The 61,488-nt window shown below is 46.0% G+C and overlaps 1 protein-coding gene and 1 long non-coding RNA gene across 3 annotated transcripts in view; both read left to right on the top strand.

Annotated features, from left to right (window-relative positions):
- LOC112547464 (uncharacterized) overlaps positions 1–1,832 on the top strand; it is a 4,070-nt gene extending 2,238 nt beyond the window's left edge. Inside the window, exon 3 of the long non-coding RNA XR_016348937.1 lies at positions 1–1,832. This exon is cut by the window's left edge and continues 440 nt beyond it. This is a non-coding gene — a long non-coding RNA (uncharacterized LOC112547464).
- Positions 1,833–33,135: 31,303 nt separating this feature from the next.
- On the top strand, positions 33,136–53,717 carry LOC102460133 (C-C chemokine receptor type 5-like). Of its 2 annotated transcripts, none has more exons than XM_075921896.2 (2): positions 33,136–33,245; positions 51,602–53,716. In XM_075921896.2, exon 2 carries the CDS (start codon positions 51,613–51,615, stop codon positions 52,687–52,689), a length of 1,077 nt encoding a protein of 358 aa, XP_075778011.1. In that variant the 5' UTR covers positions 33,136–33,245; positions 51,602–51,612; the 3' UTR covers positions 52,690–53,716. The 2 variants fall into 2 exon arrangements, with proteins under 2 accessions (XP_075778011.1, XP_089632712.1); XM_089776586.1 differs by lacking the exon at positions 33,136–33,245 and adding an exon at positions 33,295–34,465 and having other exon boundaries at positions 51,602–53,717.
- Positions 53,718–61,488: the final 7,771 nt, after the last annotated feature.

The following is a 61,488-nucleotide window of genomic DNA, read 5'->3' as shown; positions in this document are numbered from 1 at the left end:
AGTCAGGATAAGAACTGCAGACAGTAAACGACCCTGGGCACCATAGCAACCACATTCTAAAACACTCGGACAGGGTCTCAGTTGGTAACGTAACACATTTTGCTTAAGTAACATTCATAAAATTTGCTTAAACTGTCTTGCTTCACTCCTAGATAATAAGCCTGAGAACCAAGCGCTGCACCAACTCAAGGCCATACCCGCCTGCTATAGCAACATCATCATCTATGCAGACTAAAATGTTATTACTGTTTTGCTGACATGTTTTGGCATTTGAACAATAACCACCTCTATATTAATTAACCCAGGCAGTAGGACTCCAGAGGAGTCCTTGCTGCTAGACCTATCAAATCATTTTTCCTCCATCCACCTGCTGACTATATAACCTATTGTATTGTGTTAATTAACCAGTGTTCACCAGGGTAACCCCTGCGTGTCACTCCATCAGCTGGTGTATAATAAATCCTCTGCTTGTTTTCACCTGCATCCAGAGTGTCCTGGCTTATTTCCAACAACTTGGGGGCTCGTCCGGGATCCAGGCTTGTGAGCTGATCGGGAGCTGGAGACTGAAACCCAAGAGAGGTGAGTATATTTAACTTACCACCTCATTAGGTCTAGGGGTTGACGTCTCTGGTTTCCTTCAGACACATCCTGGTTCCGTTCCCATTTGAGGCATGAGATACCTGGATGAGGGTGAACCAAGTATATGAGGCAGGCCTGAAAGAGGGAGGGAGGAAGGAACATCTAACCCCCCACAGAGGACGAGCACAAGAGGGTTGTGTACTGTTAGAACTAAGCGGCTCGTTACGGAGAGACTGGATAAATCACCAGGGAGTGATTGAGCCGTACGTTAAGCTCGGGATCGGCCGAGTACGCAAGGCGGCAGGCAGCACGAACTGGTGATCCACTCTCTCATTGCACGTAACATTATAAGACCTGGCGGATGCCCCCCAACAGGCACTTAACGTACAAACTCTCGCATAGTGCAAATCCCCGCCGGCAAATGTGAAGGTACCAAGAGGCGCTACAAGGAGAAAAGACCGTACGGTATAAGCCACACACGGAATCTCGGGGGTAAAGGCTGATCCCTAAGAGTGCGTCTGAAAGACATAGCTAACGATGGACAGTTAAGCCGTGTGTGGAATCCCCGAGGAAGTACCAAAAAGCAGAAGCAGGGAGGAAAACCGCACGCAATCTCCGTAAGGCCCAGCCGGTTTGGGAGCCAAAGCACCGAGCCTGGAATTGGAGGATAAGCCCCAGCCAGATCGGAAGCCAAAGCACCCGAGTCTGGGCTGATGGAGAAGGAACCCAGCGCCTGTCCGGAGGGACTGGGAAGGTCTGAGAGTGAGCTGTAGCTGTTACAGTTGGAAAGTGTGATCCGCTGAACCTCTGCGTTCTCCGGACCGCGTGTTGTGTGTTTGTATGTCATACCCTGTCATTATTTGTTAGAGATTAGGATTGCCAGCAACCAATGACTGAATACACCAATCCATGGGCTGTTTTAAATAACTACTGGGATTTGGAGCAATCCCAGGGAGTGCTCCTTTTCCTGCTAGGGATAATCCTATTCCTCCTACTGATAGTATGTTGAAAACCGCATTTATAATCACTCATCTGAATGAATGCAAATTGATGTATGAGGAGTGAATGCCGCTGACAAGGTCTTAAATGCAAGGGGAGGTCAGCCGAACCTCGAGACCGAGCGGATATGTGAGGGAGTGACGACTCCCCTTATTTCATAAGCTGCTGATAAGGTCTAGACCCAGCAGATCCCTTCTTTGAAGTGTGTAGGTTTAGTTTTCTATAAGCCACTGAACAAACAAGGAGTGGACAAAATACTCCCCTGAATAACTAAAATGAATGGGGATCAGTCTAAGCATACCCCCACCACAGAAAGGCACCCACTACATGTACGTGCATCATGGTCCAAGGACCTGTAAGCATTTAACAGATTGACAGAAAAGAAATTAAAGCCCTGAAGGATAAAATTGAAGCTCAGAAAAGCAAAAAGAAATCCTCCCTATGGTAAGAAATGTAACTTACAAGCAGCAGTGCCTCTGTGCCAAAAGAATGCACTGGGAGTGAGAGGAAAGGATTTCCCAGCCGGCGCACCCATATCAACTGTGCCGCCTCTCCCAAGCTTAGAGGGGGAATTTGGCACATTACCCCTTTACTCCTCTCTATGCCCAGCCCCATATGAGCTATACATCATTATAGATAGGGAGGAGGCACGAAAGATAACTAAAAAAGATCAGCTCTTCCCAATGGAAAAACGGGCTCTAGTAACAACTTTGCCCGATCCAAAGCAAATGAACTTAACAGCTGATGGGAAGTATTCCTCCAAATTCTCAAGTAAAGAATGCCTGCCGACCATCATGCCATATTGACCCTAGGCATTTTGGTTAAAAACATATACACAAGACACAACGCAGGAGCAGAAAAGGGCTGCCAAGCAACTTCAGGAGATTCTCAAGCCTTTGTCAGCAAATAGATAACTACAGCCTCTCTGGCTGGAATCATAGGCAACCCAAGGATGTTTCACACCGCATGAGTGGGGGCCGTCCAGAGGAAAATAAAAACAAAAACAAAAAACAGTTAAAACCCTTCCCTCACATGCTGTTATAATTAGCTTGAGGGCGTGGGAGAAAGTAACCCTAAAGTCAACTGGTAGAAATTAAATTTAAAGATGTAATCACTAGAAGCTAAATCTGCCCTAACAAGGAGACACATTCTGCAACATAAATCTCCTTACAGAGCATGGGCAAGTGATCCACCCCAGAATCAGCAGCATAGATCAACTGCTGCAGCATGGATGTAATGAAAACCCTATACTGAGAAGTTTAAAATTAATAATAGCTGACTGTAATAATACACATTTAGATTTACATATTGAAAAGAATAAGGAGGTGTGGGGGCTAATTGGAAAGCCCACTTTCCTTACCAAATTAATATTGGATAAACTTGCGTCATTAGGAAAGGTCATTTAGCAGGAATCAGGATGGACCATAAGAAGGAAAAAAAACCAAACATGGGAAACGAGAAAGCAAAGAGTTTAGAGTCCTATGGGCATAGTAGAAAGAAAATAAGAAATTCAATTGACACTTAACTGGTTAACTGTATAAAAGAATGAAATCTATACATTCAATCCTTCAGGTTAAATTTACTCTTTAAGAAAACAAACCATTGTTTTAAGAATCCAAGCCCTGAAACTTCACTGTGTCTCTGTTCAAGGCTGAGTTGATAGCACTTTTAGCTTGCTTTCAGATCCAAGGTTGTGTCTGCAAACTGCCTGTCTGTTCTAGAAAGGGGGGGGGCACTGTCCCCCATAAGTAAGCCTGTAACATTGTATATGATTCTTTTCAGGAAAAGAAAACCTTTTTGCTTGCTGAAATAATAACTAGCAAGTGCCTTGTTCTAAGAAAAAGTTTGTGGCAGTAAATTATTTGAAGCTTCACACATTAAAGAAAAAAAAAGAACCTGGTCTGCAGTACAAGAGGGAAATTGAAGCATGTCATCTTTAACTTAATAATTGAAAGAAGTAATTTACTCAAACCCTCTGAAGCTGGTGTGCAAAAGAAAGCATACCATTAGGTAACAGCAGGCTAATAAAAATTAAGAAAGAACATCTGTAAAGAAAAAGTATTCTAAAATATAATGCACTACCCCAATGTGGGTAGAAATGTTTTCTTGTCTTTCAGATCATCAGAAAGTGCTGGTGCCAGCTGAAGAAAAACAACAAACAACAACAACAACAAAAAACCATGGTTCTGTGTCATGACATAATAAGTTTGTGTTCTGTCCAAGTTTGTCTTGTGTGTCTTAATTGTAATACATATTGCAAATGTTGTTGTGTATAGAAAATTGTTTTAATGAAAGGATAATTTGAGTAAAGCAGAAGCATGAATTTAAACCAACAAAATTAATAATTGGGCCCAATCCATTGGCAACTCTAAACTTAATCAATTGGCAACTTTAAAATTCAGTAGAAGGATAATAGTTTAGTAATTGTTTAGGCTAGAAGAATGTTAACAATGTCTCCACAGGTGAACAAAAAAGGAACTGGAAGGAAGCAAGGAGCGCATCACGTGAACAGAAGGACTGGGAGTGGGATACCAGCCCCTCCCCCACCGGATTGGTTTTGCTTTAATGGCTACACAAATAAAATATTTAGCTTCTGCAAATTTGCACACCAACCATAAAAGTGGTTTGGCCAGAGATAATAAGAAATCTATAAGAAACAACACGGGCAAGTAAGACATCAGCATATTTAAGTAAAGATGCCCACAACAATGAGGAAACTAGTAACCTCACCATTGCAATAACAGTTACTTGCCTTACTACTCATTGGTGCCTGATGCTTTAAAAGGCCTCAAGAATTATGGAATTGCATAGGTTCCTATTAACAATTAAACATCTGTAAACCATGCTTACTTACTTATTTACTGCCCATTACGCCAATGGCGCATAGGGCAGCAACAAAGTCCTTCCACTTCTGTCGGTCGCAGGCCAAAGCGCCTATTGTTCCCCAAGTGTGATGATGGTCTTTTAATTCTTGTTCTACCGTTCGGCGCCAGGTTGTTTTTGGTCTTCCTCTCTTTCTCTTCCCATCTGGTTTCCAGTGGAGTGCAATTTTCGTAATAGATCCGTCTTCTCTTCGTAACACATGACCTATCCATCGCCAGCGTCTTTTCATAATTATAGTGGCCATGTCTTCTTGTTTACACTGAGACAGTAGGTCTTCATTGGAAATTTTATTTCCATTAAATCATGCTTAGTCCTATTAAAAAAAAAACAAACCAAAAAAACAGCGATTCCAGTCAATGAAACCAGACTTCAAGTCACATACATAGAACAAATATACACTAATAGCGATGGGAAATATACGGCCTTAGGCCGCCCCTCATTCGCACATGATTATTTTATTTATTGTAACAACATGAACATTACGAAGACAAAGAATACACAGTCCTCTGAGTTAAAGTTTGTATAGAATATTGTAGGAAAGAAGCTAAACACTGACATCAGGCCACTGAAGTTAGACCTACTGACTCCCACTGGGGCTTACCACTTAAAGCCCAAACAAAGGTAACCCCTAAGGCATGGCTGTCACTTGTTAAACAAGGGCCATTGCTAAATTGCCCTCATTTAAGTTTTATTAACCAAGTCCTCGAGGACAAAATAGAGCCTCCCAATTGTGCATCGTTCCCTGAACAGAACCCTGTCCCAGAACTAAGACAACTGTCACTGGTCCTTACCTTGGTGATGTTCCACACTGGTATAGACCAGCTGTGTGCTAGACTGGCTAATCGAATTGGCAAGTGCCTGATTAGGCAACAACGGGGCTTAGCAGATACCATCGCAGATTGGTTTTGGGCCTGGAAACTCTGTCAGTAACACTTATGTCCAAGCTGGTAGATGCAGTAATATCCAGTGCCTGTAAAGGCCTAGACACTAGCCAAGCTAATCAAGTGAACCTAAATAGTTTGAAGGATCTGTTCAGCTCTGTGTCCACTTCACTAAACCTAACCAGATATTTGGACCAGAGACTAATTGGATTGTTAATTAATGGAACTAAATTAAAGAAATTAAAAGGCCAGTATTGAAGAACAGGGTAAGCTTTAGCCACTACCACCCAGCCCTTATGGAAGTGGTGAGTCCCCATCTTCCCTGTGCCTATCCATAAGAGTGGGGAAGTAGAGAATTCTTGAGGACCCAAAGGCCCACCTGGACAGGCCATAGTATAACCGTTTGTTTTGGCCCCTCTAGGGATTCCTCACTCACAATGATCAGAATGGTAACTTCCCTGCCTGTACCAAAGCAAGAGCATATAGATAGAGTAGAGAGCATTGCTTATTCTGAAGGTGTAGAAACCTCCCTGTATCCAAGGATTATTGCACCCACTTTGATAAAAAATTTTTATGTACCTGCCCATTTAACATCATGACGAATCTGCCTAGGTTTAATGTGGTTCTCACAGAAAAACAAATAAACATCGAGCTGGTCCAAATAAACGGTACCTACTGGTGTTTGACTACCCAGACAGATCACTCCATCCTGCCCCTCTACATATCCGTCTGTGTGCATAACAGTCCCTCACCGGGCGATCCTGACCGTTGATGGAATGCGGCTCTATCGCACTTCGGCAGTGATAGGTAACTTAACATGAGATCCTGAGTGGCACAGCGGAAGTAAGTACCAAGAGGAGGGTTTACTGGCCCTGCAGGCAAAGATCAAGGAGTTGGTGGCCAATGCCCAAAGATATATTGGGGCTGGCCGTCTGAAGTACACACAGATAGGGAAACACCATGGACCATGCCAAACACCTACCTCTGAGGCACTCGACCAGGCAGTAGAGGTCAAACCTAAATCATGGGCAGCGCCTTCACCGGCAAAGAAATACCCTGGGGCTGTGTCCAGACTCAGGGGTTTTTTCGAAAAAAGTAGCCTTTTTTCGAAAAAACTTCACCTGCGTCTAGACTGCAGCCGCGTTCTTTCGAAATTAAATCGAAAGAATGCGGCTTTTCTTTCGACAGCGGTAAACCTCATTCCACGAGGAAGAACGCCTTTTTCGACGGAGATCTGTCGAAAATAAGTGAGTGTGGACGGGGAAGGCCATTTTTTCGAAAATATTGGCCTCCAGGAAGAAGCCCTGGTGTACAATCTGGGGCATGGGTTGCATGTCTCTGGTTCCTGTCTGCAGCCATTTCTTAAAGGGACAGGCACCCTCACAGCCACTTGTTGCAGCAAAGGAGCCAGAGCACACGGCTACTTTGGTGCAGCATGTCCCAGCCCCAAGACCCTCCTGGCTCTTCCAGAGAGCCTTCTGGGGACCCAGCCAGGGGCTCCAAACGCCGGGCACCATCCTGGTCTGGGCCAGAACTCAAGACCCTTCTGGAGCTCTGGGGAGAGGAGGAGGCCTTACAAGCCCTCAAAAGCTGGCGGCGAAATGCCGACATTTATGGCCGCATGGCAGAGGCCCTGGCCCAGAAGGGACACTACCCCCGCACCCAGGACCAGGTGCGCTCCAAAGTGAAAGAGCTGCGGCAAGGGTACGTCAAGGCCAGGGAGGAGAGCTCCCGTTCTGGTGCAGCCCCCTACTACTGCCCTTATTACAGCGAGCTGGACCAGATCCTGGGTGGCAGTGGAGAAGCACGCATACCACGGCGTTTTGTCCAGTCAGGATTGGCAGACCCTGTGGTGGACGCTCCCGAGCAGGACCCAGAGCAGTCTGGAGACGGGGACATGATGCCAGAGGAGGAGGACAGTGAGGAGACGGCGACCCTCACCCTGGAGCCAGTCACCCAGACCCCAGAGGCCTCCCAGGTGTCATCTGGTGCAGGAGAGGAAGCAGCAGGTGAGTGCAGTGAGGTTGTGTAACACCCGGGGGGGGGGGAGGTAGGTGGGTGCACAGTGGGTGATGCACAAGGGAAACCTGTCATGCTCAGGCTGATGCCCAGGTCACACACAGTGTTACCTTCAGAATGTCTGATTCCCCTGTGTCAAGGAGAGGGCATGCCCTTTTGGACAGCTGTTGCACACATGACTGATAGTGATAGAAATGTAGCCGTGTTACTCTGATCTGAGGAAGTGGGTCTGGCCCACGAAAGCTCATCCCCTAATAAACCATCCTGTTAGTATTTTAAGTGCTACAGAGTCCAGTTTTTTAGGACTGATTGTGTCTTCTTCTTTTCCTCCACAGCCGGACCAGCCGTGCAAGAGGGCCGCAGCACCCCAGCCCCACCTCCATCTCCATCTCGGGGACATGGGAGCCGCAGACACAGGATGTCTATGCGGACATCCTGAGGCAGCACGTGGAGGCCATGCAGGAGCTCAACTCCATCCTGAGAGAGAAGGCGGAGGCAGAGGATCGGTGGCGTGACCGGCTGATGGAGGAGCTGGTCCAGCAGCGCACGTCCCTGACTGCCACTCTCAGGGAGGTCTGCGGCTTGCCTGCTCCTGTGCCTGGTCCTGCTCCTCCAGCACCCCATGACCCCGCCCCACCAAACCCCCCCTTCCACAACAGCATCCCTTTCCCCCCTTGGACCTCCCTCTCCCCCAGCCCCCCCAGCTCCCCAGTCCCTCTCTCCCCCTGGCCCTCCTCTCCCCCAGGCTTCCACGTCCCAAGAGCCCCCCAGCAGCCAGCCAACCGACAGGTGCACCACCCGATCCCGTGGCCATGGTGCACCCCGAACACGAGGCCCAGGCAGGAGAGGGAAATCAGGCAAGCCCCGTGCAACCTGATCCCCTTCCCCCCTCCAGGTTTTAAGTCCCCTTCCCCCCCTCCAGGTTTCAAGCACCCCCATCACCCCAGTTAAATCACAAAGAAAGGGTTCAACAAGATGTTTATTGTACATAGTTTTGTCAACATCAAAAATGAACAAAAGCTTTTTTTGTTTGCAACAGTTATACTATTTTTTGAGAGATATTTAAAAAAATTAAACAGAACATATTATTTTGAGACAAACCCTGGTGTTAATGATTTGTCCAAACAGGGTCAGGAGATGGGTTGTGGAGGGAAGCTTCTATTGGGCCAGGGCCCTGTCCCCAGGCAGAAGCCCCTCAGTAGAGTCAGTGGCCTCCACTTGAGAATTGCTCCCATAGGGCCTCCCGTATGCCAACAGCAGACCGGTGAGCCTGGCAGATGGCAGCTGTCCGAGGCTGGGCAAAGTGCCTCTCCTGGCCATCAGCACCTCTACCCCACCCTGGTAGGAAGGCCTCCCCTTTCCTCTCCACCAGGTTATGGAGAACGCAACACGCGGCCACCACCTCGGGGATGTTGCTCTCCCTCATGTCTAGGCGTGTGAGCAAGCACCGGAATCTGCCTTTTAAACATCCAAACGCACATTCCACCTGGTTGCGAGCCCGGTTAAGGTGAGCATTAAACTGCTCCTTGCTCGCATCCAGGTGGCCGGTGTAGGGCTTCATCAGCCACGGCATCAGGGGGTAGGCGGCATCAGCCACTATGCACACCGGCATGTGCACATCCCCAACCGCAAAGTCGTGATGCGGGAAAAATGTTCCTGCCTGAAGCCTCCGGTAGAGGTACGAGTTCCTGAAGATGCGGGCATCATGTGCCCGCCCTGACCACCCAACACAAATGTCAGAAAACTGGCCACGATGGTCGACCAGGGCCTGGAGGACCATAGAAAAGTAGCCTTTTCTGTTAATGAATTGGGCTGCTCGATGGGGCAGTGCACGGATTGGAATGTGTGTCCCATCGAGCGCTCCTCCACAATTCGGGAAGCCAAGGGCAGCAAAGCTGGCCATGACGCTGTCCAGATCTGGTAGACAGATGAGCCTGTTGAGCAGCTCCGAATTGATGGCCCTCACCACCTGCAGAATGAGACAGACAACAAAATGTTAGAAGGGGTGCCTTATCTCTTAGGAGGAGAACCCACCGCCCACCTTCCCTCTCAAACACCCCGGGAATCCCCTCCTCAGAACCCCCCCCCCCAACAATTCAGGGTGAGTGGAGGAGCTCCCTCCCACTCCCACTCCACTTGGCCCTTCCTGACAGTCTCCCTTCCCCCCACCCCAAACTGTGACTGTCCCCAGACAATGACTTACCTCCATCAGGATGGATCCAACAGTAGACCTGCCCACTCCAAATTGGTGTCCCACGGAGTGGTAGCTGTCGGGGGTTGCCAGCTTCCAGAGGGCAATGGCGACCCTCTTTTCCAGGGGGATGGCGGGCCGCAGGTGGGTGTCTTGCCGTTGCAGAGCAGGGGCGAGCCAGGTACACAGCTCCTGGAAAGTGGTCTTTCGCATCCGGAAGTTGCGTAGCCACTCTTGGTCATCCCAGAGCTCCATCACGAGCCGGTCCCACCAGTCAGAGCTGGTGTCAAGCCTCCAAACACGCCTGTCCACAAAGAAGTTTGGAGGCAAGGGCAGTGCGGCTGCTTGACGGAGGAGCCCTTCGTACCTCTGGTCTGGGTCCAGATGGGGAAGTAGCCTCATGACTGTGTCATGCAGATGCAGCAACAGTTGCAGTATGATGGTATGGGGCCATCGCCTGCCCAGGGGCAGCTCTGGCTCCTTGCCAAAAAAATGGGTCTCAAACAGAAAAACCTCCACAGAAAAAAGCTGCTGGGGTGTCCCAGGAAGCTGAGCACTCCAAACCAGCACTGCAATGCCTTGCTTACCTCCTAGAGGGACAGCAAAGGCAGCTGCAGGAGCAGAGCAACGGGTGTTCAGGAGTGTCCCTTTAACCACGCCGCATCTCTGCAAAGGGCAGGCAGGCAGCAGCACCCGGAAGGAAATGCTGCCCCCATGCCCTGGCAGAAGCGGTTCCGGGTGGCTTTTCATTTCGAAAGAGCGTCCAGCAGTCAGGAAGCTCTTTTTCGAAAAAGCGGATCGATTTTCCGATCCGCGTATTGTAGTCTAGACGCGCTCTTTCGAAAGAGGCTTGCAGTCTAGACATAGCCTGAGAGTAGTTTTGGGTAGTGTTTTGCCAAGTTATGTACGAAGTTTCAATCATAACACTCATACTGTTTGCTTCCAGCGCGGAATGAACACCCTAAAATTACTGTATTTGACCTGGCGGGTCAGAGAACCCTAAGGTCAAAAGGAGGGAACTGTAGGGTAAACTGAGGCAGCCCTAAATGTGCTAGTAGGCCTCTAAACAGCATAACTCCATTCTAGGATTAAGGCCTGGGAACACCACAGTCAGGATAAGAACTGCAGACAGTAAACGACCCTGGGCACCATAGCAACCACATTCTAGAACACTCGGACAGGGTCTCAGTTTGGTAACGTAACGCATTTTGCTTAAGATAACATTCGTAAAATTTGCTTAAACTGTCTTGCTTCACTCCTAGATAATAAGCCTGAGAACCAAGCGCTGCACCAACTCAAGGCCATACCCGCCTGCTATAGCAACATCATCATCTATGCAGACTAAAATGTTATTACTGTTTTGCTGACATGTTTTGGCATTTGAACAATAACCACCTCTATATTAATTAACGAGCTGTTACTTTGCAATGAGCGGAGATATTATGTAATCTTTAGTAGTTCTATTGGCTTATGTGCTCATTTCGTCTTGCTGCTAGACCTATCAAATCATTTTTCCTCCGTCCACCTGCTGACTATATAACCTATTGTATTGTGTTAATTAACCAGTGTTCACCAGGGTAACCCCTGCGTGTCACTCCATCAGCTGGTGTATAATAAATCCTCCGCTTGTTTTCACCTGCATCCAGAGTGTCCTGGCTTATTTCCAACATCAACCCTCCTCCCCAGAAAAAGGATGCTCCACCCACCATAGGGAGCCCTGCTATTCCAGGGGGAAGGGCAGAGAAGCAACCCAATGGGAATGGAAGAACACAAGCCACCAAAACCAAAGAAATCTGACAATGAGAAGCTGCTAAGGAACAGCTCCCATAGGAAGATGGAGGGAATGGAGGCAGGAGCTCCTCCTGAAATAGGGAGGGAGGGCTCTGGTATTGGATGTCACTAGAGAGGAAGATGAGTCCATCCCAGAGTGTCAGTTGCCATAATTCTCCCTGTTTCCTGGGAGCATCCAAGTTTCTCACATGTCCTTGTTCTCTTGAGACAGGAGGACATCATGACCATGGTGACATGGCAGCTCCACTCCATCTGATCCTGTCACCAGGTGCCTGAGGCTCTGCAGGGGTTGTGCCTTTTAGGATGCTTCTAATGGGATTTAGAACCCCACACTGGGCCAGGAGAGGTGAGAGAGCAGGCCTGGGCTTCTGAGCACAGTACAGAAGGAAGGTTGCAATGATATGGGATTGCCTCCCTTCCTTCTGCACTGCTGCTGGTGGCGGGGCTGCCTTCTGAGCTGGGTAGCTGCAGAGCAGAGACCGCTGGCCAGGTGCCCAGCTCAGATGGTAGCATCATTGCTAGCAGCAACATGGAAGGAAGAGTGCCATGGTATGGTATTATCACTCTTCTGCACCACTGCTGGCGATGGCACTGGCTTCCAAACTGAGTGTCCTGCAAGCGGCCACTAGGCTCTGATTACCCTGCTTGGAGGTCAGTGCTGCTCCCAACAGTAGCACAGAAGGAAGTGAAGCGTAGTCTGGTATTGCAACACTTCCTTCTGCACCACGGCTGGTGGCAGCACTGCCTTCCAAACAGGATGGCCAAAAAGTGACTGCCACTGGCTAGGTGCCTACCTCAGAAGGCAGTGCCACTGCCAGCAGTTGTGCATAAGGAAGGGTGGCACTATGTGGTATTGCCACTCTACCTTATCCACTATTGTGCCTACTTTTCAAGCTGGGCAGACAAAGTTGGTGCCGCTGGCAGTAGCAGCGCTGAAAGGTGGCACTGTGTAGTATTGCCTCCCTTCCTTCTGTGCCACTGCTGGTGGCAGCGTTAAATTCCGAACTGGGAGACCATACAGTAGCAGCAGTGGGCCAGGCACCTAGCTCAGAAGGCAGCACAGCTGCCAGCAGCAAACCTAAAAGATCAGAAGGTAAATAAAAAGACACTAGTTATACAGCATTTCTTTTTAATAGGGGCTCAGCCAACTTGATGTTAGTCTGAATGTCTGTACTGCATAGTTCTGACTGGTTGCCATTGAACTCACTTGAGTATGAGACATTTTACTAGGTGTCCCATATTCTGCATAGGCCTAGGGACATAGGGTCACCCTAGCTCTGAGTAACTACAGAGAATTCTTTCCCAGGGTTTTGCCAAAATACTCATGGTCTGACTGTCCCCATGTTTGGGGTTGGGAAGGAATTTTCAGTGGGTCAGATTTGCAGAGACTTTGGGGGTTGGGTAGGCGAGGTTGCCTTCCTCTGCAGCATGGGGCCTGGGTCACTTCTTGGTTTCAACTGGCGTAAGCAGTGAAGTCTCCGTAACTTGACTAGAAGTCCAGGAGCAAGCCAAAAGGCAGGTCTCATTGACTCAGACTTTAAGGGCAGAAAGGACCATCATGATCATCTGGTTTCACTCCCTGCACATTGCAGGGCACAGAATCTCATCCATCTACTCCTGTAATAGAACCACCATCTATGACTGAGCTACTTAAGTCCTCAGATCCCAACCCCATCATCAGCCACTGTACGCTTCCTCCACACTCACCACTGGTGGGTGGCTGCTGAGCAAGGATCCAGCCAGCAACAGAACCCACCAATACTAGTGGGAGGGGAGAGAGAAAACATGGGACAATTGGCCCACTGAAAAAGAAAATAGGGACACTCTCAGGAAGGTTTAAATACAGGACTGTCCCTTTAAAATGAAACAAAATACAGGACTATGTAGCACTTTAAAGACTAACAAGATGGTTTATTAGATGATGAGCTTTCGTGGGCCAGACCCACTTCCTCAGATCAAATAGTGGAAGAAAATAGTCACAGCCATATATACCAAAGGATACAATTAAAAAAAATGAACACATATGAAAAGGACAAATCACATTTCAGAACAGAAGGGGGATGCAGGGGGGGGGAAGGAAGGTGAATGCCAGTGAGTTAATGATATTAGAGGTGGGGAAGGGTAGATGTCTGAGAGTTAATAGTATTAGAGGTGATAATTGGGGAAGCTATCTTTGTAATGGGTAAGATAGCTGGAGTCTTTGTTAAGCCCCCTGCGGAGAGTGTCGAATTTTAGCATGAATGCCAGTTCAGAGGATTCCCTTTCAAGTGCAGATTTGAATGTCTTCTGAAGTAGGATGCAGGTGAGCAGGTCATTGAGACAGTGACCTTTGGTATATATGGCTGTGACTATTTTCTTCCACTATTTGATCTGAGGAAGTGGGTCTGGCCCACGAAAGCTCATCATCTAATAAACCATCTTGTTAGTCTTTAAAGTGCTACATAGTCCTGTATTTTGTTTCAGCTACACCAGACTAACACGGCTACATTTCTATCACCTTTAAAATGAAACATTTGGTCACCCTACCTCAGAAGGCTCTGATGATGATGAAGAGAATTGATAAGATTGACACCGGAGATCCTGTGCAAGTTAAACCTGAGCAATAAATACGAGAACTTTTTTATCCGCTGTGTCTAAAATTTTGTTTTTGTTATCTATTAATCTCATATGCCCAAGAACCACTTGTGAGAAACTCTAAAATGTCACCACCTCATTTGCAAGTAAGGGCTGAGTAATCTCTATTGCTGAAACCTTAGACAAATCTTCCAGCAAAACGAGCTTTGTCATTCCTGATATTTCTAAGGTAAAAATGAAGCACGACAGAAAAAAATCATTGAACAAATACCCTGACCTGCTTTTTACATTATAGAGACAGCAATAAAGCTCAAACCCATTTTAAAACAAAAATAAACTGTGCAGCTGTCTTTCAAAGTTTTGCTGTGAAACGTGGGTGAGTTCTTCCTGTTCTGTGTCATCTTTTGCATTTTTCCAGTAAGAAACACTGAATCACCACACAATCAGCCCTTAGCATCCTGAGATTGCAACCTAGTTATATGATAACAAACACATACCTATCACCACCAAGAATGTAAAAGACTCACCTGCAAAATGACTAAAAAACTAATACGTTTGTTTTTTCTCTCAGTTAATGTTGCAATTTATGGAACGCGTATGGGTGAAGCTATGTAACATTATTTAGCAACACTACAGGTTGAACCTCTCTAGTCCATCACCCTTGGAACCTGACCAGTGCCAAACCAGAGAATTTGCCATACCATAGGAAGTCAGTATTATCTAACAGCATTACCAACACTTCCACTGCTTACTGGGCTCTTAGAAGTCTCTTAGAAGACATTTAGGAGTAAATTAGAGCTAAATAACAGCACAGAACACTCAGGGTATGTCTACACTACAAAGTTAATTCGAACTAACAGCCGTTAGTTAGAATTAACTTTCATAGGTGCTACACATGCAAACTGCTAGTTCAAACTTAATTGGAACTAGTGGAGCACTTAATTCGAACTAGGTAAACCTCATTCTACGAGGACTAACGCCTAGTTCCAATTAAGTAGTTCGAATTAAGGGCTGTGTAGCCATTTAATTCGAACTAGTGGGACGCTAGCTCTTGCCCTGGTGGCCACGCCAGGGAAACTCTTCTGCCCCCCTCCCGGCCCCGGAGCCCTTAAAGGGGCATGGTCTGGCTACGGTGCCTGTGCCAGGTGCAAGCCTGCCAGCACCCAGCCAGCAGACCCTGCACCTGACACGGGATGAGCCAGACACCTGCTGCCACCCAGCCCTCCCCCTCTTCCCAGGACCAGGCTGGTGGCTCACAGGAGCCTGCCCGGGGCCGCAAGAGGTGGGCGCCCGCCTGGTCTAGTGCGGAGATTGTGGACCTCATCCAGGTTTGGGGGGAGGCCTCCAACGTCCACAATCTCTGCACTAGGCACAGGAAAGTGGCCGTCTAGAGCAGAATAGCTGCCAGCCTGGCCACCAAAGGCCACATATGAACCCAGGAGCAGGTTTGCATGAAAATCAAGTTGGTCCAGTGAGACCCCCGACCCTGAGCTTAGAACATAAAAACATCCGTACTGGGTCAGACCAAAGGTCCATCTAGCCCAGTAGCCTGTCTGCCGACAGTGGCCAACACCAACTACCCTGGAGGGGATGGACCGAAGACAATAACCAAGCCATTTGTCTCGTGCCATCCATCTCCAGCCTTCCACAAACAGAGGCCAGGGACATCATTCCTACCCCCTGGCTAATAGCACTCCATGGACCCAACCTTCATGACTTTATCTAACTTCTTTTTAAACTCTGTTATAGTTCTAGCCTTCACAGCCTCCTGTGGCAAGGAGTTCCACAGGTTGACTATTTGCTTTGTGAAGAAGAACTTTCTTTTATTAGTTTGAAGCCTGCTACCTATTCATTTCATTTGGTGTCCTCTAGTCCTTATATTATGGGAACTAATGAAGAACTTTTCTTTATGCACCCTCTCCACACCACTCATGATTTTATAGACCTCTATCATATTCCCCCTCAGTCTCCTCTTTTCTAAGCTGAAAAGTCCCAGTCTCTTTAGCCTATCTTCATATGGGACCTGTTCCAAGCGCAGCCGGGATGATGGCCGAGTGCTGTGATGTGCCGAGTGTGGGCACTCAGGGCATTCCAAGACAGGACTGCTTTGCTGTCTCTCATTGAGGTAGACAAACAAGAGGGGAACCCTGAGAACTGTGTCCGGGATGGGGGTCAGGTCCCTTTAAGCACAACCCTCGGCTAGCCTGAGACAGCAACTCCACACTCTAAGTTCTAACCTGATACCCTGCCGGCACTGGTTCTGGCCAGCCTTAACGTTGGTTCAAGGTCCACTCAATGTGGACATGCTAGTTCGAATTAGCAAAATGCTAATTCGAATTAGTTTTTAAGTCTAGATGTACTAATTCGAATTAGCTTAGTTCGAATTAGTGCTGTAGTGTAGACATACCCAGAGAGCCAGGACTTGTGGTTGTAAACAAACTTTATGGGATTGCGGGAAACTTGGCCAGATCCATGATAAGTGGACATCCAGCTAACTAAAATCATGCTGGACCATGGATGTCGCCAGACCAAAGAGTGCCGGACTAGAGAGGTTCACCCTGTATTTTGGGGTGTTTTTTTTAAAGAGAAAGATAGTTTTGACTGTTACTTTCAGCAACCTTTAATGATAGGTCATTGTCCTTGAATTCCTATCCCAGTGCTGCATCTGTCCTTTAAGATAATCTTTGTTGCTTATGCAAACCATTTTAGTAGTCTTGCAATGAGCCCTGCATCTGCACAGAGGTCCACTGGTGTTGGAGACCAGCCTTTACAGAATTGGGGCTTAGGCCTTTTCTATATTAAAAGTCTCCCCTGTTTAAACAAAAGTGCCTTTTTTTAGTTAAAGCAATTCAAAATTCTACTTTTACACTCTTGCCTACATTGCTAATTCATTTTAAACCTAGTGTATATCAAATAAGCTCAACATCATTTCTTATTCCTTATCAGAGTAAGCTAAATCAATAAACATTAGATTTAAATCAAATTTGGTGTCCCGGAAGGATAGTGCACTGGTTTAATTAAGTCTGTTCTAAAACCAATTTAAAGACAAAAAGCTGTTACTTAAAACATTGATAAATCCTCAGTCGATCATTTATAACAGTCTGCTTCTTGAGTGTTTTTGTGGTCTCTCTGCACCTTAAATTAAATTATTGTGAAAGCAAACACCAGCTTTAACTAAAATGTTGCTATTGCTCCATCTATCTGATAAAAAAACCTTTATTTGTCTGTTTTCCTTAAGTTCTTAATACCATCTGTGAATAAGGAAAAATTTATGAAAGCCCTAGCCACACTACAAACATAAATACTGTTTAAACATAGTTTTGGCTATTGTCACCAAACCATGTAATGCTTACTCTATCTTTGCTTTCTTTCCTATCTGTACAATGAAAAACATTTCATAACTCAGGGAATTTTTGTTTTAAACCTGGTAGATACCCAGCTAAAACAATGTTCTCTGTTAAAATTCCAACATTTTTTCCTCAGATGTCTGCCACATTTAATTCTGCTGGTGAGAGCGGCAAACTTTTGAGCTTTCAAGCTTTTTTTCAAGCTTGTCACAGCTTTGTGTAGCTCTAAAGCTGGTCTCTGTTTCCAATAGGTCCTAGCACATGTTCAGCAGACTTTAACTAGCTCTAGTCAGAGCTTAGCTTTGCTTGGTTTGTTTATTTTAGAGATGTACTTGCCACCAATATCTGAGGCTATGTCTAGACTGCACGCCTTTTTCGACAGAGGCTTTGTTGACATATACTGTTGACAAAGCCTCTGTCAAAAAAGAGTGTCTAGACTACGATCAGTATTGTCGACAAAGCAAGCCGCTTTTTCGAAAGAGAGTCTAGATGCTCTCTCTTGAAAAAGCACAGTTTGCATGCAATAGCGCCTTTTTTCGAAAGAGTACTTTCGAAAAAAGGCGTTATTCCTCGTAAAATGAGATTTACCGCTGTTGACAAAACTGCGGCGTTCTGTCGACTTACTGTCAACGGAATGTGGCGGTAGTGTAGATTCAGGTATAGTTTTGTCGACAAATGCCAACCTTTGGTGACAAAACCTTGTAGTCTAGACACACCCTTAGAGCCGAACACCCAACCCTGGGGAAAATTCAAATTAAGTGCCAAACTTTCAGGCTTCAAATGTCCAAGTTCTTAACCCCTCAGAACACCCATTTGAAATTGAAAGGACATCAAATTTAGCATGATACTGCCACACAATAGAAAAACTGGAATCTAAAATTTGGAATTGAGAAAAAAATATAACTGTATCTTCTTTCGGTAGCCATTGTCATTTTTTCTCACCATCGTTGGTTGCTTTAAAAACTTCTCTTTGGACATGCGATTTTTCAGAACAGATTCAAGCTCATCTGTAATTTTAATCACAGGTTCTACACCTTTCCTCAGAAGAGATAGGACGGCTCTGACGACTGAAGAATAGCCACCGCCTTCTCCAGGATTTAGCTGGCTATTAATATCCATTGCTGTGTATATGTATGGACATGCATATGCAGAGCAGACATTAAGGGTAGGTCTACACAGCTGCTGGGAATATGCTACCTAATGTGGACAGATAGACATGTGCCAGCTCTGCTTCAGATAGCATACAGCATGCCACAGGCAGTGGCACCAGCTAGCGGAGTTCAGTCTTGCCTATCATCCTGGGCACATCCTTAGATAGCTATCCTGAGCTGCTTCCTGTGGTGGCCTGGCCACACTGCTGTTTTTAGCATACTAGCCTGAGCAGAGCTAATGTGTTTGTCAGCCCACACTGAGAAGCAGCCGTAGTGCAGACATACCCAGAGGCACAAATTGTCCTTGGCATTTCCAATCCCTCGTGGTGTGGCAGGGTGCAGGGGATCTCCACTGGGACAAGGTGAGCTGTGCCACAGCCTACCCTGAAGAAGCTTTCACAGTCCTAGCACCTCTGCATCTCTACTGGAAGGAGAACCGTGGAATCGGCCTAGTAGTAGACCCCACCTCTCACCTCATCCCACCCAGTGTCTCTGTCTAACAACATTCCTGGGACTCCCACAGAGCTGGGCTCCAGACTGTGGAGAGGAAGCACACCTTCTTGCACAGCCTCTCCAGGTAATCTGCCCGAGGTAAGATTTGCTCCCAAATGCTCATTTTTGTCTTTTTTTCCGCTCCGTGCTGCACTTGTTGCGGATCCGGATTCAGCCAATGACTCCTTTTGTGACCTAAAACAAGTCACGATGCTGCTCTGTGACTCAGTTTCCCCTTCTGTAAAATGTGGATAATTCTTCTGCCTCTCACAGAGATATGGGGGGGAGGGCTAAATGCATTAACTGTTTGTAAAATGCTTGGACAGTCTTGCAGGGAGGAGGGTGTCATATATAATTACTGGTCTTGGTATATTTTCTCTCTGTAAATCATAGAATCATAGAATCATAGGACTGGAAGGGACCTCGAGAGGTCATCGAGTCCAGCCCCCCGCCCTCAAGGCAGGACCAAGCTCCACCTACACCATCCCTGACAGATTGAAAGAAACATTGATGTGATAAAGTATAATGTTCAATCTAGGGTGCCTGATGGCTGAGCCAGAAACAAAACTGCTTTACCCACAGAGCCCTCCTCCCTAACACTCTTATTGTGGAAATCTACAGACAAAGCAGTGGGGACTGAGCAGCCAGCAAAGAAAATGTCCAGATTTTAATATGTAAATCCATGCTATGACGGCACAGGAAGGCTGGGCTTTGTGGTTAAAGTACTGACCTGTATCTCAGCAGAGAGGTGTTCAAATCCCAGTTCTGCCCTAGGTTGTGTACACAACCCTAGATAAGCTGCTTTGGTTGGGATTGTCAACGCTGACCAGGGAGCTAAACCACCCACCTCTCATTAACTTCAAAGAAAAATATTCCTTATAATTCATCCTTAACCTCTCGTGGCCTCAGTTTCTCATGAGAAATGGGGATAAAAATAACACTTAATTTGTCCACCCCCATCTAGGCTGTGAACTCTTTAGGATGAAGCCCAGTCTTGGGTGGAGTAAAAATACCACATACTTTCATGTGAGCCAGACTCAATTAAAATCACCATCTTTCTTCTAAGTATAAGACATAATGAGGCACTTATTGCCTGGTAATTTTGATACTGAATCTCTAAACAGGAAGTTGCAGGGTAGTTGAGCTCATCTTGCAGTTTTTATGGGGGTTTGAAACTACCCTTTTTCACTTACAACATTTTCAGGAAACACATTTTCTACCAGCTCTTTCAGGAAATGTGCATGATGGCAAAAGTGTTGAAAACCATCACAGTAAATTCAGTCAGCGTGCCCAATGGTGAGTCATGCTGAAAGGGAGGCAATTGCACGAGTATATGTCATCCTGCTGCCAATCGTGAAATCTGGTTCGAAAGTACTTGACTTTTCAGTATACACCAAAAACATTTCCACAAGACTTTTCATTCAAAGATCTCAGAAATCTTCAGTGATTTTGCACGCCTTCATTTTTGGGTGTTGCAGCTGGAGAGTCCTAGGGCTTTATTTTCAGAGTTGTCCAAGACTCACAGCTACCAGTGGCAACCAAAATAGAAATCAGGCCTTAGGTGTCAAAAGTTGGCGATAAAATTATGGATTGTCCTGGAAAACTTGGCTACAATGTTATTACAAAGGTGGTAAGTTGTTGAGTGTGCTCCACTCTTGTTGGCTGAAGGAGAAGTTGAGGATCCTTTGCCAGTTGGATCATGACACGCCTGAGATACTGTGGGACTACAGATCTCCATGTTACTGACTGGGGACCTGAGCCTCAAGGAAGCTTTGATCATGTAAGGTACTAAGCATCTTTAGGGCACTTTCCTGTGTTGGCAGAGTGCAGAGACACCCCCCCCCCTCGCCCCCCGCAGTGTGAGCCCTGGAGGCATTATCCTGATTTTCCAGAATGCAACTCAAAGATGGCACACTTGAAAAGTTGGAAGCTGATAAGGAAACCTCGAGACGTTTCATGGAAAGATGTTCAAATGTTTGGTGAGAAGGGGTTCCACCTTCAATGGTCCATAATGACTCCATATACAGCCTCTTCAGAACTGGAGCTTAGTTTTATATGTACGACTGCTTGTAGAATCGTAAACATATAGGGCTGAAAAGGACTTCAAGAACTCATTTAGTCCAGCTCCCTGCTCTGAGACTGCACCAAGTATAGGTAGACCATCCCTGATAGATGTTTCTCTAATCCGTTCTTAAAAGCCACGGGTGGTGAGGATCCCCCAGTCTGCCTTGGAAGCCTGCTCCAGCAGTTACATTGGAAAGTTTTTCCTAATGTCTAATCTAAATACCCCTTGCTGCAGATGCAGTTGGTTACTTTGTGTCCTACCTTCAGTGGACTTGGAGGCCAACTGATTGCTATTCTCTTTGTAACAGTCATCAACATACGTGAAGACTGTTATCAGGTCCCCTCTCAGTCTTTTCTCAAGACTCAATGTGTCCAGGTTTTTTAACCTTTCCTCGGAGATTAGGTTTTCTAAACTTTTCATTATTTCTGCTGCTCTTGGCTAGATAATCTCCAATTCATCCACACATTTCTTAAACCATGTCACATAAAACTGGACACAGTGCACCAGCGGAGGATTGACCAGTGCTGAGCAGAATGGGACAATTCCCTCCTGCATCTTACACACGCCATTTCTGTTAATATGCCCTAGAATATCAACTTTTTCACAATTGCACCACACTGTTGACTCATTCAATCTGTGAGCCACTGCAATCCCCAGATCCTTTTTCTACAGTACTGCCGCCTACCCAATTATTCCCCATTTTGCAGCTGTGCGTTCAGTTTTGTCTTCCTAAGTGTAGTGTTTTGTATGTCTTTATTACATTTCATTTGGATTTCAGACCAATTCTCTAGATTTTCAGTCATTTTCTATTCTAATCCTCTCCTCCGAAATGCCTGCTGCAACCCCTCCCAGCTTGATGTCATCTGCAACTTTTATAAGCATGCTCTCCACTCCATTATCCAAGTCATTAATGAAAATATTAAGTACTGTCAAATCCCTGCAGAACCCCACTATATAGGTCACTTAGTCTGAGGACAGGATTTCAGGTGTTATTGTGAATAACTGTGCTAGAAGCTTTGCAATGTAACAGTTTCTGGTAAAAATTGCATGAGGTTCTGTAACCCTAAGACAATGCGTAAAAGTGATGATGTCAACACATCCAGGATCCCTGTGTTGTTTGTTTCGTGCAGAGAAAACCTATGGCAATATCAAGGGACACAAAATGAACAGCCCTACCAGTTGCTTGTTTTGAATATTCTCAGCAATGTGCGTTTGAGGAATACCTGGAGCACAACCATTTTCTGTGCTCTGAGGTGCTGCTTGTGCTGCACAGGAGTTGTAGGAGCACTGCCCTGAGGGCTTTTCTAAACACAAAAATTGTACCACTTTGGTTTTATCAGTGTAGCTGAAGTGGTACAACCCCCTTACCATGGATGCAGTTGTGGAGATTGCAACTTATTCCTGTCAGAGAAGCATGTTTACACTGAGAGAACATAAGAACATAAGAACGGCCGTACTGGGTCAGACCAAAGGTCCATCTAGCCCAGTATCCTGTCTACCAACAGTGGCCAACCAGGTACGCCAGAAAGGGTTGACCGAAGACAATGATCAAGCGATTTGTCTCCTGCCATCCCTCTCCAGCCTCTGACAAACAGAGGCCAAGAACACCATTTTATCTCCTGGCTAATAGCCTTTTATGGACCTAACCTCCATGAATTTATCCAGCTTCTCTTTAAACTCTATTATAGTCCTAGCCTTCACAGCCTCCTCTGGCAAGGAGTTCCACAGGTTGACAACACGCTGTGTGAAAAAGAACTTCCTTTTATTAGTTTTAAACCTACTACCCATTCATTTCATTTGGTGTCCTCTAGTTCTTCTATTATGGGAACTAATAAATAACTTTTCTTTATCAGCCCTCTCCACACCACTCATGATTTTATAGACCTCTATCATATCCCCCCTCAGCCTCCTCTTTTCTAAACTGAAAAGTCCCAGTCGCTTTAACCTCTCCTCATATGGGACCCGTTCCAAACCCCTAATCATTTTAGTTGCCCTTTTCTGAACCCTTTCCAAGGCCAAAATATCTTTTTTGAGGTGAGGAGACCACATCTGTACACGGTATTCAAGATGTGGGTGTACCATAGTTTTATACAAGGGCAGTAAGATGTTCTGGGTCTTATTTTCTATCCCTTTCCTAATAATTCCTAGCATCCTATTTGCCTTTTTGACCGCCGCTGCACACTGTGTGGAAGTTTTCAGAGAACTGTCCATGATAACTCCAAGATCTCTTTCCTGATTTGTCGTAGCCAAATTAGCCCCCATCATACTGTACGTATAGTTGGGGTTATTTTTCCTGATGTGCATTTCTTTACACTTATCCACATTAAATTTCATTTGCCATTTTGTTGCCCAATCACTCAGTTTGGTGAGATCTTCTTGGAGTCCCTCACAGTCTGCTTCTGTCTTGACTATCCTAAACAGTTTGGTATCATCTGCAAACTTTACTACGTCACTGCTTACCCCTTTTTCCAGATCATTTATGAATAAGTTGAAAAGGATTGGTCCCAGGACTGACCCTTGGGGTACACCACTAGTTACCCCTCTCCAATCTGAAAATTTACCATTTATTCCTACCCTTTGTTTCCTGTCTTTTAACCAGTTCTCAGTCCAAGAAAGGACCTTCCCTCTTATCCCATGGCCATGTAATTTACACAAGAGCCTTTGGTGAGGGACCTTGTCAAAGGCTTTCTGAAAATCCAAGTATACTATATCTACTGGATCCCCCTTGTCTGCATGTTTGTTAACCCCTTCAAAGAACTCTAATAGATTAATAAGACAGGATTTCCCTTTACAGAAACCATGTTGACTTTTGTCCAACAAATTATGTTCTTCTACATGATTCACAATTTTATTCTTTATTATTGTTTCGACTAATTTGTCTGTTACTGAAGTTAGACTTACCGGTCTGTAATTGCCAGGATCGCCTCGAGAGCCCTTTTTAAATATTGGTGTCACGTTGGCTACCTTCCAGTCATTAGGTACGGAAGCCGATTTAAAGGATAGGTTACAAACCACAGATAATAGCTCAGCAATTTCCCTTTTAAGTTCTTTTAGAACCCTTGGATGAATGCCATCCGGTCCCGGAGATTTGTTAACATTAAGTTTTTCTATTTGTTCCAAAACCTCCTCTAATGACACTTCAATCCGGGACAGTTCCTCAGATTCATCACCCACAAAGGACGGTGCAGATTCAGGAATCTCCCCAACATCCTCAGCCGTGAAGACTGAAGCAAAGAAATCATTTAGTTTCTCCGCAATGGCTTTATCGTCCTTGATTGCTCCTTTTATAGCTCGATCATCTAGGGGACCCACAGGCTTTTTAGCAGGCTTCCTGCTTCTAATGTACTTAAAAAACATTTTGTTATTTCTGTTTGAGTTTTTGGCTAGCTGTTCCCCAAAATCTTTTTTTGCTTTTCTTATTACATGTTTACACTTGATTTGACAGTGTTTATGTTCCTTTCTATTTATCTCACTAGGATTGAACTTCCACTTCTTAAAAGATACCTTTTTGTCCCTCACTGCTTCTTTTACATGGTGGTTAAGCCACGGTGACTCTTTTTTAGGTCTCTTGCTATGTTTTTTTGATTTGGGGTATACATTTAAGTTGGGCCTCTATTATGGTGTCTTTAAAAAGTTTCCATGCAGCTTTCAGGGATTTGGCTCTAGTCACTGTGCCTTTTAATTTATGTTTAAATAACCTCCTCATTTTTGTGTAATTCCCTTTTTTGAAATTAAATGCCAGGGTGCTGGACTGCTGAGGTGTTCTTCCCACCACAGGAATGTTGAATGTTATTATATTATGGTCACTATTCCCAAGCGGTCCTGTAACGGTTATATCCTGGACCTGATCCTGCACTCCACTCAGGACTAAATCGAGAATTGCCTCTCCCCTTGTGGGTTCCTGCACTAGCTGCTCCAAGAAGCAGTCATTTAAGCCATTGAGAAATTTTATCTCCGCTTCTCTTCCTGAGGTGACATGTATCCAGTCAATATGGGGGTAATTAAAATCCCCCATTATTATAGAGTTCTCTATTTTAGAGCACTTCATCTGCACTGGGAGCTGCACTGATTTATCTCTTTCTTTAGAAAAATCACAGCCCTAAATGAAATCAGTACAAACACTGTGGCCACAGTAGCTGAAAAAGCGAATCCATTCCCATGTTAGCCATAGACAAACAATGGATCAGCAAAATGCAGCCCCTAAATTGGTCTTCCTCAGCCAGTCATCTACAGACTACATCCCCTCTCCTTTCTCCACAATATCTCCTTGAAATGTCTTGTCTTCACTTTCCACGCCCTCCATAGCTAAACTTGTCTTTAATCATGACACCCCGGCTCCTCAATGCCAGCCTCAGTCCCTGTGGGTCCATCTCTCTTACATGCGTCTGCCTGCCTTCTTTCACCTTGCTGCCTATGCCTGGAATGACTTTCCCATTCTGGGCCACCAAACCCGTCCCATCTTCTCTTACTAATCAGCATCTCATAAGAAGTGAGATAGCACTAATGGATTTTAATATTTTAGGCTGTGTCTACACTGGGCCATCTATTCCGGAAAATCAGCCACTTTTCCGGAATAAGCTGCGAGCTGTCTACACTGGCCCTTGAATTTCCGGAAAAGCAACGACGCTCTACTGTACAAAATCGGCCGCTATTCCGGAAAAGCTACGCTGCTCCCGCTCGGGCATAAGTCCTTATTCCGGAACACTGTTCCGGAAAAGGGCTAGTGTAGACAGCCCAGTAGTCTTTTCCAGAAAAAAGCCCCTGATCGCGTGTCTACATTGGCCACAGATGCTTTTCCGGAAAAAGGGCTTTTCCAGAAAAGCAGCCTGCCAATATAGACGCTCTTTTTCCGGAAATACTTATAACGAAAACTATTCTGTTTTAAGCATTTCTGGAAATTCATGCCAGTGTAGACACAGCCTTAATGTACATATTAACAGAGCCATCAAGATGAGCACATTATTGATTGGCAGAAACACTTATTCTGAACACTGTCCTCACCTCATTCCCACATTATGGTTTCTTACCTCAATTCCTCACGCCTCTTCTAAGAGTAGAGTGTAAACTCTAAGAGACCTTTTGTACTCGAAAGCACCCAGCAGATCTGAGGGTACTGTAAGAGTGAAAGTGCCTTCCTTTGAGAGCGATTTTGTTCTTGGGTGAGACTGGTACTGCTCAAATGGGACAGCAGTCTTCAGAAACCACTATGGGGCAGCAGATCATATCAAACATTTCTGCTATTTTTCAGTCGTTTGCTGCAGTGGCAAGCTGATTCAGGGTACAGATAGCCACTTCCAGGTAAACCTCATATAAAGAAAGTTATCGCATTTTGTTTTAATTTTTATCTCTTTGCAGTTGCAGCCGACCAACAGCCTGGAGATGTTCTCTGTATCAAAGAGAGAGGCACCTTTGAAACACCTTTGCTAGGCAGTGTTGCTAAGAGTTTGTGAAGTAATCATCCCTGAGTCCTCAGATACATGAAAATATCTGCTGTTCCAACCACAATTTCCTTTTTGTGACAACACAAGTCTTCTCTAACTCACTGCGTAGAAAGAAAAGGTTTCTGAGTCATTCTGAAAAGACAAACCCTTCTTCCAGCAACTGTTTTGATCATCAATATTATAGTTCCGTTACTCTAGGTGGGCATCATTACAATGCTAGGCCAGAAACTCGGCAGCTATAAGTAGGCAAAGGACTAGATCCTCAGCTTGCGTCCATGGCTGTAGCTCCGGTAACTGTTGTGAGCTACTCTGATTTCCAGCAGCTAAGAATCTGACCTTTAATGTTTACCTCCCAGAAAATTTTACTTTGGAATACTTCAGCACTTGCAGTGTGCCTTATCATTAAAATGGGAGTCTGTCAAATACCACAGTGTCCTCATCTACTGCAAGCATGTAAATGAATGTCACAATTTTAACAGTACCCATTGTGGAAAAATGAAATGAGACAACCCAGGAGGCTTGTCTTGTAACAAAAGTTAGGTTGTGTTTCCATATAGTGATAGTTGTCTCTTCTGAAGTAGCACATAGCCTGTCACTTGGCTGGGATGTTTGTGTACAAAGCATAATGCAAAAGTGGAGGCATCTGTGTGATTCATGTCTTGACATGTAGTTGTGAACACAAAGGACAGCACATTGCCTGGATCCAAAGCCATCTAACAAACATAGCCCTAAGCAGATAATGTGGAGTGTATTCTGTGAAGCACTAAGAAGATGGAGTGAAAAAAAGTTGTGGTTCCTTTGTTATAAGCAGTTTTTCCACACAGAGAGCACATTTATACTGATAACCTGCTAGAATCTGAGGCTTTTTTCTGGAAAGGTGATCAAACTCAACCAGCATTTAAGGCTGGACTATTAGCAGCAGCACCAAAGGAAAAACAATGACACTGTCTCCTTTTGATTTCTGACAACCTGATTTTGGCCTTTTGTAGCTCACCTGGCTCTCCTGTAACATTTTATTCACCTTCTTGTTCTCCCTCCCCCCCCCCCTTTACTTACTGGCTTGTGGTTTAACACTTTTTTGTCCACTTTTGCCCTCATTAGAAACAGCACGAGCAGCAACATCCCTTCTTTCTTCCATGATATTCTCTTCAAGGTGATATCTATCAGCTTCCACAGTTTTAACTACCATATTTTCTGGCGTATAAGATGACTTTTTATACTAAAAAACATCCCCCAAAAATCGGGGGTCGTCTTATACGCCGGGTATAAACATACAGGCAGTCCCCAACTTGCAGGTACAAATGGGGCTTTTCTCGCCCCAGAGGACATGGACTGCGGGATCTCACGGTCCCGCCGCCCGTGTACTCCGGGGCGAGAAAAGCTGCTCCGCGTCTCCCTGGTCTGCAGACCAGGAAGACGCGGAGCAAAGCCGCGGAGGGGCTCCGGCAGCGGGGCAGCCTAGGCGTGCCTGGGCTGCCCTGCTGCCCGAGCCCCTCCGCGGCTTTGCAAAGCCTCGGGGGAAGCCGGCAGTGGGACAGCCCAGACGCGCCGCAGCTGTCCCGCTGCCGGTGTCCTCAGAGGCTTTGCTCCCGGTGTCCCTGGTCTGCTGGAGACGGTCCCCAGCAGACCAGGGGCACCGGGAGCAAAGCCACAGTAGTGGTGGGGTCCCGCGCCTCTGAGGCTTTGCCAGAGCAAAGCCTCAGAGGCGTGGCACCCCACTGCCACTGCGGCTTTGCTCCCCGTGTCCCTGGTCTGCTGGGGGGGGCACAGCTAGTGCGCCCCCCCCCAGCAGACTAGGCTTTTGTTGTGGACCCTTGGGCAGAGCAGCTGGGGCGCTGCCAGTTGGCCTCTTAAGGGGGGGTAGTCTTATATGGCGAGTATAGGCGAAAACCTATGTTTTAACTAGAAAATTAGGGGGTCGTCTTATACGCCCAGTCGCCTTATACGCCGGAAAATACGGTATGGTCTTTAGGCTGATGATTCCCAAATCTACCTCTCGACTAGGGTGAAATAACTGATTGTTTTGATTCACTGGAAATTTTGAAAAAGAAAAAAAGAAAATAATTTGGGGTTGAAGGAAACATTTCATCCAATCTGTAATGTTTCATGCATTTAAGGTGCTGAGTGTTGGGATTTTTAAAAGAAAATTGTAGGACATTTCAAAACAAAAAGCTGTTTCTAATCAGAAAAATCAAAATGTTGTATTTTAGAAGTGCCAATGAAAGGCTTTACTTTAAATCATGAACTATTTGGTGAATCCAAGTTAAGTTCACAACATTTGTTGATGTTACCAAGCCTGCATTTTTGCTTAAAACTTTTTTAGCTAAAAATATCACTCTGCCCTACTCTCTACCCTAACCTCTAACTGTCCAGTTTTACAACTCCACTTTAGTCTCTGCTATCATAAATGCTACTCTTCCAAAGCAGAATTGCTCATCTTTCCTCCTAATCCTTCTCCTTTCTATTTGACAATTCTCTTCCCTAGCTCCCAATGTCACCTTTAATTCCTCCTTCTGTATGCATATAGGTGTTTTTAAAACACCTAAGTCCCATTTTCAAATATAACTTAAGACTCCAAAGTCCCATTGAAAGCCACTGAAATTTAAGCACTTATATGCCAAAGCCACTTTTGAAAATGGAGCTAAGATCCTAAGTCCCCAAGGCACTTTAGAAATTTTTACTGCAGACTTTTTATATCCTGTTACTTCCTCTGCTCTGCAACAAAAGCCTTTCTCTTCATCTTCCACCATATAACTAAAATTCTTATACACATGTGAGGGGATGCTCATCCCACACCAGAAAGAAAGAGGTTAAAAGCAGTGTTGGGAGCCTAAGCATGGAGCAACCAATCAGGGACCAGTGGGCTTACATAAGAGGCGTCCCAAAGCCAATTGCTACAGGGAGCCCGGGACAGAGGGCTGTGTTCCTAACAGGCTGCAGGAAGGTAGCACCTTGGACAGAGCAGTTGCTGGCAGGGACTGGCAGCTCAAGGAGGAGCCCTGGCTGGCTGATGGGATGTGTAGCTGGAGGTCCTGAGGAGAGGGTGGTTAAGGACCAAGCTATGGAAGCAACAGCCTTGGCAGAGAAATTAAAATGTGGCAGAAGGATGCTGCTACCTACAGGGTCCCTGCGTCAGAGTGGTGGATTTATCTGGGTACCCCCCCCATTTGGCACTGGGGATGTGGCTGGACTACAGAACTTGGAAATACTTCTCCCCTCCCAACCCAGAAAGGGGAAACACAGAAGGTGGCATTACTGGAGGGCTGAATCATGAAATGGATGCTGAGATTTCTGGACTGAGATGGGTCTGAGGGCAGGAAAGGCAGCAGGTATGCTGGTTGGGACAGGTAATCCTTTAGATGGGCAGCAGGAGGCACTGCTATTACGACCAAACTCCATCACACATGTCTTAGGGTACGTCTACACTACAACGTTAATTCGAACTAACTTAGTTCGAATTAGTTAATTCAAACTAAGCTAATTCGAACTAACGCGTCTAGAACTAAAAACTAGTTCGAATTAGCGTTTTGCTAATTCGAACTAGCAAGTCCACATTGAGTGGACCCTGAACAGGGCTTAAGGATGGCCGGAAGCAGTGCCGGCAGGGCATCAGAGGAGGACTTAGAGCGTGGAGATGCTGTCTCAGGCTAGCCGAGGGCTGCGCTTAAAGGGACCCGACCCCCACCCCGGACAGACAGTTCTCAGGGGTGCCCCGCTTGCAAAGCAGTCCTGGCTTGGAGTGCCCTGAGTGCCCACACTGGTCACATCACAGCACTCAGCCATCAGCCCGGCTGCACTTGCCACAGGCTGCCATCCGGGGGGGAGGGGACAATCGGGGGGCTGCAGGAGAACTTCCACCCCAAGGAGCCCACAGAGCCACCCCAGTCCTCCCCATCGGGGGCTCATACCCCATTCCTCCCTCACCTCCTTCCACTTACCCCTCCCTAGCCCCCCTTTCTGATGTACAAAATAAAGGACACGTGTGTTCAAAAATAGAATCTCTCTTTATTGAACAAAACTGGGGGAGACTGGGGAAAGGAGGTGGGAGAGGGGAAGAGAGACGCTGGGAGAGGGGAGGGCAACTAAAATGATCAGGGGTTTGGAACAGGTCCCATATGAAGAGAGGCTAAAGAGACTGGGACTTTTCAGCTTAGAGAAGAGGAGACTGAGGGGGGATATGATAGAGGACTATAAAAGCATGAGTGGTGTGGAGAGGGTGCATAAAGAAAAGTTCTTCATGAGTTTCCATAAAGAAGGACTAGAGGACACCAAAGGAAAGGAATGGGTAGCAGGCTTCAAACTAGTAAGAGAAAGTTGTTCTTCACAAAGCAAATAGTTAACCTGTGGAACTCCTTGCTGTAGGAGGCTGTGAAGGCTAGAACAAGAACAGAATTTAAAGAGAAGTGAACCTCCCCAGGTTTCCCTGGTGGCCACTCTGGGAAACTCTATGCCCCCCTCCCGGCCCCGGACACCTTAAAGGGGCACGGGCTGGCTACGGTGCCCGTGCCAGGTGCAAGCCTGCCAGCACCCAGCCAGCAGACCCTGCACCCTGCACCTGGCACAGCACAGAGCCACCCACCCGATGTCCCCCAGCCCACCCCCTCTTCCCGGGACCAGGCTGGCGGCTCCCGGGAGCTTGCCCGGGACCGCAAGAGGCGGGCACCTTCCTGGGCTAGTGTGGACATCTGCACAGGAAAGTGGCCGTCTAGGGCAGGAGAGCTGCCAGCCTGGCCACCCAGGAGCAGGTGTGCATGAAAATCAAGGGGGTCCACTGAGACCCCCGACCCTGAGCCCTGAGCTTACAATGGCTGTCCTGGGTCAGACCAAATGTCCATCTAGCCCAGTAGCCTGTCTGCCGACAGCGGCCAACCCTAGGGACCCTGGAGGGGATGGACCGAAGACAGTGACCAAGCCATTTGTCTCGTGCCATCCCTCTCCAGCCTTCGACAAACCTTGGGCAGGGACACCACTCCTACCCCCTGGCTAAGACTACTCCATGGACCCAACCTCCATGACTTGATCTCACTTCCCTTTAAACTCTGTTCTAGTTGTAGCCTTCACAGCCTCCTGCAGCAAGGAGATCCACAGGTTAACTATTTGCTTTGTGAAGAACAACTTTCTCTTACTAGTTTGAAGCCTGCTACCCATTCCTTTCCTTTGGTGGCCTCTAGTCCTTCTTTATGGAAACTCATGAAGAACTTTTCTTTATGCACCCTCTCCACACCACTCATGCTTTTATAGTCCTCTATCATATCCCCCCTCCGTCTCCTCTTCTCTAAGCTGAAAAGTCCCAGTCTCTTTAGCCTCTCTTCATATGGGACCTGTTCCAAACCCCTGATCATTTTAATTGCCCTCCCCTCTCCCAGCCTCTCTCTTCCCCTCTCCCACCTCCTTTCCCCAGTCTCCCCCAGTTTTGTTCAATAAAGAGAGATTCTATCTTTGAACACACGTGTCCTTTATTTTGTACATCAGAAAGGGGGGCTAGGGAGGGGTAAGTGGAAGGAGGTGAGGGAGGAATGGGGTACGAGCCCCCGATGGGGAGGACTGGGGTGGCTCTGTGGGCTCCTTGAGGTGGAAGTTCTCCTGCAGCCCCCCGATTGTCCCCTCCCCCCGGATGGCAGCCTGTGGCAAGTGCAGCCGGGCTGATGGCCGAGTGCTGTGATGTTCCAAGTGTGGGCACTCAGGGCACTCCAAGCCAGGACTGCTTTGCAAGCGGGGCACCCCTGAGAACTGTCTGTCCGGGGTGGGGGTCGGGTCCCTTTAAGCGCAGCCCTCGGCTAGCCTGAGACAGCAGCTCCACACTCTAAATCCTACTCTGATTCCCTGCCGGCACTGCTTCCAGCCATCCTTAACCCCGGTTCAGGGTCCACTCAATGTGGACATGCTAGTTCGAATTAGCAAAATGCTAATTTGAACTAGTTTTTAGGTCTAGATGCGCTAATTCGAATTAGCTTAATTCGAATTAACTAATTCAAACTAAGTTAGTTCGAATTAGCGCTGTAGTGTAGATGTACCCTAACAGAGGATCTTGTGAAGGTCAAGACTATAATAGGATTCAAAAAAGAACTAGATGAGTTTAATGGAGCATAGGTCCCTCAATGGCCATGAGACAGTGTGGGAAGAGAGCCAACACCATATTCTGCATGTCCCTCCCCTTTATTTGCCAGAAGCTGGGAATGGGTTCTGAGATGAATCACTCAATGATTGTCGGTTCTGTTCATTCCCTCTGAAGCACCTGGCATTGGCCACTGTTGGAAGACAGGATACTAGAGCCCAGGAGTTATGTTGAGGGTCTCTCTGTCCCCACAGAGTTAGTAACAAAGAGAGAGAGATCCCAGACTTCAACTTCTACCCCTGCCTTCCTCCTGTCACCTGGTTTATTCACTGGCTTCTCTTGGACTTAGACCTCTCTGTAACGTGATCCTGTCTGTGTCCTTATACCTGACTCTTGGTTTACCCTCTGGTCTGAATTGGATGCTGCCTCTGTGGTAACTTGGCCTGACTCCTGCTCTGACCACTAACTATGACTGTTCACAACTATCTGGGCTAGTGAATCTGCAGGACTGGAAACCTAACTCCTTGACTGTGCATTTAACAGGCACTTTCAAAAATCGGCACTGAGAGCTCTCTATTGAGTTCTAGATTTAACTAGTTACTAAAGGTCGATTTTTAGAAAGAAGAACTGTTCCTAATGCTTGCAAAACATCTGAAACGAGGCTTCCTGTGTGAAGCTCTATGTTTCCCAGTTTTTGAACCAGCAGATAAGGTTAATCATCATACTGGTCACAGGAACAGAGACACAGTTATCATCCACAAGAAGCTTGGTAAATCAGTGAGTATCTCCTCTCTCTGTCGCTCTCTCACTCTCTCTCTCTCTCATTCTCTCTCATATATACACACAATCTAAATGACAAGGTATAATAAGTTATTAAGAATTAATACCAATGATGGTGTAATTAAGCAAGGGATACAGCATTTCAGAACCACTTGAGCTGGAAACCAGATAGAAAACAAGACAGGAATTGAGCTAAATTAAACTAGTTGGGAATAAGGTGCTACCCAAAACCTTCAGGACAAACTGGAGAAGTCTTGTTGAAAAATTTCTGACAAACTTTATATTTTAAAAACAACTCTGGATTTTTATTTTGAAACTGTTTCTGGAAAACATTGATTTGAAGACAGCTGCATCTAAGAACATGAGCACACTAAACATAAAATCCTTAACATCTGATCTAAAGGGTACCAGTTTTATTGCATGACAGGAAATAAGCTTGCAACTCCTGTTGTTAATCGAGACTGACACAAGAAAATCCACATGCACTATGTTGAAGATGTACCAGTCAACATTTTATCACCATGTGGAAAGAGGTTCTCTTCTGCTTAGAGAGACTTAAATGTGGTGGCAGAAAAACTGCACTGGCTCGTGCAGTACAAATACTTGGTATAAGCTTTCATATAATGTGCTATTTTCAATTGCTAATTAGCTGTTGTTGTTAAACAGAATATAGGAGTGGTTCTCACCTTTTCTGATACTGAGATCCCCCTTTCCTATTTAGCAAAACAGGAAGAGTGGGGTGGTCATGACCTTCTGACATCTGGCTGTGAACCCCGGACTAGAGAAGTTCTGGGATCAAGTATTATTCTGCTTTTTGTATATATCATCCCATTGTGGCAGGTTTGTGACTGCAGGAATTATCGAATTCTCTGTCTGAATTGCTTCCAGTCTGATTTTCTTTGAACCAGTTATATGGGAGGAAGTAGAGTCAAGTAATTAAAGCACGGGACTGGCTGCTGGAGTGCTGAGTCCTGTCATCACCTCTGTCGTATTCTTGCTTGGTGACCTTGAAGAATTCACTTAATTGCTTTGTGCTCCAATTTCTCTGACTCACTGTGCTACAGTAGAACCTCAGAGTTCCAAACACTCGAGTCAACCCCACACCTCATTTGGAACTGGAAGTAGCAGCAAAGTTTTAAAAAAAAAGCAGCAAATACAGCACAGTTCTGTGTTAAACATGAGCTACTAAAAAGGAAAGTTTAAAAAGATTTGACAAGGTAAGGAAACGGTTTCTGATCTTGGTTTGTTTAATTAAGACAGTTAAAAGCAGCGTTCTTCTTCCTCTTCTTCATAGTAAAGTTTCAAAGCTGTATGAAGTCGATGTTCAGATGTAAACTTTTGAAAGAACAGCCATTACGTTTTGTTCAGAGTTACGAACATTTCAGTTATGAACTAGCTCCATTCTTGACATGTTCATAACGCTGAGGTTCTACTGACGTGAACTTTCATCAACGTTTGTACAGTGCTTCCACAGGCATTCTACTACAAAGGAGGAAATAGGGTATATGTCTTTTGCTGGATATGTATATGTGTAAATAGGACACTTTGCTGCCAAAACAATACATTTTTGAAAGATGGGTTTCAGATAGCATTTCAGCTATGTGTGAAATTAATGCTGCGAGGCCTTGCTATACTGAGAATTAATGGTCCACTTTTTAAAATGGGAAGCAACAATGTAAGGAAAAGCATGATTTTTTTTCTTATGAGCCTTTAAACCAACAATTTGTATTTAACAGCAAAAACGGGTCAGAAACTTGCAATTTTTGCTTTTAGTGAGGAATATAAAGCATCTGGGTCTGGGACTCCCCAAAGGGCAAAGACAGGTTTCATCCAGGTAGGGCCACACCTATACTTTTCCTGGCAAATGTGCTTATACCTAGAAAGCAGAGTAGTAATTTCAGCCTGCTCTGAACAGAAAGCAGTTCATACTTACTCCATTTCCTTTGGTTTTATTGGCATTACACTCCCCTCAAAAATATTGTTGTCTGCTGCACTATGACTTTAGAAAGCCACATCAGATCAATTTCAAAATGTCAGGGAATGTTCAAGGCTTCAATGGCCAGAGCCCTATTAGTTGGCAAGAATGGAGGGCAGGCAGACCCTGTAGCATGGGAGTGAAGGATATATTTAAATAAAGGAGAATTAGGGGGCACAAAATCCTTGGTGGGGGGGGGGGTGGATAGGAGGGTCTTGTCTGGGAAAGGGAGCATGGCACACAGAAGCCCTGGTAGGTGGGAAGGTGTGAATGGGAGGAAAGGGAGTTTGGCAAGCACATAGAACCCCTGGCAGAGGGAAATTTGTGGTGCTGTAGTGAGTCCTTGAAATGGAGGCGGATTGGCCAGGGCAGCCACCCTGGTCCCAACATTCAAGGATGCCAACTCAACAAGATATTTGTGTGAAGACACGTGTGCTTCATGGAGAGGCCCTGAACCTATTTATCTCCCTGCGCAACAAAATACTGCCAGTCCTGTAGATGGGAGGGTGGCACACAAAGAATTTCTGGACAGGGAACAGAGGGATGGGAGAAGCCCTTGATAGATGCAATTTACTTAGCCCATGCAAGCTGCAAAGTGCGCAACTCTCTAGTTGGTAATGTAAATGGAGTAAGAGAAAGGATAAATCCTTGCTTTCTCTACAAGGTTGCCTGGTCCTACGGTTTCCCTGCAGAGACTGACAGTGTTCCTTCTGCTCAGAGAGTCACTCCCTTAAATCCAGGGCAGAGGTAATGAGCCATGCCCGTTGGGACCACCATCTCTCTTCCAACGCCTGCAAAGAGGGTAGTTTAATATTTGATTTCATTTAGATATGGGGCGTACACAAACCCCACGCAAAAAGGCATCCATGCAACACTCTAGCTGCTCTTGGCAGACTTAAATTCAACAACATTTAAGAGGTGCTAAAAGTAAACTCTTCCTCTTCCCTCCAATCTCATCTAAATTATCAGTCACGTGAACATTACAGTTTAAATCCAAGAACCATAACACCTGTTTAAGGGGGACGGGCTCCAATAGTTTTACCAGCTTATCCATTGGAAAGGGGAAGCCTTGTGTTTGGAGTCTGAAAAGGGAAGGAAAACTTGGTGGGGGGGGGGGTGTTTTGTTCCATGATGCACTTGTACTACTATGGCTCTGTTCTCTAGCAATTATGCAACATTCATTCTCACTGATTACTATGAGACGGTTTTGACCAAATTGCCCTTGGGAGTTTATATCAACGTAGTTCCAAATGCAGCATGCTCCTTGAGCAATAATTTGAGATTTCATAACCAAATGAGTCAGGGCTGCAATTCTGAGTCCCTCTTACTTGAAGTGTCCCTAAATGCACAACTTGGAAAATATCTTCTAGTCATACAATACTATACTAAACCAAACAGACAGCGTGACTGTTAATTTTTCTATATTCAGTGTATGTCAAAATTTTAAAGAGAAACTGTGATCTTCTTGTTACCAATTAAGCTTATAAATCACTTTCAATCTTTGGAAACAGATGAATGTCCTACAGTAATAAGAGATAGGTTTGGAAAGAAATTGATGGATTGTACTGTTTCTTCTAGAGCCATCCTCAAAAAAATATTCCCAGACACTACCAAAGCTCTACAGTAAAACTCATTCACAGTAACTTCATTGTTGAAATTGATATCTAGTAGAGACAAGATACTAGAATTCAGAATAAATGAAAACGTTTATGGTTATGATGTGACCTTCTAATTGAAGCATCTCAGTGAAAGTGAATAAAGGAAGTGTGAAGCACATGTTCTGCTTTCTTTTAACAGCAAGCTCAAAATAATTTATAAAATAATGTGCACAAGAAACTCTTTTACCTGACAGAGGTGTTCCTTTTGAAGAGTTTACTGAAAATGAAGCATGCAAAATTAATACATTTACTGACAAGAATGAGTTACGTGAAGAATTTTGTACAATCAGAAGTCATTTTGTCTGCTGAAGTTCTAGACTGAACAAGCACTGCAAAGAAATACTTTGATTTTCAAGATAGATAACAAATTCAGTGGGAAGCAGAAACTTAAAGAATTTGAAAAAAATATGATCTTTCATATTTTGTTTTAGGTACTAAAGCATACACTGAAAAAGTATTTTTGTTAATTAATTCCACATGACAAGTTGATAGAGTGAATGCTTTAATTAGACTGAAGCCTAAACCATCTAATCACCTACCACGTGTACAGACAGGCTAGAGCAGTGGTCTCCAACCTTTTTAACTACAGGCAGTCCCTGAGTTACGCGGATCCGACTTATGTCGGATCCGCAGTTACGAACGGGGCCGTTCCTCTCCCTGGTCTCCAGCAGACCAGGGAGAGGAAGCAAAGCGGTGGAACACGTGGGCAGCGGACAGGGCTGTCCGCTGCCCACGCACTCCATGGCTTGGCTCTGCTTCCCCCCCCCCCCCCCGTCCCCCTGGTCTGCAGACCAGGGGGACGGGGGGGGGGCAAAGCAGAGCAAAGCAGAGCCAAACCGCGGAGCGCGCGGTCAGCTGACAGCTGTCAGCTGGCCACGTCCTCCGCGGCTTGGATCTGCTTTGCCCCCCCCCCCCCGTCCCCCTGGTCTGCAGACCAGGGGGACGGGGAGCAAAGCAGAGCAAAGCCACGGAGCCCGAGGGCAGCAGGACAGCCACGGTGCGTCTGGGCTGTCCCGCTGCCCCTGTGCTCCGTGGCTTTGCTCCGGACACCTGTGGTACAGCAGCTGGGGCGCTGCCAGTTGGTCCCGTAGCGCCGCTCTGGGCGCTACTGGACCAACCGGGCAGCACCCCAGCTGTTCTGCCCCAGGCGTCCTGATTCAGCCACTGCTGGTCAGTTTCAGCAGCGGCTGAATCAGGACGCCTGGGGCAGAGCAGCTGGGGTGCTGCTGGGTTGGTCCAGTAGCGCCGAGGAGCGGCGGCGCTACTGGACCAACCCAGCAGCACCCCAGCTGCTCTGCCCCAGGCATCCCCAAGTCAGCCGCTGCTGAAACTGACCAGTGGCTGACTACAGGAAGCCCCTGCCCCGGGCTTCCTGGAATCAGCCGCTGATCAGTTTCAGCAGCAGCTGACTTGGGGATGCCTGGGGTTCTTAAGTTGAATCTGTATGTAAGTCAGAACTGGCGTCCAGATTCAGCCGCTGTTGAAACTGATCAGTCGCCAGTTCCGACTTACATACAGATTCAACTTAAGAACAAACCTACAGTCCCTATCTTGTACGTAACCCGGGGACTGCCTGTACCAGATCACTTGTTCAATTTAAGTGCAATGTAAGATTTACTTCAAACCCAAATACCTTTCCCTGCTTGAGATGAGAGTGAAGGACAGTGTGTGTTTGTGAGAATGACACACACACCCAGGCTATGTGTAGAGTACTGAAAAAACTTCTTCCGAAGGAGATCATCCACACTACCAAAGTGCATTGAAAAAGTGATCTACTTTTTCGAAAGATAGCGTCCACGCGGAATGGACGCTATCTCGCATTTAAGCTGTGATTACTATGGATGGAGTGGCCACCAGAGCACCTGTACTTTTTCGTCTTTCCGCTTCTTTTTAACGAAAACCCTCTTCCCCATCCACACATGCCTTTTTCTGAAAGAGCTCTTTCAGAAAAAGGTTTCTTCCTCATACAAAGAGATTTACCAATTTCAGAAAACCCCCTCTGTTCTTTCAATTTTCTTTCAAAAGAACATGATTGCAGAGTGGACGTAATTGAAGTTTTTTCGGAAAAATGACCATAGTGTAGACATACTCCCAGGGTGTGAGAGTGACAGAGATTTGTATTGCTAAGCTCCATCCATCCCCTTTTCTCTGTGTGTGGCGATAGGCTACACAAGTGGGGGGAGGAGGGACACCCTGACATCAGTGTCCCCCCCTTCTTCCTCCCACACCCTGAGCAGCAAGCAGGAGGCTCCCGGGGGGCAGCTGCAAGGCGGAAGGTAGAAGCAGCAGGATAGTGGGTGGAGGGACAATTGAAGTGCCAGCACTTGATAGCTTGTCAGCCAAACCAGTCAGGATCACCTGTCAGAGGCTCCAGGATCTACCAATAGATCCCAACCTACTGGTTGGTGACCACTGGGGTAGAGACTGCAACAATACCAAGCAAAATTTGCTTGCATATGTGGAAAGATGGACTTTACCCCTAGCAAAAAATACCCTGCAGGCTTCCCCAATGGTTTTTAAACTGTAAGCAGGGGCTGAACTACTGCTTCCTATCAGCCAGCTAACAGGAGAGAGCTGTCCTGGGGGTGGGTATGCTCACTCAAATGGGTTAGCTGTGCAAGATAATTAACTGTTAACTGTTGATACGTGAATACAGCTCATGCCAGGATGGGGAAGGAATCCGGGGTGTGGTTATGTAAATCCAATTCAGCCAGGGCTGATGGAGGATCAGTTGTTAGAATGGAATGTGATGTATTTGGCCTGTTGTGGGGGTCACAAATCATGCTGCCCCTAATGTGGGAACTGTAAAATATGACACCAGTGCTTGCAGGAGAGACACCATCATTGTAAGAGGACTCGGGTGAACAATCATCCCCATTCCAGAGTTGAGTGAATGGAGTTGGGGGGGAGGGGAGGGAAGGGTTTTGAGCCCGGTGGTGTCATGCCTGCCATGTGTGAGCTGTAAGACTGGTTCAACCTGCCTTTTTCCCCTTTGGTCTAAGGATAGACCTAAAGCAGAGTCTATGAGGAGTCTTTTTGCTAGTCCAGTGGAAGCTGGACTCTCTTGCCAGCCTAGATGGTGGCTAAAGAGTTGATATCACTAAGGTTGTGTCTACATTGGCGCGATCTTGCGCCAAAGTGGCCGCTTTTGTGCAAAACCATGCTGCCTGTCTATACTGGCGGGGAGTTCTTGTGCAAGAACACTGACGTTCTAATGTGTGAAATCAGTGCTTCTTGAGCAAGAACTATGATGCTCCCACTCAGGAATAAGCCCTTTTGTGCAACTGTTCTTGCACAAGAAGCCAGTGTAGACAGGCAACATAAATTTCTTGCGCAAGAAAGCCTGATGGTTAAAATGGCCATCAGAGCTTTCTTGCGCAAGAGAGCGTCTACACTGGCACAGATGCTCTTGTGTAAAAGCACATCTCTTGCACAAAGGCACATGTCAGTGTAGATGCTCTCTTGATCAATTACTTTAACGCAAGAACTCTTGCATTAAAGACTATTTGCGCAAGATCATGCCAATGTAGACGTAGCCTAAGGGTATGGCTACACTACAAAGTTAATTTGAAATAACAGCCGTCAATAGTGTCTACACATGCAAACTGCTATTTCGGATTTAATTTGAAATAGTGGAGCGCTTATTTCGAATTTGGTAAACCTCATTCTATGAGGAGTAACACCAAATTCGAAACAGCTAATTCGAATTAAGTGCTGTGTAGACACTTAATTCGAAATAGGGGGCCTCCAGCCCTCCCAGGGAGCCCTGGTGGCCACTCTGGGCCAAACCAGGAAAAATCCTCCCCTCTTCCCTAGCCCCGGGGCCCATAAAGGGGTAGAGTCTGGCTACTGGGCACGTGCGAGCCAGAGGCCTGTATGCAGACAGACAGCCCTGACAACTGAGCACCCAGTGGCCAGACAATGAGCCGGGCAGCCAGCACCAGTCCAGTGTCCCCCACCCAGTCTCCTAGTGACCAGGGGCCAGCCAGGGGCCATAGACAGCACACGCCCGCCTGGACTGGTGCAAAGATCATGGACCTCATTGAGGTGTGGTGGGAGGCCCTCAATGTCCATGATCTCTGCACCAGTCAGAGGAATGCCACTGTCTATGGCCACATAGCGGCCATCATGGCCAGCAAGGGACACAGGTGCACCCAGGAGCAGGTGCGCCTGAAAATAGAGCTCAGGCAGGCGTACACCAGGGCCATCGGGACAGTGCTGCAGCAGGGGCTTCCACCTGCCCCTACTTCTCTGCCCTTTACTGAATCCTGGGGGGCGGGGTGGTCCACACCGGCCCAGGGGGCAGCGATCTGGGAGCTAAGGGCCATGACCCAGGCGTAGCAGAGGGGCTACCACCAGCTGTCTTGGCACTGGAGTCGGCAGGGTCATTCAGGGAGGCCATACCAGGTAAGTGCCAGCACTGTCCCCTGCCCGGGAGGGAGGCGGACCAGGGACCATGCACGTAGGCCATGCCTCCCATGGATCACGCAGCCACCTGTGCATGTGCCATGCCACCCTTGGGCAGGTGGCTCCAGCTGCGTGCCACACAGGGGACATGGCCCAATAGCCACATGTGTGGGTGAAGAGACCCGACACACTCCTGACCTCGGGGTGGGACACAGCAGGATGTCCTCCCTTCATACACCCCCTTTACACAGAGGAAGGGGACATCTCTCCTGGGGCCTCAGTTGCACTATACACAGCACAGGTGCATGGGTGCGGTCTCGGGACAGCTCCCACTCCCCGGCAGAGCTGGACACTGACCACTTCTCCACAGCCGCACCAGCTGCTCGTGAAGGGTGCACCACACCGCCCGGGACATGCTCCTGCACCCGTGGCCTCAGCAGGACCACCACCACGTGGCGGGGTACCGAGAGCAGCACCTGCAGGCCCCGTGAGCCCAGACCTGGATCATGGAACAGCAGGCGCAAGAAGAACGGGAGTTCCAGCAGGAGCTGCTTACCCATCTGTCACCATCTGCAGGCCCTGGTGCAGAGCGTGCTGCCCCGTGCCGGTCTCGCACCTGATGCCCCCCCAGCTACTGTTCCTCCTTCCACTCCTGCCCCTCCCACCTCTCCCTCCTCAACCTCCACACACCCCACCTTAAACTCTGCACCCTCCTCCCCAACCCCCTGGGGACGCTGAGGCCCCCTCCCCCACGGTGCTGGGGGGCAGTTGGCCCAGCGAGACCACCACCCCTGAGTGCTGAGCTTCCCCTCCCCCTTCTCCCCTTGCTTCCCCCTTCCAGCTCCCTCTTTCAAGTTTTCCCCCTCCCCTCTCCCACCCTCTCTTCTCCCCTCTCCCGCCACCGTTCCCAATCTCTCCAGAGTTTCACCCCCCCCCCGAGTTTTGTTAAATAAACAGAGTTTGTATTTTTGAGACAAAAGTGCATTTTATTTGACATCAGGAAGGGGGGGTTAGGGAAGGGTAAGTGGAAGGATGAGAGGGAGGAATGGGGCACAAACCCCCAGTGGGGCAGACCGGGGAGACTGTTAGCGCTCCTCAGGGTGGAAGCTCTCCCACAGGGCCCCCTGGATCCTGACAGCCCCTCGATGGTCGTCCCAGATGGCAGCCTGCAGACAGTGCATCCAGGCTGCTGGCAACGTGTCCACGAGACGCAGCAGAGTCCTCAGGGACAGGTCTGGTTCCACGTTGCAGAGTGCCGTGGTGCCCCGAGTGAGGGCAAGCAGAGCACTCCAAGACACAAATGCTTTGCTGTCCCTCAGCGAGGTAGATCAGCAAGCAGAGAAACCTGAGAACTGTCTGTCTAGGATGGGGGGTAGGGTCCCTTTACGCACAGACCTCGGATAGCCTGAGGCAGCAGCCCCACATGCTAAGTTCGACCCTGATGCCCTGCCGGCACTGGTTTCAGCCAGCCTTACCCTCGATTCAGGGTCCACTCAATGTGGACGCACTATTTCAAATTAGTTTTTGTGTATAGCTGCGTTATTTTGAATTAGCTTATTTCGAATTAGTTAATTAATTCAAAATAGCGCTGTAGTGTAGACATACCTTAAGAGCTGAAGTCACTGGTCTGTCCTGGAGCCAGACCCATTGCAGCCAGTGGAGCGGCTGGCAGGAATAACCAGCGGGCGGCCAGTAGGCGTGGTGGCAGGCGGAGCAAGCGGACCACAGGAGCAGCTCAAAGGTGGCACGGCCTCAGGCTCAATGAGTGGAGTCATCAGGGTGATGTGTCAGGGTCCGCACTGACTGGACAGAGCTGTAAGTGGAGTGTTTGAAGTGGGGTACGGAGAAAGTTTGGGAAAGTGAATGGAACCCTTACATTGTTGGATTGGTGAGCCTGAGTGGCAAAGGACATTGCTCAATCCCTTGGAGCTGGGATGGTTACTCGTGGAGGGTTATGAGCTCTGTTTGTGGTATTTTCCCAAGTTAATGCCCTGTGACTTCTCTCTCTCATTCATTAAAAGTTTATTTTCCACACACAGACTCTGTGCTTGCGAGTAGGGAAGATTTGCCTCTCAGATGCACCCAGGGATGTGTGAATTTCCCAGGCTACTGGGTGGGGGCTCGAGCTGGTTCTGTGTGAGATGAACCCCTAGATATTGAACCCAGCCCTGGCTGCTGCCGGCCCTACCCAGCAGAAGGGTTACAAAACATTATTTTCATTTGTTGGCCCCTAAAAAATTTCAAATGGAGGAAAATCTTAGCCATAGTCTGAGGACCATAGACTGAAAAACATCACTTTACTGCATGTATTTGTCTACTCACCCACCCTCGATTTACATATCTGATAGAAGCAGGTGTGGTTTAGCCTTGGAGACAGTGTTTGAGAGAAGGAGATTGATACAGGGCGTCTCTGCTATACATCCAAGATAAGTTCCAAAAAACATGAGTGGCTAGCAAAATGAGGTAAAGTGGGGATTTTTTTCCCCCAGGGCTGACTTCCATTTGCACAATTTTTTTGTGTGTGCGCCTTAAGAGCAGGGAAATAGGAGGATATATACCATGTTTTAGCATATATAACCTGCAGGTTATGCAAAGTTTTACAACCCCCCTCACGGGCTATACTCATCCGTGTGTCATACACTTTTTTTTACTGAAATTACAGGAGGACAAGACTGACTCTTCCTTGATAAAAGCAGCATGGGAATACCCTGAGACCTTCTTCCCTCTGTTGCATCTGTCCGAACATGGGTGGCTCTCCCTGAGACGGGGGGGTGCTGTGTTTAAGAACACAGCTCCTTTGCTCAGCTCCTGGCTCTGGTTGCCTGGGGCAGACAGCTCACCCCCGGGGGCAGCTCTCCCAGCTATGGGCAGGTGGGGAGGGTTGGAGACAGTGCGAGGGATAAGCCCAGCCACCTTCCCTTCCCATGCATCCTCCCAACAGTAGATGCTGGGCTGCGGCCATCTACTCTGCGCTTTGGCAGTTGTATCTGGAGCTCAAATGCTTCTATGCGACAGTCTCAGACCTTGATGCCTGAGTTAATTGTCCTCATTATCATTCATTAACAGTACCCACAGTTCATCTCCCACAGGCTATACACATGCGCGGGTTATCAAAGACTTTTTTTACACAATCAGGAAAAACTGTGGGTTTTGCACGGGTGCGGGTAATAAACGTGCGCGGGTTATATACACTAATTTATGGTAATGCATCAGTTCCTACAAGCATCAATGATAGTAGTGTGGAGCCGATGTATACCAGGATGAATTATAGCAGGGACACCCTGTACTAGCATGTCAGAGGGGTAGCCATGTTAGTCTGTAACTTTAAAAACAACGAGCAGTCCTGTGCCACCTTAGAAACTAACAAAGATATAGGATCATGAATTTTTTGTGGGTAAAATCCACTTCATCAGATGAGCTGGAGTGGAAATAGCAGAAACCAAGGTACTTATAAAAGCAAAAGCAGTTACCTGTCTATTGTAAGACCTGGGTTAATGAAGCTAATTAAGTAGACTGGATGTGTCTCATTCATAGCTTTTGATGTGAAAATGCAAATGTCAAAGGCAAAGCTTTGCTTTTGTCAAAACTTCCTCAGAAAACTCACCCTCTGAATCTCTACCGTTTGAAGATTACACAATCCAGAGAAGGGGAACTATCACCCACAGGATCTCACAACAGAGCTATCTTTAAGCACAAGAGGCTGAGACACATTCCTCAGAGATGAACATTATCTTCCTTACAAAACAGGGTTTTCACTTAATGAAACTTTTCAGCCCGATTTTAAAATTGGTGTTGGAGGATAAATATTTGATTCCCCCCTTCCTCTTTACTTCTCAATGGTTTATCACTTTTTTTATGGCACATAGGTTCTGGCTAATCTGCATACGTCAGTAGAGTATCTTCTGTAGACAACCCTGACAGACTTTAAAGTCAGAGTGACTGTACACAAAATATAACAAAATCCTGAGGCAGAAAATTGCATTGTGAATTAGGGAACACCTTTGCTTGATCTTGATACAAGGTGGGTTTGAAAATATCTTTTATTGAACCAACTTCTGTTGGTGAGAAAGTGCAGCTTTGGAACTTACACCGAGTTCTTCAGCTCTGTCTCTCTAATATCCTGGGACTGACTTGGCTAGAATAACACTGCATACAAGAACTGTTGACAACAGCATTCTAAATGCAGAATGTTTAATTAATCACTTTTGGTTTGTTTCAGCTTTTTGTACTACATTGGGTATTACAGTTGTTCCCATAAGTGATAAGCCACATGAAACTGCTATCCATTAGCCTCTCCACTCATTGGCTACATCTACATTGTAGCCTTCTTGCGGAAAAGCATATGCAAATGAAGCATGGCGTGGAATATCGCTGCGCTTCATCTGCATAAGTAATGCGCTCCCACGTTTGTGCAACAGGCTTTTGTGCAAAAACAAGCTGTGTAGACAGCTCCTTTTTGCGTAAAAACTCTTTCTTGCACAAGAGTCGTTTTTCCAAAACCACTGCTCGTTTTTGTGCAAAAGCCTCTTGAGCAAAAACGGGTGCTCATTACTTATGCAAATGAATCGCGGAGATATTCCATGCTGTGCTTCATTTGTGTATGCTTTTCCGCAAGAAGTCTACAGTGTAGATTTAGCCATTGAGAGGAAAAAAGCCAGATTCTGCTGCAATTGTGGAAAGCCAGGCGCTATGGTAGAGTTTAGCACAAAAAGCTACAAGAGAAGTAGCTCCTCTTCATTTGGTGGAAGTATATAGATCACTGAAGTTAATGCACAGGCTCCTATAGACTTCATTAGGCTTCAGCTCAGAACCTTAGGTCTGTTAATGAGCCATTCAGTGCTCTGGATTGTCCAGTCCCGCATTTCTATAGGGAAGCAGTAGAAGATGCTTTACAATGGTGGAGTCTCAAAACTTATTCCCACCTCTTATCTCAGGCTGCTGGTGAATGCTTGGAGAATCATCCAGCCCTTTGAAACTCATCAGCCAGCCTTCAATAGCAATTAAGGAGACAGATGTTTGAGGTGATTATTCCACATCCTCATTTATGACTGCAGTTGGTTGGGGGGAGGAGGAGATCAAAGGGGTGAAGGAATTCTTTAAAAAAAAATAGGTAAGAAAATATTGGAATATACTAATTGAAGGGAGGGGCGTGTCATAACTTTTGCTCACCAAGGACTGTTTGCCCACAAATCTTTGAAAATCACCTACTATTAGTGAATCTGTCCCTCAGGGAACCCTCAAAATTTACCATTTTGTCTTGCCAGCAAATTCAGTCATAAATGTTCTTCAAAAATCACTTAGCTATGAGCACCTTGGAAATGCATCTCATCAGCATGCTCAGGAACTAACACTAATGAAAACCCAGTTCTCCTGTTCTTGCATGGTAGGCTAGCTCTGCGGTAAGCAATCTGAATGGATCCATTTCACACAGAATGATCCTGGATTTCACATTATGAAGATCAATTGTAAAGTTTCATGAGAATTGGGCCCAATGGGGCTTCTGAAATAAAATGATCTGTTCATTTTTTGAGGAAGAACGGCTCTTGCACAAAGGGGGGGGTTTGCACAAAAAGGCGCTGTCTACACAGAGCTTTTTTGTGCAAAAACCTCTTGTGCAAAAGCAAAAGGAAGAAGAAATGCAAACGAGAGTGCTGCATATGGAAATGAGCTCTCCATTTGTATTTTCTCTTCTGCAAAAGGTTTGTAGAGTAGACATAGCCCTTGTGTATTGGGGACATCTTTAAAGCTGGTAAGAGCCAGGGTGTGGCTGACTGGCTGCAGCACAAGCAGAAACATATGCATGACTTACATGCTGATGACTGTGAGCAGTCTAGTTCAATGGCTATTGAAAAGGGTACCCCAGTTTACAGGACAGAGGTGACACAGCTACTCATTAGTCTGGATTGTGCCCCAGTAGGCCACAGACCTGTCCTAGGGCTCTGAGTTCTATGAGCCTGTGACAAGGTTCGATTCACTGCCGCAGTGCCTCCTCCTGGCACTCCTGGGAATTAGCTCTAATCACCACTGCGCCCATCTCTGGTGATGGCAGCAAGGCATCACCGTCTCCGGGTATGTCTACACTACCCCGCTAGTTCGAACTAGCGGGGGTAATGTAGTCATCCGCAGTTGCAAATGAAGCCCGGGATTTGAATTTCCCGGGCTTCATTTGCATGAAGCCGGCCGGCGCCATTTTTAAATGCCAGCTAGTTTGGACCCCGTGCCACGTGGCTACACACGGCACGGAGTAGCTAGTTCGGATTAGAAGCCTAATCCGAACTAGCTAGTCCGTGCCGCGTGTAGCCACGCGGCACAGGGTCCGAACTAGCCGGCATTTAAAAATGGCGCCGGCCGGCTTCATGCAAATGAAGCCCGGGAAATTCAAATCCCGGGCTTCATTTGCAACTGCGGATGACTACATTACCCCCGCTAGTTCGAACTAGCGGGGTAGTGTAGACATACCTCCTAGATCTGTGTCGCTCCAAGGACCACGGCATCCTCTTCAGGTGCGCCCTCTGGTTGTGCCACACTTTGTGCTCCCCGCCTTCTGGAGGAATGTTGCAGTTCCTTAGTCCAACCACTTCCTCAGCAGCAAGGGAGACAGAAGGAGTCCTGGGCCCACCCTCTGTCCTGGGTCCTGGCCCAGGGACCCTATAGATGGTTGCCACTAGCAAGTGTCCTCTGACTCTTCCCAGTACCTTTCCTGGGCCACTTCCCTGCAGCACAAACACTCTCTTTGCACTTGCCTCAGGGCCTCTGCCTGCAGGTTCCTTCAGCCTGCCAAGAGCTGCCTTAAGCGACCTGGTCCCTGTCTGCAGCACTGCTCTGTCCTGTTTGCTTGCTACCCATTGCAGGCAAGACAGCCAGTGCGCCTTCCCCCTGAAGTTCTATAAGCTGCTCGGCACTGCAGCTCTTCTTATATGGGCCTATCTCGCCCCTGATTGGCTGCTCTTATAAGGCCTTCTGTGATTTGCTGGCTCCTCCACAGCCTTGCTGAGGCTCTATTAACACTCTATGGGCCAGTGGGGTTGATGCCCCATTACATTGTGGCTGAGTACATTATCTAACAAATAGCCTTCATTTTGGCATTCCTTAACTTTATAGAGCAAGATTTTATAGCCTTAATGTTTCTTTAATGCAGGCTTTATTTGTAAGTAATATATTTTTAAGCAGGCCAGGCAAACCAGAAGCTGTACAATGTTTAACCATCAGGGAGACAATGACATGAATAAAGCACTTAATGAAGAGTTCCTCTTTTTGATGGATACCACATCAACATGGTGCCACAGAACATCACTAGGGAACTGTCCAGCAACGCATCCTCTGAAACTATGCGGCCGAGAGGCTGATCCCAGCCTAGCCAGGAACAATAAAACAAAACTAGTGCCACCAAGAGTTTTCTGTACTTTACGCTTCCAATGTACTCATACATGAGGGCTGTGTCTACACTGGCCACTTATTCTGGAAAATCAGCCGCTTTTCCAGAATAACTTGCCAGCTGTCTACACTGGCCCCTTGAATTTCCGGAAAAGCACTGACGAGCTACTGTAAAATCATCAGTGCTTTTCCGGAAAAACTATATTGCTCCCATTCGGGCAAAAGTCATTTTCCAGAAAACTGTTCCAGAAAAGGGCCAGTGTAGACAGCACAGATTTCTTTTCCGCAAAAAAGCCCTGATCGCGAAAATGACGATTGGGGCTTTTTTGCGGAAAAGCGCGTCTACATTGGCACAGATGCTTTTCCGGAAAAAGTGCTTTTCCGGAAAAGCATCCTGCTAATGTAGACACGCTTTTTCCGGAAATACTTATAACCGAAAACTGTTCCGTTTTAAGCATTTCCGGAAAAGGGGGCCAGTGTAGACGTAGCCGAGGTGGCAAATATCACACCTAAAACTTTTATTCTATTTCAAATATACCAAGCTCCCTCAAAACACTACAATTTACAAGAGTGCTGTTACTAGGCAAGAATGTATGTCACCTCTGCTCACTCATGAAAGGCAACTCAATATTTGCAATTTTTTAATTTATTTCCTGTAAATATTTGCATAGGTTCGGCTTGCAAGAATGTTTGCAGAAACTCTTGCAGATCTACCCACACTACAATGCACTCTGGAAAGGAATTAGTCAAATCCTTCTGTTTAGGAAAAAAGCAGAAGAAACAATATCATAGGATTTAGGTGACCAATTGCAGAGTACAAATACTTAATTTAAAATCATGAATATTCAAAGCTATACTTGTGAATAATTAATGAGAAATCCATAAGCTGCAATAGTTTATATAAAATCTTTGAATATTTTTCAGTGAGTAACATTTTTAAATAGCGAAGCTTGTTCATAGATAATTTGCAGATAGCTGCTTAACATTTTCCTAGTTTTGGTATAATTTACAGAAAATGTCTATTAAATCATTAACTCCAACCAACTTTCATACCCTAGATAGTAGGCATGTCTGATACTGAACAAATAACTCATTAGAGTTGAGGCACAGGGCCACAACTCAAGTGGATCATTTTAACTTCAATATTAAATGTCAGCAGAATACGGTAACTAGAAAAAAGATAATCAGTACTAACCATGGATATATTCAAAAATATATTTTTAAATAAAAGATTTCAAATAAAACAACATAATGGAGAAGATTGTGATTTCTAAATAATTAGGTGCTATTCAGGGAGGAGTTCGAATACCAGGTTATATATTGTAAAATTTCTATCAGGTTAGAAGCTGACAACAATGTCATGAATATTGCTTGGGTAGTAGAGAACAATGCTCTGTTTTTATTCGCCCATCAATATATACCATGAACATCTTTCATTGTTTGGATTTGGTCTAAATTGCAAAAGAGGTTAAACTTGCCATTTCATCTCTCAGCATAGATTCTGTGGCCAGGTTGTCTAATCTCCTCTTCCACGTTTTCCCAGTTAGCAGGTAAACCAGCCATTTGTTGTATATGTATATAAGAAGATTATAATTAAAAATAGGAACAAAAGAGCCTGATTCTCATTTACCTCAAGATCACTTGGCATTGCTCTGATGATGTAAATGGTCCTTCAAGTTAAAATAAATTCTATTTATACTCATTTTCTTCAAGGCTCCTTTGCATGACTACAACAGTTTAAAGTGGCCTTGAGATAAATGAGAATCAGGCCTAAAGACAAAAAGGAACCATTTTCTTAATTAAAGAGTACACACCTTGTTCTTGTTTTCACAAGGGCCCCTTTAATTCATTCTGATCATATAAAGTGTCCTAAAATACTGCTATTAAGGCTACTTTACATTGCCATATTGGAGTAAACGGGCCCTTGTACCAGTCTGGGTTTTTTTTTTTCAGAGCCAATGAAAACCAGACGTGGAAGCACTTTTACATGAGAAATTTAGGAGCTCGTTAAAAGAATAAGAATTAGAAGTAGACAAATAATTTTCAACAAATAATGAAGATTGTAAATGTTGCCTGTGCCTTCTTAGATGCTCTCTGCCCATAGCCTACCAATACATACCCACTCATGGCTTATTGGTATGGGGCGGGCTAATGCCATCTGAATGTCCTTTGGCAAACTGAAAAAGCTTTAAGGGTGTGACTACACAGCAATGTTATTTTGGAATAACACTAGCTATTCCAAAATAACATATTGCACATCTGTACAGCAAGCCTGTTATTTCAAAATAAATTTGAAATAATGGGCCTCTTACTCTGACTTCTGTAAACCTCATTGTATAAGGAGTAAAGGAAGTTGGGGGAAGAGTGCTCTATTTTGAAATAAGTGCAGTGTAGATATGTCCAAATTTGAAATAAGCTATTTTGACTTAAACTAAGCAACTAGCATAGCTCAACTTGCATAGCTTATTTCGAGTTTAGCCCTGCTGTGTAGATATATCCTAACTGTGCTCTCTCTTCTGTTGCTCTCTTTTTGACTGATTCAAACACTTATTTAAAGCACACTTACTAGCAATGCAGTTCTGAACTAGCCGCCCCAGCTATTAGTCACCAATTAGCTTTCATGTGTGTTATGGCCCTGACATGGTTTACTGAAGACAAACACTAATTGTACAAATAGGAAACAATATTAAGAGTGCTCAAACAAGTTAATTCTAAATTCTTTTGCTAATAAGACCTGCAATTTTGTTTTTACATTTTACCATCAGCAATTGTTATCTTGCTTACAGCAAAGGGTATTTGAAAGTGACAATCAAGAAGCACAGTACATGCTAATGACTTGTATGAACATATAATTATATAATACAATGAATTTCATTCCTGTGTTTCACTGTCATACTATGTAGTACCCTGTAAATAATCACCCATTCCTTCATTCTTAGGCCATTGTCAGATGGATACTTCTGCCAGCGAACCAGAGATGGAGATACCAACAACAACATATAGCTATGATGAAGATGACACAGTACCATGCCAAAAAGCTGATGTTAATCGATTTGCATCCCAGTTTCTGCCACCACTGTACTCCTTGGTGCTGATATTTGGCCTGGTGGGCAACGCACTAGTTTTGCTGATCCTGATAAAATACAAGAGGCTGAAAAGCATGACTGACATCTATCTGCTGAATCTGGCAATTTCCGATTTGCTCTTCGTTCTTTCCCTACCATTTTGGGCTTACTATGCAGCACACGAGTGGGTTTTTGGAAATGCAATGTGTAAAATTCTTTCAGGGGTCTATTATGCTGGCTTCTACAGTGGGATGTTTTTCATAATACTTTTGACAGTCGATAGATATCTGGCAATTGTCCATGCAGTGTTTGCTTTAAAAGCTAGGACAGTTACTTATGGCATTCTCACAAGTGTTGTCCTTTGGGGTGTAACATTATTAGCTTCTCTTCCAGGGTTAATATTTCACAGTATTCAAAAGGAAGGTACTCGTTGGACCTGCAGCCCTCATTATCCATCAGGTTATGAAAGAGAATGGAAGCAATTCCTGATATTAAAGATGAATATCCTGGGACTTTTCATTCCACTGGTCATTATGATCTTCTGCTATGCAGCAATTATAAAAACATTATTGAGATGTAGGAATGAGAAAAAACACAAGGCAGTCAGACTTATTTTTGTCATAATGGTTGTTTATTTTATCTTCTGGGCACCATATAACATTGCTGTTCTCATGTACACTTTTCAAGAGTCACTTTCCATGAACAACTGTGAAAGCAGTGGTCAGCTGGAGTTAGCAATCCAAGTGTCAGAAGCCATTGCAATGTTCCACTGTTGTATCAACCCCGTGATCTATGCCTTCGTTGGTGAAAAGTTTAGGAAATATCTTTATAATTGTTCCCAAAAATACATTGCAGTCTACCTCTGCAAACACTGTCCTGCTCTTCGTAGTGTTAAATTAGAACCGGTTGTCTCAACATACACTCCATCCACTGCAGAGCAGGACATCTCTGCAGGTTTGTAAAGTGCATTAGAAATGTAGCCAGTAAAAGTTTCATCCTCCTTTTAATTTAAAATGTTGTGGAAGTAATCAAAATTCAAGTGGGCATTACCATTAAAAATTATAGAGGTACCAGTCACAGTAGCTAATTTTTTGTGTGTGTGGCACTGCAATATTTCTCATTCTCTGCCCAGAGAAGACTACCAACTTCACAGTAAGTGAAGTACCATCTTTTGAATGAGCATCCTCTTCAACATGGAATTCAATGCAGTAAGATTTTGTTCTCTAGAAGTTGGCTAAGGAACAAAGTGTAAACATGATTGTCACTGCGCCCCCTTGCTTTATGAAAATTGAACATGCATAACTCAGAACTGCTTTACGCAAAATAGATCTTGTAACACATTTTAAAGTTACAATCTGTTGAATTTGTATGTCCTGTTTTTGTGTATGTATCATTCTTGTAGGAGAAGTTAGAAATATGAAGTGTGAATCTGGTTTTAATTCTAAATGTGCTAATGAGGGTTATAAGTGATACTTCAGGATCTCAATGGCTCAGTAGTCAAATCAATGACCCATGAATGATTTTTATTTTTCCTATAAACTCAAACTATGGTTGGTCGTAATATTGGTACTGGAATCCATCTTGGGTCAAGTACTTTTCCACCCTGGGGGAAAGTCTATTTAAGGAAGGGAAAGCAATTAGGTCTTTTTCTTCAGCTGGCCTTTGGAAACTGCCTCGCTCACCCTAAGGAAATACACATGCAGAAACCTGAAAACAAAGAACTCTAAAGAACTCTGAAAAGCTGTAGACCCAGTGACCCAGAGTAAAGATCAACTCTGACTTGAAGCATTTTACCTTAAATAAGAACAACTGCTTAGGGTAAGAATTTGCATGTAACAAGTTTCTTAGTGGATTAGAATTAGTTGGTGTCTTTTATGTTTAATTTAATTTAGTAACTTACTTTGATCTGTCTATTTCACTTGCAATCACTTAAATCCTACTTTTTATACTTAATAAAAACACTTTTGTTTATTATCCAGCCCAATGTAAATAATTGTTACCGGGTGGGGGACAGGAAGCAACTACTGTGCATGACTCTCTTTCATTGTTAAGAGGGTGAACATATTTATGATCTTTCTCTGTGTATAACTTTTAGGGTATGTCTATACCAGCCACCCTAGTTTGAACTAGGGTGGCTAATGTAGTCATTCAAACTTGCAAATGAAGCCCGGGATTTAAATATCCCGGGCTTTATTTGCATGTTCCCGGGCGCCGCCATTTTTAAATGCCCCGTAGTTCGAACTACCTGCCCGCAGCTACACGCGGCATGGGCTAGGTAGTTCGAATTAAAGCTCCTAATTCGAACTACCGTTACTCCTCCTGCAATGAGGACGAGGGTGGCAGTGTAGGGTACCATACATAGGGTAAAATGGATTTATTTGGCGGTTTTGTCCTCTTTTGGGGGCTGTGTTCCTGGGTGCTGTCAGTGGCCTTATAGCTGAGCTCTCCCAAAGATGAACTGGTTCAGTGTCTGTGTTGCTCTGCAGGGGCTGGTCACCCACCCAAACTCTGTGCTTTGGCTGGGGAAGACCAGAGCTTCTGGACCAGCAAAACAGGATGGTGGGGAATCCCAGAGGGCAGAAAGGCAGTGGGTTGATCAGCGCAACAGGGAGCATGTAAGACCCTAAAGCTTTGGGGAACTTGTTCTGTTGTAGTCATGCTGTAAATAAAGAATGTGGTATAGAATTTGCCATGAGTTCTTTGCAAGGACTGTGTGAGTAAGGAGTTCAGGTTAAGGGAACCCTACCCTGTGACAGCTTCTCAACTCAGCCTCCTTTTTTTGTGACTACAATTCTGAAGGTAACTGCACACATGTCAAGTTGTTAGAAATCTATAGGCTATTAATTGCAGTAAAAAATTGCACCTGGAAAACAGGATTTAGCTTCTGAAACAATAGCTTCCTGAGAGAGCTAATGAGAGGCTTCTCTGGGCCTGGTGGGGGAGCTGGCTCTGGGTCTTCAGGAAGGGAGGAGCTTTGGGCAGAAGGGCTACGTCTACATTGGCATGATTTTGCGTAAGAACTCTTTTGAGAAGAGTTCCTGTGCAAAAACTCTTCCAGAAGAGAGCGTCTACACTGGCATGTGCTTTTGCACAAGAGCATCCATGTCAATGTAGATGCTTTGCTCAAGAAAGCTCTGATGGCCATTTTAACCATCGGGCTTTCTTGCACAAGAAATTCATGGTTCCTGTCTACACTGGTCTCTTGCGCAAGAACAGTTGTGCAAGAGGGATTATTCCTGAGTGGGAGCCTCATAGTTCTTGCGCAAGAAGCACTGATTTCATACATTAGAACATCAGTGTTCTTGCATAAGAACTCACGGCCAGTGTAGACAGGCAGCAAGTTTTGGCGCAAAAGCAACTGCTTTTGCGCAAGATCACACCAATGTAGACACAGCCAAGGGGTAGGGCTGGGGGAAGTTACAAGGAAGTGCTGGCTTCATTTTGGATTTGGAAATGTTTGGCCAGGTAGAGTCTTAATATTTAATCCCATATTGTCCTTTAATGTGCTATGATATTCCCATAGATATCGCATGGGCCTTGCAACAATTCCATCTCAAAAGAATGTGATGTTGCAGGATGATAGCAAAGTAGGAGTGAAGAGAAAAGGGATGGTGTTTGAGCAAGCTCTTGATTAAGCATGACACTGATCCTGCAAACACTTACTCATTCAGGTAGATGCTACTGATGCAGACAGCCCCAATGACTTCAGTCCATTTGCTTCAAAGGGCACTACTCATGCATGCAACTCCTGCTCAGAGGAATACGAGGGTCAGCGCCTCATATCTGAGCATTTAAATAATGCTTCACAACTTCACAGCTGCCTTTCCTCATTCCATACAGGGGCATGACTGTTTTTAAATTATTTCAGAAGAAAGCAATAGTTGAGGTGTGGCTTTGACAAGCTAAAGTTGCATGAGCAATTTGAATTGGAGCATTTTTTCACTTTTGAGCACTGGACTTTGAAACCTTACTGTTGTTTTAACATAGCTTGGGAGTAATGTGTGTGCACGTTGCCCTCTGAGTTTTTTCAGTGTGGCTAAGTCTACACTAAACCTTCTTTTTTTTTTTTAAGTACACAAAATGCTCCGCATTTTGCGTTCCTTTTTCCGATTATTTTTCAGAAGAAGCTTTGCCAAAATTTGGCCCGTCTACACTGGGCCAAATTTTGGAAAATCCCCCTGTTTATGAAGATCCCTTCTTCCTCATAGATTGAGGAAGACAAGGCTTCAGAAAGAGTGTGTTTGCTCTTCCGCAAAAAAAAAAAAAGCAGAAGAGCAAACGCATTTCCTGGATGCAGTAGAGTTTTTCCAGGATACCACCGGTATCCCAGAAAACCACCGCAGTCTAGATGTACCCTGAGTTTTATAGGCCCCATCATCACAGTTAAGAATGAATTATGATTTGCCAATGTTAGATAGGAGCTTGTGCTTCTGGAGTATGAGTGTGAGCATTCTATCTCCACCACAACATTGTGCATAGTAATGACCAGCGGTCCCCTAGTTATTCAGAATAACCTCCCTCCCCAAATTCTCAGATTAAAAATCCATAAAAATCTGAATTTTTTAGTGATTAAAATTAAACACCAGCAGCCCAGAGCTGACAGTGGAAGAGCTTGTCAGCCCTGGGCAGGTTTTCTTAACACTGTCACTACTGTAGATATATGCAAAATATCTTCAGCTACCAGAGACAAACTCATGGAAAGTTTTGACAGTGACTGTGTTGAAATGTTTTTAATCTTGATAGCCCCATGATATTTAAACTAGAAGGTGAAGACTCAGTTTAGAATAAAAAAAGATTAATGCCTCTGCAGTAACTCATGATATCCTAATGTCTGATTTCAGGGAAGTTCAGTGTTCTAAAGAAAAATCACAATGACAAGTTAAAATGTACTTGAAAAATTGAACTCAGAAGAGAAACATTTGATTGTAAAACCCAGCCCGTGTCAACCAGAGGGACCATTCTCATGTGACTCTCAGACAAAGAGATGCCTTATTATGAAACTGAGAATAAAGCAAGTAAGAAGGTTATCAAGACAAGTAGTTCTTCCAGTAGAAAATGAACAAGCAAGAAGAGTTGGTACATCAAAAACAACTGACCTGTTTGCTGATCAAAAGTCTAGAAACCAAAGGTTTTAGTTAAATGTTCTAGACATGTGTAAGTAGTATTTTCCTATGTAAGATCACCTACATCATATGTTGGCACATTGACGGATAAGAGAGCTATATTCCAATTTTCCAAGGTGTCAAAATTTTAGATTTTTTCAAGTGAGGAAAGGGAGCCCCAACCTATTCCTGCACCAGGGCTCTCAGTGGCTCATTGCTCCACTTGGCCCCCCGGCATTTGTCTCTCCTCCACCCTGTCCCTTGGTGCTTTCCCCTTTCTTCTCCTAACCTGCCCCCCTCTGCTCAGCACAAGCCCCTTCCTCTCCCACTCCTTACTCTTTTTTCCCCCCTCTCCTCCCCCACCTTCTGCCTTCCAATTTGCTGCTCTGGAGTTTGTGATCAGGTCCCAGAAGTCCCCACAGCCCTGGCCCCAGCTGCTTCCCGGACTCTAGACCACTTGCCGGGCCTGGAGCTGGGTCACGTGGTGCAACTCTGGGCCGGGCAGTTTTAAAGTCCCAGGTCATGACATCTCGCCATGCCCGGGCATCTCCCCTCTCAGCTGTTGCGCAGCATTTGAGCACACCACGCATGCGGTCCCTTGGCCCCACTGTGCCCCATATATGGCCGGCGCCAAGGAATTTAAAGTGTGGGGCTGCGGTGCCCCATCACAATCACCCTCCTCCTCAGCAGCTGCCAGCCGGCCCTTCAAAGGATGGCCCAATGGGAAATTCCCAGTATCCCGCCGGGCCAGTCCCCCCCCCCCCCCGAAGCGCATCAGCTGGATGCATGAAAAAGGTGCAGAGAACCAGAGAGCGGGGAAGGGGTGAAGGCTAAGATGCACGGAGGGCATATGAAAAGCCTGAGGGGACAGAGAAGTGGGCAGAGCTGATGACAGGAGGGCACAGAAGGGAGATGCAGAGGACTGGGCAGGTACTGAAGTCAACGAGACTACTCATAGGCATAAGTATTTGCAGGATGATGGCTTAATTAGACTTAACACAGCAAGGATTGGAGGAGGGAAATGGGGAGTAAGAGTTACAAAAACATGTCAGTGTAAACTACACACATATGTAGTGGCTTGCCTTCCTCCTGCAGCTGGGATTCTGGGATGTAAGTGGGTGTGTTTGGAGAGAGAGACTGGGGGATGGCAAGTGTGTTGGGAGAGACCAGTGCTGCATGGTGACGGCTCTGGCAGCATTAAAGTGTTTGGCTTTTCTGCAGTGTGGCCTCATTTCATTGCCACAGCTACCCCAACATGATATCATTTTGGCTTACTGCAGGAGACACACCAGCACTGAAAGTCACTAACAGGCTGATGTAAGTGAGTGCTTCTAGAGGACACCAGCCCCTTCTGCTCCCCAGCACCTTGCAGAACACTGATTATTTAACTTCAGGGGGTAGCCGAGTTAGTCTGTACAGGATAAACTTAAAAAACAACAAATGGTCTGGTAGCACTTAATAGACTAACACATGGAGATGACATCAGGAGCTTTCGTGGGCACACAGCCCACTTCTCGTTAAGCAAAGTCAAGACATTTCAGGTGAGCTAGCCAGCAGAGGGCCCCACAGCAGTCTGCACACTATGTAACCAAAGCAGGCGGAAGACTTGTAATGAACTTAAGAGTTTTTTTAAGCAACAGGTAGGGAATAAGAAGGAAATAAAATTCTTACTAATGTCGATGTTCTTCCAGGGGCAGTCAGCAACAACAAAGGCCTGATTCAATATCTAGGCCAAGTTCCTCTTAGCAACACAAACAGAGCTGGCTCAAGCAACAACCTGGGAAACCCAATACTTCCCCTCTCACAAGCACTGATTCTGTATATAAAGAGAACTTTTAATACAAGGAAAAGGGAACCCAGGATTAGACGAGGGAAAATACCACAGCCACGTTCAAAAGCACTCGACCCTAAGCAAAATCTGACCCCCAAAGCATGTTGGGCACTGTCACATGCTTCAGCTTCCCATGATGCGGTGGGACAGTCCAGCAAACAAACAACTACTTAATATGCCACTCCTATGTCCCTCCACTTGACCCCACTCACAATTGGCTCCTCTTGATTTAGGTTAGTGAAGACCCAGCATTCAGAGGAGTGTTCCCAGGGATTCACTTTCCACCCCAGAAAGGGAGGGAGATGAAACAATATCTCTGTTGTTACCATGTACTTCTTCAGCTAGCTCTTCTCTGCTGCCACTGGTCACATGCTGCTGCCATGCCATGTTCAGAGGTTCTACCACATAACCTAGTTCTTGAGTGATTTCAGCTCTTAGTGATTTCCCTGAGTAGCAGGGAGCCTCATTGCAAGTACAGTCTCTGCATTAGGTTTCCTTTCACCCCTGTCATTCCTCCAGACCTTAGTTATGGACCTGCTTATCAGCAATTCAGCTCTGGTAATCACCAATCAGAAACAGCGGCGAAAAGTCCTGTGGCACCTTATAGACTAACTGTGGTCTTTGCCCACGAAAGCTTATGCTCCTACACTTCAGTTAGTCTATAAGGTGCCACAGGACTCCTCGCCGCTTTTGCAGATTCAGACTAACACGGCTACCCCTCTGATACTTGACAATCAGAAACAGTGGCTCTCAATTGAGTCTAATTAGCTTTGCTGAGAGAGAAGATCAAATGGTGTCTAGTATTCATCAGAACTGTCCACGCAACCTGGTAAAAAAACCTGCCTACACAGTGTTCCCTTTAAGCAGCGGGCAGCACAGCCTCACAGCTGCTTAATGAGCCCTGCATGGGACTTGTACACCAAGCTGCCTGGTGGAGGTAGAGCCACTTCTCCCTCGGCCTCAGCAGCAGCTCCCTGCTGAGGACAGAGCAGTGATCTCTCTCTGCCACAAAAAGATGGAGAAAAGCTGTTCTCACTTGACACAAGAAAGCAGGAGATGAGGCACTGAGTTCAAACCACAGCATCACAGATTTAGAATAAATCACAGGAAAAACTTTTGAACTATACAAACAGTAGGACAATGGAGAGACTAGGTGGACACTCCTTCAACGGAGGTTCTGAATAGGAGATTGGAGCCTCCTGCATTTTGTCAGGGGGTTAGAGTAGATTGCCATTGCTGTCCCTTCTATCCCTATGCCTATGTCTGGAGCTGGAGTATTTGAGGAAACAGGGGGTATGTCTACACTACCCCGCTAGTTCGAACTAGCGGGGTAATGTATGCATACCGCACTTGCTAATGAAGCCCGGGATTTGAATTTCCCGGGCTTCATTAGCATAAGCGGGGAGCCGCCATTTTTAAATCCCCGCTGCTTCGAACCCCGTGTAGCGCGGCTACACGGGGCTCGAACTAGGTAGTTCGGACTAGGGTGCCTATTCCGAACTACCGGTACACCTCGTTTCACGAGGAGTAACGGTAGTTCGGAATAGGACCCTAGTCCGAACTACCTAGTTCGAGCCCCGTGTAGCCGCGCTACACGGGGTTCGAAGCAGCGGGGATTTAAAAATGGCGGCTCCCCGCTTATGCTAATGAAGCCCGGGAAATTCAAATCCCGGGCTTCATTAGCAAGTGCGGTATGCATACATTACCCCGCTAGTTCGAACTAGCGGGGTAGTGTAGACATACCCTGAGTGGTTTGTTGTTGGTAACTTCTCTTGACGTAGCTGAAAAGCGGGAAATATGGATCATCGTTTATGGAAATGTACTATCTGGGTTGCGGAACTAAGGCATGTGTTATTAGATGGTTGTTATCTGTTTATATGTGTATATAAGAACTGATTTTTTTAATAGGAGGGAAGATGGAGAGATACATTTGTGAGAGTTTATAATTTAGAAAGACTCCCTCGGAAGGGCCAATAAAGGCTGGATCTCCCTGGTCTGGCACCTTTGGGACCTGACCCAGGGAATTTTCCAGACCAAGGAAGGTCAGTGCTGGCCCCTCTCATCCCAGCAGCCAACTCAGCTCTGCTCTTTGCTGCCAGTCCCAGGGGTCTGCTGTTCTGGCTCCGGGGTGCTGGGGCTCCCCTGTTCTATCTGTCAGCCTCCAGGACACCCCTGCTCCAGGCACCAGGGCATCATGGCTCCACTGCTCTGGCCACCAGCACCTGGGGTGACACAGGTCCTCTGCTTTGGCCCCCTGAGGCTTTGCTGCTTGGGCCTCCGGGGAACCAGGGGTCTGCTCCTCAGGCCTGTGGCCCTTGGGACTCCCCTGCTCAAGCTGCTAGGGCTCTGTTCTTCCAGGTCTAGCAACGCTCCTGGTCCCAGCCTGATAGTTTTTCCTAGGGTTGCCAGGTGTCCAGTTTTCTCCCAGACAGTCCGGTAATTGCATCTTCTGTCCAGTGAAAAAAACAGAAAATACCGGACATGTAAAATGTCCAGTCTTTTCTGTTATTCTCAGACGGAAGGCCAGCGGGAACATTTTTCCTGTTTCTGGCAGATCCTTTGTTTTGTTTGTTTGTTTGGGGGTTTTTTGCTCAACCAATTTCCCCCCCACCATGTTCAGAATTTTTTATGAAAGTATCTGGCAACCCTAGTTTTTCCCCATGGCTGCGCCAGCCTCGGAGCACCCACAGGAAATAATGGATTACAGAGATTCCACCAGCATGATGAATATAGGAATTTTGAGACTTCCCCATGAAGCATGGCTAGCTCTGCACAGCCCTCGCCAAAGAAACTCTCTGGTTTGTTAGGGTACATCTAGACTACAAGCT

This window comes from Pelodiscus sinensis, chromosome 2 (genome assembly GCF_052426305.1).
Source record: "Pelodiscus sinensis isolate ZL-2025 chromosome 2, ASM5242630v1, whole genome shotgun sequence".
NCBI lineage: Eukaryota > Metazoa > Chordata > Testudines > Trionychidae > Pelodiscus > Pelodiscus sinensis.
The sequence above is the reverse complement of the archived record's forward strand: the minus strand, read 5'-3'. Positions and strand labels throughout refer to the sequence as shown.

Coding starts and splice junctions, on each gene's coding strand:
- LOC102460133 (XM_089776586.1), top strand. CDS start 51,613: ATGGATACTTCTGCCAGCGAACCAGAGATGGAGATACCAACAACAACA.